The following is a 72,089-nucleotide window of genomic DNA, read 5'->3' on the forward strand; positions in this document are numbered from 1 at the left end:
ATTATGTCCCAATTCCATTAAGGGTCATGGTTGAGTCAAACCCCTTTGTATGGAATCTTATGCACTCATTTGCAATCTGATTTTTGACATATAAGACTTTACTATAAGGAAATAACTTTCCTAACAAAGTCATACGTCCTAGCCAGGAACTTAATCTTGTCAAGAACAGCTCAAATCTGCATAGGACTTTTAACCCTGTTTACTCAAGGCTACAGATCCTCTATTGACTGAACACCTGTCCCAACATATGACTAATCTGAGGTAACACACACAGAAGTATCCATACACAGTACAGATATGTAAGTGGTATCAAACTCAAACCACCCATATAAGAGACAACCGTGTCATCTCAAGTCTAAGAATTATATACACTAGTATAACACAGATAACATTTTATTGACTCGAGTAAACGCCATGTTCATGTTATCTGAATGTCACAAGTTTGACCTACTTATCTCATAAGTGCCCACTGTATTTATCCCAATATCTCATATCAGATGGCATGAGGCTCACCATTCCATATTCATCAGTATCGCATACTGATGAATGGAGATAAAAAGAGTTGACAGGTCTTTGGATATAATGTGCCCACCAAAATATCCTTTAGCTGCGAACTCTGATTTATAACAAATGTCCCATATATTCTACCACTCATATTCTTATCTCATAAGAATAGAACACATAACATATTGCTAATGGACAATTTCAAATAAATATGATATCAACCATACATTACATTTAAATGAAATGTTCATTGCCCTTATAATATTTACAATGTTATTTACAAGTTACAAGATCAGTGCATGCTCTAGGGCACACATAACTAACAATCTCCCACTTGGCTTAGAACCATTCATTACAATATCTAAGACCCATCTTCTCAAGATGTTTGTCTAACTATTGTTGTGTCATGGCCTTGGTCAGTGGATCAGCCGGGTTATCAGCCAAAGCTATTTTCTGCATGGCGATGTCACCTCTTCCTACTATCTCTCTGATAATATGAAATCGCCACTTTATGTGTTTGGATCGCTGGTGAGACCTAGGCTCCTTTGCTTGAGCAATGGCTCTATTATTGTCACAGTAGAGAGCAACTGCTGACTCAATGGAAGGAACCACTTGTAGTTCTGAAATGAACTTCTCGATCCAAACAGCCTTTTTTTTACAGCATCACATGTAGCAACATACTCGGCTTAAGTTGTGGAGTCTGCTGTAGTTGTCTGTTTGGAACTTTTCTAACAGACAGTCCCTCCATTACACAAAAATACAAACCCTGAGATAAACTTTCTATCATCAATATCTGATTGAAAATCAGAGTCTGTAAATCCTTCTAGTTAAAGTTCACCTCCTCCATATATCAAGAATAAATCTTTAATTCTTCTTAAGTATTTAAGGATATTCTTGATAGCTATCCAGTGTTCCAAACCTGGATTGGATTGAAACCTGCTAGTCACTCCAACAGCGTAGGCAATATCAGGCCTAGTACACAGCATGGCATTTATTAGACTTCCTACAGCCGAAGCATAAGGAACCTTGGCCATCTTTTCCCTTTCTTCAAGAGACTTGGGAGACTGTTCCTTAGAAAGGTGAATTCCATGCCTAACTAGTAACAATCCCCTCATGGAATAAAGTATGTTGAGCCTCTTTAACACCTTTTCCAAGTAAAGCCTTTGGGATAAACCTATTATTCTTTTTGGTCTATCTCTATATATCTGAATTCCCAGAATATAGGTAGCTTCTCCAAGGTCTTTCATAGAGAAAGTACTTAACAACTAAGTTTTACAGATGTTAACATACCAATATCATTGCCTATCAATAATATGTCATCCACATATAACACCAGAAAGGTAGTCATACTCCCACTAGTCTTCTTATACACACACGGCTCATCAATGTTTTGAATAAAACCAAAAGTTTTAACGGCTTCATCAAAACATTTATTCCAACTTCTAGAAGCTTACTTAAGATCATAAATGGATCTCTTAAGCTTGCACACTTTGGAACCTTCTTTGGATTCAAAACCCTTGGGTTGTTCCATATATATGTTTTCCTCAATAACACCATTGAGAAAAGTGGTTTTGACATCCATTTGCCAAACCTCATAATCATAGTGTGCTGCAATGGCCAGAAGAATCCTTATGGATTTAAGCATGGCTATGGGGGAGAATGTTTCTTCATAATCAATTCCTTCCCTTTGGCGAAACCCTTTCGCTACAAGCCTAGGTTTGAAGGTCTTTACCTTTCCATCAGGACCAATCTTTCTCTTGAAAACCCATTTACATCCTATGGGTACAATACCCTCAGGTGGGTCTACAAGTTCCCAAACTTGGTTCTTATACATGAAATCCATTTTAGACTTCTAGCCATTTTGAAGAATCTATATCTGATATAGTTTTTTCATAACTAATAGGATCAGCTCCATGATTAACTTCTTCATGAATAAACAACTCTTGTTCATTCTCAAGAAGAAATCCATATCTCTCTGGTGGATGAGATATTCTACTAGATTTACAAAGAACCGATGTTATGGATGTATTATTTATAAGCTAGGCTCTCCCACTAGATCAATATCCATGGGTGTAGGTTGTTGGTTATTTGTGGAATTCTCTAATTCCAATTCTATCTTCCTTCCTTTGCCACCTTCTTGAGGAAACTATTTCTCCAAGAAAATTAAATCTCTACTTATCACAACTCTTTATGATTGTGGAAGATAGAAATATTACCAAAACTGTCTTTTGGATATCCAACCAATTTACCTTTTTCGGACCTTATTTCTAAGTTTTCAGTTTTTAGCTTCTTGATAAAAACTGGACAACCCCATATCCTAACATGTTTAAGAGATGGTTGTCTTCCATGCCATATCTCATAAGGTGTGGAAGAAATTGATTTAGTTGGAATCCTGTTAAGAATATACAGTGCAGTTTCTAATGCATATCCCCAAAAGGAAATAGGCAAATCAGTGAAGCTCATCATACTGCTGAAGGAACTCATCAAACTCTATACTTAAATATTCACCACCTCAATCAGATCGAAGGACTTTAATACTTTTTGCTGTTTGATTTTCTACTGCAGCCTTGAATTCTTTAAACTTTTCAAAGGATTCAGACTTGTATTTCACTAAATACAAATACCCAAACCAAGATTTATCATCAGTGAAGGTAATGAAGTAGTAATATCCACCTTTACCCATTTCTCTAAATGGCCCACACACATCACTATGTATGAGTTCCAAAATAACTTTAGCTTTTTGGCCTTATCCCACAAAGGGAGATCTGGTCATTTTGCCCAGAAGGCAGGACTCACAAGTTGGTGATGGTTCATTTCCTAAAGTGGAAAAAATCCCTATCCTTTCCAACTTTGTGATCCTATCTTCTGCTACATGACCTAATCTTAAGTGCCAAAGTTGTTTTAGATTAAGGTTGACATTTTCTATTGCATAAATTTCATATTTAGTGCTTGAAGCTATTTTGCATTCATTATCAACATAATAAAGACCATTTTGCAAGTAACCCAAACATACAATTTTATTACCATAACAAACTATATATACATCATCTATGAATCTAAATTCATAACCGTCTCTAGTCAAACTAGATACAGAAATGATATTTTTATACATATTAGGTACATATAAAACATCCTTTAGATACAAAACATCATCATCGAAATGATTATGTACAATAAGAGAAGTAGATTCGATGGCTTTGGCATCAACAATTGATCCATCACCAATCTTCAGCCTCACTTCTCCATGATCCAAGCTCCTAAGATTTACTAGTTCCTGCACATCAAAAATTATATGTGAATTAGAACCAGTATCAATGACCCAAGCAGAATTAGTATGATAAGAAATACCAGAATCTAAGAAACAAGAAACAGCTATACCTTCAGAAGGTTTTGCCTTCTTGCTCTTTACCAACTCCAGGTATTCTGGACTATTTCTCTTCCAATGCCCATCCTTTTGATAGTGGAAACACTTTTCCTTGTCAGCAGGAGCTGCTTTTGCCTTCTTCTTCATAGTTTGGCTCCTTTTGCCCACTCTACTAGAAGGACCAGGGATAGAAGATGGCTTCTTCTTGTTACTTTTCTTTTTCTTCTTGGTCTTACTAGAATAAGAAGAAGTAATAAGTGCCACTTCCTTTCCCTTCCTACCAGGCATATTGCCTTGAGCAATTACAAGAATGTTCAGAAGACCAGCCAAAGTGCACTGCTGTTTAGTCATTTGAAAGTTTGTGATAAAACTTCCAAAAGATTTTGGCAAGTATTGAAGGATTAAATCCATTTGAAGAGAAAAGTCCATAGGAAAATCTAATGCCTTCAGCTGCTCTATAAGCTGGATCATGGTATGGATATGTTCTCCCACATCCTGGCCTTCATGCGTTTTCATTCTAAATAGTTGTATAGATATCTCATATCTAGCCAACCTACTATTTTCACCAAATAACTCTTGAAGGTGATGAATGAGTGGAAGCATGAAAAACACAAGTTTATATCATTAAATTCAAAATTTTTTCACCTAGGGTCACATGCATCATGCAAGATTTATTTTTATCTATTTGATTTCAATGATAAACAATATATTAAAACTCTTTTAATATGTCTTTGGATCTGTATATTAAAACTCTATTAATTAATTTCTCATTAATTAAATTCATATTTAAACACTTTAAATATAAATTTAACTTATACTATACATCCAATAACCTAGATTTGGTTTCAAGTCATGCTAGAGACTTTGCAATCTAATTGCAAACCAAACCCATTTAACTAATCAATTAAACTCTTTAATTAATTAATTAAATCATATTTAATTTGGTGACTACTTGTGTATGTGTGTAACTTACTAGGCTCATCACTAATTGGCAATGAGATATGATATCAACTCTTAATATCATTAGAATTCTTTCTTACCATAAATGATTTCTCTAAATCATTTTATGCACCTCATAGACCATGGTTAACACCTAGCATAGCATGCCATGACCACCTAATCAGTAATAAGGTTTACCTTAAATGAACCTATAATCATATGTTACCATGCACTACAATCTCTTTGTTACAAAATCCCAATTCAAGCTGGAGTCATGGTTTATGTCAAACCCCATTTGCTATGAATATTATGTTCTCTTTTAATTCCAATTCTTGATTAAAATGATTTTCTCATCAGAAACTCTTTTCTGATTAAATCTATCTGTCCTGGCCAGAAACTTGAAACATCAAAAACAATTAAATGAACATAGGATTTTATCCCTATTTACTTAAAGGAATAGATTCCATCTTGATCAACACCTACCTCCATATATAACTAGTAGGAGCCGACACATGCCCATATACCCATACACAGTACAAGTATGAAAGCAGTATCAAACTCAAACCACCTATATACAAGATAACTATGCTATCTCATGTCTAAAGATTATATGCACTAATATGATTTATGATAATATATTGACAAGAGTAAACTCCATGTGCTTGTTATAAGTGTCACTGGTTCGACCTGCTTATCATGTATAAGTGCCTATCATGTGTTTGTTATATGGCATGAGACTCAGCATTCCATCTTATTTATATCTCATATAAATAACTTGGGAACAAACATGAATACAATCTTTCTGGTTAAGTCATGTCTTTATTGTGAAATATCCTCGATTGTGAACCTATTTATGATACTTTGTACTAGAAGTACTGTCACTCATATTCTTAACAACTTAAGAATAGAATTTCTAACAAAATATCAATGGACCTTTTCTATTACACATAAATATATTATGTAAATAGAAAAGTGGAAATGCCTTTTATTAATAAAAACATGTACAATATACATACTAAATTATATGCTCTAGGGCATACCACTAACAATCTCCCACTAGCACTAGAGCCACTCATTGCAATATCTTAGACCTATCTACTCAAGATGTGGGTCTAGCTGAGTCTGTGACATAGGCTTAGTGAATGGATTAGCTGGATTTTCAGCTGATGCTATTTTCTGCATGGCTACATCGCCTCGTCCAACAATTTCTCTAATAATGTGGTAGCGCCTTTCCATGTGTTTAGATTTCTGATGAGACCAGGGTTCCTTAGGCTGTATGATTGCTCCATTGTTGTCATAGTGTAGTGGAACTGCTGACTCAATGGAAGGAACTACTGTAAATTCTGCCACAAACTTCTTTATCCAAAGAGTTTCCTTTGCAGCATCTAATGCAGCAATATACTCAGCCTCGGTAGTGGAATCTGCAGTCGTGCTCTGTTTGGAACTCTTCCAACTGACTGCACCTCCATTACAAATGAACACATACCCAGAGGTAGACTTTCTATCATCGATATTTGATTGAAAATCAGAATCAGTATAACCATCCAATTGTAAGTCTCCACCTCCATAGATGAAGAATAAATCCTTAGTTCTTCTCAAGTACTTAAGGATATTCTTAATAGCTATCCAGTATTCCAAACCTGGATTAGATTGATACCTGCTAGTCAAACTAACAGCATATGCGATATCTGGCCTAGTACACAACATTGCATACATTCAACTTCCAATAGCTGAAGCATATGGAATCCTGGCCATTTTATCTCTTTCTTCAAGTGTCTTTGGAGACATCTCTTTAAAAAGGTGGATACCATGTCTCACTGGTAACAATCCTCTCTTAGAATCAAGCATGTTAAACCTCTTTAACACCTTTTCTAAGTATAGACTTTAGGATAAACTAATTATTCTTTTCGCTCTATCTCTATATATGCGAATCCCAAGAATATGGTTGTCTCACCTAAGTCTTTCATGGAGAATGTATTTGACAACCATACCTTTACAGTTGTTAACATACCTGTGTCACTAACCTTCTTATATACACACGGCTCATCCTCTTTTTTGATAAAACCAAATGATTTAATGGCTTCATCAAAACGGATATTCCAACTCCTCGAAGCTTGTTTCAACCCATAAATGGATCGCTTTAGCTTGCATACCTTGGAACCATTTTGGGATTCAAAACCCCTAGGTTGTTCCATGAAAATATTTTCTTCAATGTATCCATTGAGAAAAGCTGTTTTGACATCCATCTGCCAAATCTCATAATCATAGTATGCAGCTATTGCTAATAGAATCCTAATTGATTTAAGCATGGCAACAGGCGAGAAAGTCTCCTCATACTCGATTCCTTGCCTTTGGCGAAACCCTTTCGCTACTAGCCTTGCCTTATAGGTCTCTACCTTTCCATCAGAATCAATTTTCTTGTTGAAAACCCATTTGCTCCCTATAGGTACAATACCATCAGGTGGGTCAACAAGATCCCAAACTTGATTCTTATACATGGAATCAATCTCGGATTTCAGAGCATCAATCTATTTTAAAGAGTCTATATCTGATATAGCTTCTTCATAGGTAAGTGGATCATCTCCATGATCTATTTCTTCATGAGTAGAGAATTCTTGTTCTTCTTCATAAAGGAAACCATATCTCACTGGTGGGTGAGATACCCTAGTTGTTCTACGAGGAATAGCTGTAGATGTTTCAGTAATGGGTGTAGGTTGACTAGATGGATCTATATCCATCTGATCTGTTGGTTGGTCATAATTCTTTAATTCTAACTCTATTTGCCTTCCTTTGCCTCCTTCTTGAACAAACTGATGTTTAAGAAATGTGGCATCTCTACTTACCACAACCTTTTGTGAAGTAGGCAAATAAAAATAATATCCAAAACTATCTTTTGGACATCCAACAAATCAACCCTTTTCTAATCTGGTTACCAATTTATCAGTGTTCAGCTTTTTGATATAAGCTGGACAACCCCAAATTATAACATGCTTAAGACTTGGTTTTCTTCTATGCCATATCTCATAAGGTGTGGAAGAAACTGATTTTGATGGAATCCTATTCAGAATATACAAAGCTGATTCTAATGCAAATCCCCGAGATTGGCATATCAGTATAGCTCATCATACTACGTACCATATCCAATAGGGTACGATTTCTCCTTTCAGATACACCATTCAGCTGTGGCATTCTTGGAGGAGTCAGCTGGGAAATAATGCCGTGCTCTCTCAAGTATTCATCAAATTTAGTACTCAAATATTCACCTCCACGATCTGATCGAAGAGCTTTAATACTCTTTCCTGTTTGATTTTCTACTTCAGATTTAAATTCTTTGAACTTTTTAAAGGATTCATATTTGTATTTCATCAAATACAAATACCCAAACCTTGATTTATCATCAGTAAAGGTAATAAAGTAATGAAAACCGCCTCTAGCCATTTCCCTAAATGGACCACATACATCACTATGTATTAGCTCCAAAATATTTTCAACCCTTAGCCCTTGTCCAATAAAGGGTGATCTAGTCATTTTGCCTTGAAGGCAAGATTCACAAGTTGAAGGAGGCTCAGAGCCCAATGAGGAAAGAATTCCCATTTTCTCCAGTTTTGCAATCCTATCTTCTGCAACATGACATAACCTTAAGTGCCAAATATATTTTGAACTTGAGTTGATTTTCACCATGGCATTGCATTCATTTAGATCACTTGCATTCATTTTGTGCTTGTCATTATTATCCAAATAATAAAAACCATCATTCATATAACCCGAACCAACATATTTATTTCCAAAATAAATATTGCAAACATCATCTGTGAACTGAAATTCATAACCATTTCTAGTCAAACTAGATATAAAAATGATGTTCTTAAAAGCATCAAGTACATATAAAATATTATCCAAACACAAAACATGTCCAAACATGTAAAAAGATTTAGATCCTATAGCTAAAGCTTTAATAGTTGAGCCATTGCCAATCTGGACTCTAACATCTTGAGAACGTAAGCTGCTACTATTTGCTAGTTCCTGCATATCATAAGAAATGTGAGAACTGGCACCAGTATCTAAAACCCAAGCTTTAGATGAACTATGAATATCATCAGAATATAAATAACAAGATATGGACATACCTTCCAAAGGTCTATCCTTCTTTTCCTTCAGAGAAGCAAGATACTCTGGGCAGTTCCTTTTCCAGTGCCCATCCTTCTGGCAGTGGAAACACTTTCCTTTACCTCCATCAGCTTTAGTCTTCCCTTTGTGTTTAGCTATTTTCTTAGAAGGATCAGGAATCTGAGATTTCTTTTTCTTATTGCCCTTCTTCTTGTTGGACATTACAGTAGAAGAAGATGCAATCAAAGCTACCTCTTTTCTTTTACTGCCTGACATATTCTTTTGAGCAATAACAAGCATGTTGAGTAAACCAGCCAAGGTGCATTCCTATTTAGTTATATGGAAATTTGTCACAAAATTCCCAAAAGACTCAGGAAGGGACTGAAGGATCAAATCCGTCTGCAGTTGGAAATCCATGTTAAAGTCAAGATGTTCTAGCTGCTCAATTAGCCGAATCATCTTGTGGACATGATCCCCAACATTCTGTCCCTCAGACATCCTCATGTAGATAGCTGTCTAGATATCTCATAGCTAGCATTCCTGCTGTGCTCCATACAACTCTTGTAGTTGAAGAAGGATCTCACTCGCACTCTACATGTTCTCATGCTGCTTCTGTAACTCATTACTCATGGAAGCAAGCATGTAACACTTAGCTCTCATATCATGCTCCTTCCACTTGTTCAAAGTTTCATGTTCCTCTTGAGTGGCCTCTGGAGGTAAGGGACCAGGAACATTTGAGTCTAGAACATATCCTATATGTTCAAGGTTCAAGACAAGTTTCAAATTTCTTAGCCAATCAGACAGATTAGGTTCTGTTAACCTATTGCGATCAAGTATGCTTGCAAGGATATTGGATGGTGGTGGTTGTTCTGTGCTCATTATTATCAAAAAATTAACTGCAGAAAATAACCAGATTAATTAGTAAATATATCATGTAATTAACTAAAATGATTATAGTCTTTTAATCAAATTGGTCCTCCCACTAACTTAGCGAATCCTACACTTCCAAAGTAGAAAACAGAAATCTCACTTGGATGGATTTCTAGTGGGTGATTGAATTCTTATAATTCTATTGATCATCCTCGGGCACATCCATTATTGGAATTACAATGAACTATAAGTGAGCAACTCCTTGCCCATCACATCTCATGTGAGGTTCAATCCTTTACCTTGCCCCTAATGCTCAAAATCTCAGGTACATCCATTATTGACTTATCTTGCATTAGTTAAGTTGATCCCATTGAGCCAGTAATTATGCAAATAATTTTAATGTCCTCAGGTACATCCAATATTGGCCACCAAACCATTTACATATTTACAACATCTCAGGCTTAACAATTATTCTTAAGAAAATCTCTTAAATTAATTGCATCATATGCAACTATTTAAAATTTCTTAAAATAATTGCCCCAATGAAGGGCCCATGTTATAATTACTTTAATTATAGCATTTCCAACTTAATCATTTGTTTGGAAGATTTTATGGTCATCCTAATTACTATTAAGGTCTCACTTTGCACATTATCCATTTAGCATGCATATATCATATACTTGCATACATTCCCATACATCTCATGCATTCATGGATAAAAGGTAAATATGGTATGATCATGGACTTTCTAAGGGATTCAATTCTGAGCCACCAAGAATTGAATCAGGGCATTCCTAGTTGCATTTCATTCATTCATTTTACAAGAGTTGCTGAAGGAGTACATAATCAATACTTGATCTTGAATTCCTCCCACTGGTCCCACCAATGCTCTTAACCTCCTTGATCTTCTTGCAATCCAATTACATAGTTATCCTTGGCATACCAAGGCGAATTTACAAGAACTTAAATAAATGAAATTACAATCCAAAATTATTACAACCTTAATAATACATGCCCAAAATAAATTAAAATAAATTGATTAATTTACAATCCCAAAGAAACATAAAAGAAATAACTCCAATCACATTGGTCTTTTATAGTCCATGATCATCTATCATGCATATCACTATTTAACAATTACATGAAACATACATACTTTAATTAAATTGAATATCTCATATTCAACTTAAAAATCCAGATTTGAATATGATTCAAATAAATTTAAAAATTCAGATTTGAATCACATTCAAACAAATTTAAAAATTCAGATTTGAATCACATTCAAACAAACTTAAAAATTCAAATTTGAATCACATTCAAACAATGTTTAAAAATTCATATTTGAATATTATTCAAACAACTTAAAAAATTCAGATTTGAATATGATTCAAACAACTTAAAAAATTCATATTTGAATCACATTCAAACAACTTTTAAAATTCAAATTTGAATCACATTCAAACAATTTTTAAAATTCTGATTTGAATCAAAATTTAATTGTGTGATTAAAACTCTAATTAAACAATTTAATTAGACATAGGATGAGCTTTTAGATTATCCAACAATTGCAAATTAAAAAGCCAAACCTTGCGCATACCATGGGAGGAGCCAAAACATGCGCACCCATGGTGCACTCCACCATGCCGCCACCTTTCATTGCAACCAACAATGGATCTATCATCTCATGATCATACCACATAATTAAATCAAATAATCAACAATCTAAATGGCAAATATAGTGGCTTTGATACCAATTAAAGGAGCGAAAGCATGAAAAACACAAGTTTATATCATTGAATTCAAAAATTTTTCACCTAGGGTCACATGCATCATGCAAGATTCATTTTTATCTATTTGATTTCAATGATAAACAACATATTAAACTCTTTTAATATGTATTTGGATCTGTATTTGCCATTTAAGATTTTAGAATTAATCAGATTAATTTTAGAATCCTAGATTAGATCAAGAACAAGTGTACTAACCTCTTGATGCACTGCAGTGTGTTGGCACCTTTGGGATGCATCTTTAGGATACCAGATGTTGTCCCTCTAGCTTGTCCACACCAATATCACCTATGGTAGCCCTTGAACAGCTTCAAAAGCTTTTTCTATTAATTAGAAAATCAAGTTTTGCCTTTTAAGAGATTAAAGATATAAACAGGATACTAGAAACAATTTCTAGGATTTTTAATTCAATAGATTGTTTTACTAATCTCTTGGAATTGATGAGAGATGAAGAAGAAGAGAGAATGGGAGCCTCAAGGGTGGCAGCACAAAGGGAGGCAGCAGCTGGTTATGATTTTTCTTTTCATAACAACACTTATATAGCTAGGTCACCACTTAAAACCTGTGCCACATGTTACTTTCTGATTGTCTCTAGGTTTAATTGACCCAATCACATTGTGCCAAGTGTCAAACCTATATTTGATCTTAATTTTAATCATCTTACATTATTATAAGACATTTGGAAAGCTTATGTATAATGCTATATGTCACCATCTCATGGTGCCACATGTCACCCTGTGAAATGACCAAAATGCCCCTATGTCTTAATTTTGAGTTCTCAACCCAAAATAATTATTTCTCTTCTTCTAATCAATTTATATCAAATATAAATTAATTAATTAATCTCTATTAATTAATTTCTCATTAATTAAATTCATATTTAAACAATTTAAATATAAATTTAACTTATACTATAAATCCAATAACCTATATTTGGTTTCAAGTCATGCTAGGGACTTTGCAATCTAATTGCAAATCAAACCTATTTAATTAATCAATTAAACTCTTTAATTAATTAATTAAATCATATTTAATTTGGTGATTACTTGTGTATGTGTGTGACTTACTAGGCTTATCACTAATTGGCAATGAGACATGATATCAACTCTTAATATCATCAGAACTCTTTCTTACCATAAATGATTTCTCTAAATCATTTTATGCACCTCATACACCATGGTTAACACCTAGCATAGCATGCCATGACCACCCAATCAGTAATAAGGTTTACCTTAAATGAACCTATAATCATATGTTACCATGCACTACAATCTCTCTGTTACAAAATCCCAATTCAAGCTGGAGTCATGGTTTACGTCAAACCCCATTTGCTATGAATATTATGTTCTCTTTTAATTCTAGTTCTTGATTAAAAAGATTTTCTCATCAGAAACTCTTTTTTGATTAAATCTATCTGTCCTGGCCAGGAACTTGAAACATCAAAAACAATTAAATGAACATAGGATTTTATCCCTATTTACTTAAAGGAACAGATTCCATCTTGATCAACACTTACCTCCATATATAACTAGTAGGAGCCAACACATACCCATATGCTCGTACACAGTACAAGTATGAAAGCAGTATCAAACTCAAACCACCTATATACAAGATAACTGTGCTATCTCAGGTCTAAAGATTATATGCACTGATATGATTTATGACAATGCATTGACAAGAGTAAACTCCATGTGCTTGTCATAAGTGTCACTGGTTCGACCTACTTATCATGTATAAGTGCCTATCATGTTTGTCATATGGCATGAGACTCACCATTCCATCTTATTTATATCTCATAAAAATAACTTGGGAACAAATATGAATACAATCTTTCTGGATAAGTCATGTCCTTATTGTGAAGTATCCTCGATTATGAACCTATTTATGATACTTAGTACTAGAAATACTGTCACTCATATTCTTAACAACTTAAGAATAGAATTTCTAACAAAATATCAATAGACCTTTTCTATTACACATAAATATATTATGTAAACGGAAAAGTGGAAATGCCTTTTATTAATAAAAACAAGTACAAGATACATACTAAATGATATTCTAGGGTATACAAGACACAGGGGCATTAAGACATGTGGCAAGGGTTTAATGTGTTAACCTAGCTATATAAGTGTTGTTATGAGAAAATAAAATACAACCAGCAGCCACACTCCTTTGTCACGCCATTTTGAGGCTCTCCATCTCTTCTTCTTCATCTCTCATCAATTCAAAGAGATTAGCCATCAATCTCTTGAATTAAAAATACTAGAAATCGTTTCTAGTGTCCTGTTTACATCTCTAATATCTTAAAAGGTAGAACTTGAATTTCTAATTAATAAAAAAAAACTTTAGAAGCTATTCAAGGGCTGCCATAGGTGTTCTTGGTGTGGAGAAGCTAGATGGACAACATTTGGTGTCTTGAAGATGAATCTCAAAGGCGCAAATACGTTGCAGCGCATCAAAAGGTTAGTGTAATCCTTCTTGATTTAATCTAGGGTTCTAAAATTAATCTGATTAATTTTAAAATCTTAAATGGAAAATACAGATCCAAAAACATATGAAAAGAGTTTAAATATGTTGTTTATCATTGAAATCAAATAGATAAAAATAAATCTTGCATGATGCATGTGACCCTAGATGAAATTTTTTGAATTCAATGGTATAAACTTGTATTTTTCATGGTTTCGTTCCTTCAATTGGTATTAGAGCCACTATATTTTCCATTTAGATTGTTGATTATATGATTTAATTGTGTGTTTGATCATGAAATCATTTATCTATTGCTGGTTGCAATGGATATGTGGCGGCATGCTTGAAGAACACCATCAATGGTGCGCATTGTTTGGCTTCATGGGTGGTGCAAAGGTTTGGCCTTTTAATTCTGCAATTGTTGTATGATCTAAGGCCTATTCTTTGACTAATTAAAGTGTCTAATTAGTAATTTTAATCACACAATTAAATTATGATTGAAATCAGAATTTTAAAAATTATTTGAATGTGATTCAAATCAGAATTTTAAAAGTTGTTTGAATGTGATTCAAATCTGAATTTTTAAAGTTATTTGAATCATATTCAAATCTGAATTTTTAAAGTTGATTGAATAATATTTAGATCTGATTTTTTAAAAAATGTTTGAATGTGATTCAAATATGATTTTTTAAGAAATGTTTGAATGTGATTCAAATCTGAATTTTTAAGGTTATTTGAATGTGATTCAAATATGAATTTTTAAATTTGTTTGAATGAGATTCAAATCTGAATTTTTAAATTTATTTTAATCATATTCAAATATGGATTTTTAAGATGAATATGAGATATTCAATTTAATTTAAGTATGTATGTTTTATTTAATTGTTAAATAGTGATATGCATGATGGATGATCATGGACTATAAAAGACCAATGTGATTAGATTTATTTCTTTTATGTTTCTTTGGGATTGTAAATTAATTAATTTATTTTAATTTATTTTGGGCATGTATTATTAATTTTGTAATAATTTGTTATTGTAATTTCATTTATTAAAGTTCTTGTAAATTCGCCATGGTATGCCAAGGATTACTATGTAATATTGGATTGCAAGAAGTTCAAGGAGGTCAAGAGCATTGGTGGGACCAGTGGGAGGAATTCAAGATTAAGTGTTGATTATGTACTCCTTCAGCAACTCTTAAAAAATGAATGAATGAAATGCACCTAGGAATGCCCTGATTCAATTCTTGGTGGATTAGAATTGAATCCCTTAGAAAGTCCATGATCATACCATATTTAATACTTATCCATGAATGCATGAGATGTATGGGAATGTATGCAATTATATGATATATGCATGCTAAATGGATAATGTGCAAAGTGAGACCTAAATAGTAATTAGGATGACCATAAAATCTTCCAAACAAATGATTAAGTTGGAAATGCTATAATTAAAGTAATTATAACATAGGCCCTCCATTGGGACAATTATTTTAAGAAATTTTAAATAGTTTCATACGATGCAATTAATTTAAGAGATTTTCTTAAGAATAATTATTAAGCATGAGATGTTGTAAATATGTAAATGGTTTGGTGGCCAATATTGGATGTACCTAAGCACATTAAAATTATTTGCATAATTACTCGCTCAATGGGATCAACTTAACTAATGCAAGATAAGTCAATAATGGATGTTCCTGAGATTTTGAGCATTAGAGGTTAGGTAAAGGATTGAACCTCACATGAGATGTGATGGGCAAGGAGTTGCTCACTTGTAGTTTATTGTAATTCCAATAATGAATGTACCTGAGGATGATCAATAGAATTATAAGAATTCAATCACCCACTAGAAATCCATCCAACTAGGATTTCCATTTTCTACTTTAGAAGTGTAGGATTCGCTAAGTTAGTGGGAGGACTAATTTGATTAAAAGACCATAATCATTTTAGTTAATTACTTGATATATTTACTAATTAATCTGGTTATTTTCTGCAATTAATTTTCTGATAATAATGAGCACAGAACAACCACCACCATCCAATATCCTTGCAAGCATACTTGATCGCAATAGGTTGACAGGACCTGATCTGTCTGATTGGCTAAGAAATTTGAAACTTGTCCTGAACCTTGAACACATAGGATATGTTCTAGACTCAAATGTTCCTGGTCCCTTACCTCCAGAGGCCACACAAGAGGAACATGAAACTTTGGACAAGTGGAATGTGCATGATATAAGAGCTAAGTGTTATATGCTTGCTTCCATGAGTAATAAGTTACAGAAGCAGCATGAGAACATGCAGAGTGCGAGTGAGATCCTCCTTCACCTACAAGAGTTATATGGTGAGCACAGTAGGAATGCTAGGTATGAGATATCTAGGTAGCTGTTCCACATGAAGACGTCTGAGGGACAGAATATTGGGGATCATGTCCATAAGATGATTCGACTGATTGAGCAGTTGGAACATCTTGACTTCAACATGGATTTCCAACTACAGATGGATTTGATCCTTCAGTCCCTTCCTGAGTCTTTTGGGAATTTTGTGACAAATTTCCATATGACTAAACAGGAATGCACCTTAGCTGGTTAACTCAACTTGTTGGTTATTGCCCAAAAGAATATGCCGGGCAATAAAGGAAAAGAGGTAGCTTTGATTGCATCTTCTTCTACTGGAAAGTCCAACAAGAAGAAGGGCATTAAGAAAAAGAAACCTCAGATTCCTGGCCCTTCCAAGAAGATAGCCAAATAGAAAAACAAAGATCAAAGTTGACAAAGGTAAAGGAAAGTGTTTCCACTGCCAGCAGGAAATTGTTTCCACTGTCCAGAGTATAGCAATCTAAAAGAATGCAATGCCATGATGAAAATCAACTCAAAATTCAAAATATATTTGGCACTTAAGATTAGGTCATGTTGCAGAAGATAGGATTGCAAAATTGGAGAAAATGGAGATTTTATCCTCATTGGGTTTTGAGCCTACTCCAACTTGTGAATCTTACCTTCAGGGCAAAATGACTAGGTCACCCTTTGTTGGACAAGGGCTACGGGCTGAAAATATTTTGGAGCTAATACATAGTGATGTATGTGATCCATTTAAGGAAATGGTTAAAGGCGATTTTCATTACTTTATTACCTTTACTGATGATAAATCAAGGTTTGGGTATTTGTATTTAATGAAATACAAACATGAATCCTTTGAAAAGTTCAAAGAATTTAAATCTGAAGTAGAAAATCAAACAGGAAAGAGTATTAAAGCTCTTCGATCAGATCGTGGAGGAAAATATTTGAGTACCGAATTTGATGAATACTTGAGAGAGCATGGCATTGTTTCCAACTGACTCCTCCAGGAACACTACAGTGGTGTATTTGAAAGAAGAAATCGTACCCTATTGGATATGGTATGTAGTATGATGAGCTATACTGATATGCCAATCTCCTTTTTGGGGATTTGCATTAGAATCAGCTTTGTATATTCTGAATAGGATTCCATCAAAATCAGTTTCTTCCACACCTTATGAGATATGGAATGGAAGAAAACCAAGTCTTAAGCATGTTAAGATTTGGGGTTGTCCAGCTCATATCAAAAAGCTAAACACTGATAAATTGGAAACCAGATCAGAAAAGGGTCAGTTTGTTGGATATCCAAAAGATAGTTTTGGATATTATTTTTATTTGCCTACATCACAAAAGGTTGTGGTGAGTAGAGATGCCACATGCCTACATCACAAAAGGTTGTGGTGAGTAGAGATGCCACATTTCTTAAACAATAGTTTGTCCAAGAGGGAGGCAAAGGAAGGCAAATAGAGTTAGAATTAGAGAATTTTGACCAATCAACAGATCAGATGGATATAGATCCATCTAGTCAACCTATACCCATTGATGAAACATCTACAGCTATTCCTCATAGAACAACTAGGGTATCTCACCCACTAGTGAGATATGGTTTCCTTCATGAAGAAGAGCAAGAATTGTCTACTCATGAAGATGTAGATCATGGAGATGATCCACTTAGCTATGAAGAAGCTATATCAGATAAAGATTCTTCAAAATGGATTGATGCTATGAAATCTGAAATTGATTCCATGTATAAGAATCAAGTTTGGGATCTTGTTGACCCACCTGAAGGTATTGTACCTATAGGGAACAAATGGGTTTTCAAGAAGAAAATTGGTTCTGATGGAAAGGTAGAGACCTATAAGGCAAGACTAGTAGCGAAAGGGTTTCGCCAAAGGCAAGGAATCGACTATGAGGAGACTTTCTCACCTGTTGCCATGCTTAAATCAATTAGGATTCTATTAGCAATAGCTAAATACTATGTTTATGAGATTTGGCAAATGGATGTCAAAACAGCTTTTCTCAATGGATACATTGAAGAAAACATTTTCATGGAATAACCTAGGGGTTTTGAATCCCAAAATGGTTCTAAGGTATGCAAGCTAAAGCGATCCATTTATAGGTTGAAACAAGCTTCGAGGAGTTGGGACTTCCGTTTTGATGAAGCCATTAAATCATTTGGTTTTATAAAAAATGAGGATGAGCCATGTGTATATAAGAAGGTTAGTGATAGTGCTATCCCTTTCCTTGTCTTATATGTAGATGATATATTGTTAATGGATAATGACACAGGTATGTTGACAACTGTAAAGATATGGTTGTTAAATACATTTTCCATGAAAGACTTAGGGGAGGCAACCTATATTCTTGGGATTCGCATCTATAGAGAGAGAGCGAAAAGAATAATTGGTTTATCCCAAAGTCTATACTTGGAAAAGGTGTTAAAGAGGTTTAACATGCTTGATTCCAAGAGAGGATTGTTACTAGTGAGACATGGTATCCATCTTTCTAAAGAGATGTCTCCAAAGACACCTAAAGAAAGAGATAAGATGGCCAGGATTCCATATGCTTCGGCTATTGGAAGTTTAATGTATGCAATGTTATGTACTAGGCCGGATATCGCATATGTTGTTTGTTTGACTAGCAGGTATCAATGCAATCCAGGTGTGAAACACTGGATAGTTGTCAAGAATATCCTTAAGTACTTGAGAAGAACTAAGGATTTATTCTTGATCTATGGAGGTGGAGACTTGCAATTGGATAGTTATACTGATTCTGATTTCCAATCAGATATCGATGATAGAAAGTCTACCTCTGGATATGTGTTCATTTGTAATGGAGGTGCAATTAGTTGGAAGAGTTTCAAATAGAGCACGACTGCAGATTCCACTACAGAGGCTGAGTATATTGCTGCATCAGATGCTGCAAAGGAAGCTGTTTGGATAAAGAAGTTCATGACAGAACTTGCAGTAGTTTCTTCCATTGAGTCAGCAGTCCAACTACACTGTGATAATAATGGTGCATTCATACAGGCTAAGAAACCAAGGTCTCACCAAAAGTCCAAACACATAGAAAGGCGCTACCACATTATCAAAGAAATAGTTGGGCGAGGCGATGTAGCCATGTAGAAAATAGCATAAGCTGAAAATCCAGCTGATCCATTCACTAAGCCTATGTTACAGACTCAGCTAGACTGACATCTTGAGAAGATAGGTCTAAGATATTGTAATGAATGGCTCTAGTGCTAGTGGGAGATTGTCAGTAGTATGCCCTAGAGCATATCATTTAGTATGTATATTGTATATATTTTTATTAATAAAAAGCATTTCCACTTTTCCGTTTACATAATATATTAATGTGTAATAGAAAAGGTCCATTGATATTTTGTTAGAAATTCTATTCTTAAGTTGTTAAGAATATGAGTGACAGTATTTCTAGTACAAAGTATCATAAATAGGTTCACAATCGAGGATACTTCACAATAATGACATGACTTATCCAGAAAGATTGTATTCATGTTTGTTTCCAAGTTATTTATATGAGATATAAATAAGATGGAATGGTGAGTCTCATGCCATATAGCAAACATGATAGGCACTTATAAATGATAAGTAGACTGAACCAGTGACACTTATGACAAACACATGGAGTTTACTCTTGTCAATGTTTTTTCATAAATCATAACAGTGCATATAATATTTAGACCTGAGACAGCACATTTATCTTGTATATAGGTAGTTTGAGTTTGATACTGCTTTTATACTTGTACTATGTATGGGTATATGGGCATGTGTTGGCTCCTACTAGTTATATATGGAGGTAGGTGTTGATCAAGATGGAATCTGTTCCTCTAAGTAAATAGAGATAAAATCCTATGTTCATTTAATTGTTCTTGATGTTTCAAGTTCCTGGCTAGGACAGATAGATTTAATCAAAAAAGAATTTCTGATGAGAAAATCTTTTTAAAGAAGAATTGGAACTAAAAGAGAACATAAGATTCATAGCATATGGAGTTTGACATAAACCATGACTCCAGCTTGAGTTGGGATTTTGTAACAGAGAGATTCTAGTGCATGGTAACATATGATTATAGGTTCATTTAAGGTAAACCTTATTACTAATTAGGTGGCCATGGCATGCTATGCTAGGTGTTAACCATGGTCTATGACGTGCATAAAATGATTTAGAGAAATCATTTATGGTAAGAAAGAGTTATGATGATATTAAGAGTTGATATCATGTCTCATTGCCAATTAGTGATGAGCCTAGTAAGTCATACACATACACAAGTTATCATCTATTTAAATATGATTTAATTAAATAATTAAAGAGTTTAATTGATTAATTAAATAGGTTTAGTTTGCAATTAGATTGCAACGTCCCTAGCATGACTTGAAACCAAATCTAGATTATTGGATGTATAGTATAATTTAAATTTATATTTAAAGTGTTTAAATATGAATTTAATTAATGAGAAATTAATTAATAGAGATTAATTACTTAATTTATATTTTATATAAATTAATTAGAAGAAGAGAAATAATTATTTTGGGTTGAAAACTCAAAATTAAAACACAGGGGCATTTTGGTGATTTCACAGCGTGACACGTGGCACCATGTGATGGTGACACGTGGCATTACACATAAGCTTGCCAAATGTCTTTTATTCATGTAAGATGATTAGAATTAAGATTAAATATAGGTTTGACACTTGGCACAAAGTGATTGGGTCACTTAAACCTAGAGCTAATCAAAGGGTGACATGTGGCAAGGGTTTAATGTGTTAACCTAGCTATATAAGTGTTGTTATGAGAAAATAAAATACAAACAGCAGCCACATTCCTTTGTCACGCCATTTTGAGGCTCTCTATCTCTTCTTCTTCATCTCTCATCAATTCAAAGAGATTAGCCATCAATCTCTTGAATTAAAAATACTAGAAATCGTTTCTAGTGTCCTGTTTACATCTCTAATCTCTTAAAAGGCAGAATTTTGAATTTCTAATTAATAGAAAAAGATTTAGAAGCTGTTCAAGGGCTGCCATAGGTGTTCTTGGTGTGGACAAGCTAGAGGGACAACATTTAGTGTCCTGAAGATGAATCTCAAAGGTGCAAATGCGCTGCAGTGCATCAAGAGGTTAGTGTAATCCTTCTTGATTTAATCTAGGGTTCTAAAATTAATCTGATTAATTTTAAAATCTTAAATGGCAAATACAGATCCAAAAACATATTAAAAGAGTTTTAATATGTTGTTTATCATTGAAATCAAATAGATAAAAATAAATCTTGCATGATGTATGTGACCCTAGATGAAATTTTTTGAATTCAATGGTATAAACTTGTGTTTTTCATGCTTCCATTCCTTCAATATGACCAATTGTGGTGTGTAGGAAGTGTTGGAATTAAGTTTAAATTCGGATTGGTTATGGTCATTCTATAGGCAGCATGACCTAGGCCCTTTTCAGGGACCAAAACTGAAAATTTACCGACCCAATTGGTGTGAGGCCAATTGGGAATAAAACTAGACACAAAATGACACATTTTTCATTTAGGAAACATGCCCAGAAAGTGACCATAATGTTATTATAGCTTATTAGCTGTTCTGTTGTACACCAGGAGATACATATGTGACCAATGGTGTGACGGCCCGAGGTACTTGATACCCAGTGCCAGTTTACCCGTTTATCCAGTCCAGTCATCTAGTATAGGTTACTTGGGCAACCAAAAATGAAAGTGGTTAAATTTAATGAAATTATGAATATAACAAGTACAAATAAATAAGATTACCAACAATGATCGAAAAATTGTCTGCATAAGACATTAGAAGATGAACTGCATATTTATTTTCTATTATTTCTTTTTATTTTATTGTTGGCACTACTAAGCATTATTACTTAACGCGTTACTTTTGCCACGCATAAGTTCTAGAGAAACCGACTGAGAGCCTAGTAGACCACAGACTGGTAAGATCTTCTGCAGCTCTACATAGTGTTCGTGTCACATCACCATCATCAGTGCATTGGTAGGACACTAGGTTTTATTTTGGTATTTTATAATTAACTTTTATTTTCACATATGAAATTGAGACTCGTGTAATGTATTTTGTTTATCAATGTAAATAGTGGAAATTATGTTTATGAATGAAAAAGTTGTCACACCCTACCCCTTTGTAAGGCATAACATGATCCCGTAGTATACCTAATGAATTACCAACTTCGTCTACTGATAACCCATTAAATACACTACAAGGGATTTTAAACCTTTTCTTACTTCTTTTTAAAGTGGTGAGCACTATTTACAGGTGTTTAAAATTTTTTTAACTGAAGTGAAACCAGATAACACATTTGAAGAATTAATAATTTCTGTAAAAATTTTAGCAGAGTATCATCTGTATTTTGAATAAAACAGTTCTTCAAAAACCTATAAAAAGCACTTCCTATATTTTGTTTGTAACACCCCTATTGGTATAGCTTGGTATATTTCACTATTCCGGTGACCAGAGTCGGTCCGGACAATTAAGGGGATTAGAACCACACTTAAGTCAATTAGAGAAGCCATAAACACAAATAATTAGTAATGTTCAATTAGTTAAGTATAAATAAGAAAAACAGAACATAAGAGGTTAAATTAGCCGATGGGTGACCTTCTCGGGAAGGACTGTGAAGTCATTTTAAACTCAAATTTCGAACCGTAAAATGTGACGCTACAGTCCTTAGGACCCTCATGAACACAGTGGAAAAGAGAAAATCATGAAAAAGAACTGTTAAGTCAGTCAAATAATTAGGTCAGGGAGCCGGAAGAAATATTGAATTATTTACAAACCGGGATGAACTAGCGAGGGGCAATTTGGTCAATTGACCCCGAGAGCTGACTCCTGACCTAACTGTCAAATAAAATCGGAGAAAAGAAAATTTCGAATCGAGAATTAAATTAAAGAGCGAATAAAAAAAAAAAGAGAAAAAGAAAAAGTGTAGGGAGATGACATCGTGCATGACATCATGCATGATGTCATAAAAGTAATAATTAATATAGTTAATTAATAAGATTTTTTTTTGGTCTTCCATAAGTAAATAAAAGAAAAGAAAAGAAAAAAAAAATAAAACAAAATTTATCTTCTTCTCCATATTGCCGTCCAAGTCTCTCTCCTTTCTTTCTCATTTACTCCACCATTTTTAAGCAAGAAAAGCTTGGGATTCTTTGGTTCCTTTCTATAAATCCTCTAAATCCCAACATTAAATCTTATCCCTAGACCTAGATAAACACTTTGGGAGCAAGAAGGAAAAGAAAACTTGGAGAATTGAAGAATTAGGAAATCTACAAATTGAGGTAAGTGCAATTTCAAGTTTGGATTCTTATGGAATTCATGAATTTAAGTTTATGTGTGATGAGATTGCATTAGAAATAAAGGAAATTATGCTTAAATAAGGGAAGAAAGAATGTGGCAGCCATAGAACCCTAAGGTTTTAATGGTATTTAGTTAGGTTAAACATGAAATATTGGTGAATAGATGTTATATATGTGAATTGTATAATTAAATTACATGAATTGTGAAGATTGGACAAACTTAGGGTTTAAATATTAGGGTTTATGAACCAAAAATATAAGATATGAGTAAATGGTGTCTTTGACCTATTGTGAAGTGCAAAATGGTCATTTATGACCAAATGAGTTGTGTTGGAATGATTGGAATTAAAACTAAATTCGGAGGGAGTGTGGTCATGCTGCTGGCAGCATGACCAAGTCAACTTTGAAGGACCAAAAATGAAATTTTACAAGTCCAATTGATATGGTACCAATTGGGGATGAAAATAGACATAAAATGACACAATTTTCATTCAGGAACTATGCCCAAAAAGTGACCAAAACCGAGTGAACAAATTGACCAAAGTTGGATAAGTGCAGGCTGCCCTGTACAAACTGACCAAATGAACAGTATTTTTTCATTTGGTCATAACTCGAGCTAGACAGGTCCAAATGACCTGAAATTTTACCAGTGGTTAGATGAGATATAGACCTAAAACTTTCATGAAGAACACAAACCCAAATTCTGCCAGAAACCAAGTCATTTGGCCACCCCAAGTTGGTGACCCAAAACTGCCAACACCAAAATTGCCCAGAAAATCTGGGTTGTTTCCAATCCGGTAGCCATGGTTCAAATGGCCATAACTTGAGCTACAAAACTCCAATTGGGGTGATCCAAAAATGAGAATAAACTTAAGACAATGAGGAACATTTTCTATGAAGGAAGTTTTTCCAAATTCCAATAGTAGAATGACCAATGGAATAGTGCAACTAGGAGCACCAAAACTGAAAATTTGATAATTTTGACTAAAGGACTTAAGCTTTGAGAAAATAACCAAAACCAACAAATTTAATGACCAAAATTGGTATGTGGGTGAAGTTGGAGTTCCCATACCTATTAAGCCTTAGAAAGTCAACAATTTGACTAGAATAATGTAGTGAATAGTAACTCGAAACACAAAAACTTCGAGAACGTCGAATTTAGCACGTTAGAGCTAGGTAAAAGTGAAGTTAAATTTATTTTTTTGATTTACGCTAAGTTATGGTACTGAAACACTATGAAACTGTGTGTTTCAGCTAAAAAAGACTTGGAAACTCGGAGAGACTGAGTCAAGGCCTAGAGGCGACTCACGTCAGGTTTGTGCACAGTAATTTTTTTTTAAAATATATGATTCTTGAAAATTTGATTTTTTTGAGTTAAATATGAATTGTGTTGCCATTTATGATTGTGGATATGACTTTGAGAAATTTACCAGATTTCTAATAAATTATTTGTAACACCCTCACTGTAACAATTCCGTACATTCAACTGTTCCGGTGATCAGTGTTGGTCCGAACAGCTAGAACTTATGGAAAAATAATTAGACTAGAGTGAGGAGTCATAAATAACTCAAATATTAATAAGAAAAATTTAGGAAAAATTTTAGAAATAAAATACAACCAAGTTAAATGAGTCGGTGCCCAAACGATGGGTAACCTAGTAGGAAGTTACGGTTCTCGCAACTAGGAGCCCTAGACCTGGAGGAAAATTCATAAATAATATTTGGGACTGCAGAGAAGGGTCATTGAGATTTCTATGGCATTAGAATGCCAAGAAAATACTTAGGAAAATTTTTCAATCGGTACAGACAATTTTAGCTCAATAAGCCAAATGAAGGGCATTTTGGTCATTTCGTCTTCAGAGATGATTTTTGGCTGACTTGTCCAGTTAAGTAAATAATTATTATGATCTAAAACATGAATAAATATTGCTAAAAATTAAATTGAAAATGAGTAGAGAAGAGAAGAAAAGAAAATGAAAGAAAATGCTAATTATGACATCATATGATGTCATTTAAATTTCCTCCACCAATCACAATTTGTTAAACTCATTAAAAGAGATAAAAGAGACCAAAAAATTGAAAAACCAATCTACATCTTCAACCTTTGGTCAGCCAAAAAAGTTGAGAGAGAGAGAGAGAAGAGGTTCCACTATTAAAGCTCCCTTAAGCTTCATTTCCCACTTCAATTCACCTTAAAACCTTATCCTCCCTTCACTAAAAATTATACCCACACCAAGGAGAATTATTTGGCAGCCAAGAAAGAGTAAGAAAGTAAAGAAAAATTAAAGTCTTGGTTGGCTTGGATTTGAGCTACAAGAGGTTAGTGCCCTAAACAATTTCTTTTCTTTCTTTAATCTTGTAAGCATGCTAAATCAAGTAGAAATTGTGTGAAATTAAAAGAAATACTTGAGTAAATGAAATCTCTAAATTTGGAAGCCATGAGAAAGTTTAAGGATTGTTGGTTTTTAATGAAATTAAGTGGCTTAATTATGTTATTGATGAGTATAGATGATGGATAAAGTGATTTGGTATGGGTTTGGTGTGTGTATGCCATGAATTGGAAATTGGAGTTAGGGTTTGAGCATGAAATTGAGACTTTGATCATGTAATGATGAAAGTGAGTTTTAATGGTCAATTAGAGACCATTTGGTTATTGGTAAACAAGAAATGAAGTGTTTTTAGTGATGGGATTTAGGTTTAGTGTGGCTGTCCTAGGTGACCTGCAGAATTGGACATGAGTCCAGTAGGTTTGGGCAGCCATAACTTGAATTGTAGAGGTTCAATTAGTGTTTGGCCAATTGGATATGAAACTAGACACATAATGGCACAACTTTGGTGAGGAAACCATGCCCATAAGACCAAACCAAGTGGACAAAAAGCTTGCCCCAATCCGGGTGACCTGCAGTCTATTTCTGCAGAATGACCAAATGAACAGTATTTGGTCATTTAGCCATAACTCAGTGTAGAATGGTCCAATTGACCTGAAATTTTACGCACAACAAATTGAGATATAGACCAACAACTTTGATGAAGAAACCTAACCCAAATTATGACCAGAACCTACCCAACAAGTGAGTTGAAGTTACTGTTCACTACACTGTAGATATGGTCAGTCCAGAAAAATTTCAATCCGGCCAGTTGTGGTTTTTAGACCATAACTTGAGCTACAAAACTCTAAATGGAGTGATACAAAAAAGGAAATTCAACTAGACAAAATAAAGAACAACTTTTATGTTGATCATTTTGCCAAATTCCCACTGAAAAATTGACCAATGGAACAGTAAACACAAGGCATGAAAACTGAAAATTCTGCCCAATTAATATTAAGCTTGGAAATGGTATTGGCAACCAATACCAACAAATTTTGAATGCAAAATGTGGTATCTTGGAGAACTTAGGTTCAATAAATTTATTATGTATTAAAAAGTCAACAATTTGAGTGAATAGTAATATGAATAGTAATACAAAGACACAAAGTATAATAACTAAATTGGTAGAGGAAATTAAGGTATGAAATTTGGAATCCATGAAACATTCATGGATTATTTGGAATAGAAATAGTAAATCACCTAAATGGCTTAATGAACATTTAAGTTATGTGAGTATATAGTTAAGATTTATTTACATTACTAGTAGGTCTAATAAAACATAAGTAATACCACTTGAATATGAAATAACATTAACCTAGATGGATTGTTGAGTATAAATGGGATGAGGTTTACATTAGGATATATGTTTCTATTACAAATAAGATAATAACACCTTGTATGAGTTATGAATTCATATAAATATTGTAATGAATAAATGAATCACATGAAAATATGAATGGAATATTAGTTTTCTTTATAAGAGAAAGGAAAAATGTTTTGAGTACAATAGTATATGAACACCATTGTTGTGAATTGTGATCAATAGGAATGATGTAAGGAATGTATGAATATTATGATGAATGTATAAATTATGAAATTTATCATGAAATAATAAAGTCATAAAACATAATATATTAATATTTAATGATATTATGTGCCCTTGTATTGCCTAGACATGTGTGTCAGATTGGATAGTTTGGCATGCCAATAAGGTATTGTTTTAGCAGTACTGCGAAAGGCTTTATGCCTGTATTCATGACTTTGTGCCCATATTCATGGCTTTATGCCCACATTCATGGCATTATGCCAACATTCATGGCTTTTATGCCCGATTTTGTGTTATCATGGCTTTTTAGCCATACTGACTGCATACGTGGTTGACGTTCTGCGTCCCATGGTATGACGGCCCGAGGCACCGCGGTGTCCAGTGCCAACGACCCATTATCCAGTTTAGTCAGCCTGTCATAGGTTACTTGGGCAGTAGAATTTATTGAGATAAGTTAAGAATATTAGCAATTAAAAATATTAGAAATTAAATAAAATAAATGAGTAAGATGACCTAAAATAAATTAGGATAGTTATTTATTAGAAAGAATCGAAATGAGCTGGACAGATATTCAAATTTACTTATTATGAGATAATCTGAGACAACCTAGCAAGTATAGAGAAAATGCTAAAAGATTAGCAAAGAAAATTATAACATACATAAATATTACAAATGTGACTTACATGATAATATAAGCATAAATTTATTATTTTCATATCATCTTTCTATGTATATTATTACTGTACATTGGCGAAATAAACACTTCCAAAGAAGACTAAATTAGGATAAAATATATTAAATTTTAGAAACCGCATGTGAAGTATAAATAAATCTTAATTATTTGAATTATGTTTTATTTCTATCTTTATTTGTATATTATTTCCTTGTTATATTATTGCACTACTAAGCAGCAATGCTTAGCGCGATGGAATTGTTTCCTCCGCGCAGGTACTTAAGCTAGAACCCAATGGATGTTTGACTTGGAATTTTGGGAGTTTTGATCTGCAGAAGTATCTGAAGTATTCAAGGTTGTCACCTCCTCAGCAATGCATGTAGATAGGGCTCACATTAAGCATATCATATATTTTGTGTATGTTATCTATTTCTTATATTGCAATGTAAATTAGCAAATTGTAATTAATTTGCATATCATGTAAATTAAAGATTTATTTAATTATTGCAAATGATGTAAATTAATGCAAATTTGAGAATTTTGCTATAAGAATGGAGCATGAATGAATTTGTACAAATGAGTATAGATTTGAATTACATAATGATTTTTCAAATGATGATATGAGTATGGATGAGATTATACTTAGAAAATATTGGTGAATTTTCAAACAGATGAATAGTAAAACACGTCAAACGAAAATGAAATAGTAAAAACTCCACTGATTTCTCTGTCAAAAAATAATTAATATTAAATTAAACGAATTCAAAATTATTAAAAAACAAAGTAAGATAAGTTAGGGTGCTCCGGCACCGATTGTAGCACGCCTTGCTCAGCTACACTGTAGTCGGGTGAGGGGTGTTACATTATTTGAATAAATTGTTTTGAATAGATTTTTGTGTTCACACTTAGCATGACAGTATCACATTATTCCTCCTCCATTTATAGGGTTGAGATCGTTTATTTTCCTCCCTCTCTGGCTTGCCAGTTGAGGTTGAGATCGGATGAGTACTCATTAGCTACCTAGCCACCTCCCTCATTGATTTCGATTAATGGGGTTGTAGATTGCTTTGTCATGGTGTACAACACGGCATTGATCGAAAATTTTGTGTCATGGCTTAAGTTGTGTATGATTTTGGCAACACTGTGTTTATGAAATTATTTGACTAAATTGTGTTATTATGAACTTACATAATTTGAGAAATATTTAAATTGTGTTTCATCAATGAATGATTTATGTATTGCATTTCAAATTTTTATTGTGCACCACTGAGTATTTTTATACTCAGCGATAGCTTATTTTGCTGTCGCAGATAAGAGCAAGGAGAAAGCAGCAGAGTGAGCTGCTATCGAATTGAGGACTACACTGGTCTTTTTGTACAGGTATTATTTTATACCCTTGTAGTTAATTTTGATGTAAATATAATAATGTTGTATGTATCAATGTAAAGTTGAGCAATTGTAATAAATTGTAATAATATTATTTTTGGATTTCCTTCTGTAAATTAATATTTGTACTTGTGAATTTCATACCTTATGTCTTATGAATGAAGTTAATAAATATTTTGTGATGATAAATTTTGATTGGATTATGGAATTATTTTGAAGTAAATTGAATTGAGTTGATTTGAGGTTTATTGGAGGTTGGGAGTTGCGAAAAAATTTTGGAAGTGTTTTTCTCAGGTATTTAAAGAACTGTTTACTCTAATTACAAACGGAACTCTGTCAAAATTTTTATAAAATTTGCGGCAAAATTTAAAATGGACAAAAATTTTTGTTAGTATTTAAACTTTGAATAAATAGTTTTTAGTTCCTACCAAAATACTCACCCCTTCCAAAATGTAAGAAAATTGTGTTAAAATCCCTTATAGGGTACTTAATGAGTTATCGGTAGGTGAAGTTCGGTAGTTCATTAAGTATTCTACGGGATCATGTTATGCCTTACAGAGGGGTAAGGTGTGACATTGTTCAATCCCCAAACTCCAATATCCAATCAACACAATAAGTTTCTCAACATTTGTCCACTCAAATTCACAATAATTTTCTACTGTTTTCAAAAGCTGAGATGAAAGAAATATATCACAATATTTACAAGCCAAAATAATTTACAAATTTAGTTTACAACTTCAATATACAATTTTAATTTATAACTGCTCAAAACCAAGAATAATATATGCATACAATGAACATACATTACAATACAAAATGCAAAGTATGGTATACTCAATATACCCGATGAACTCTCAATGTAGCACTAGCAGCCTAGTCTGCTGCCCTGTCAGTCTGTCTACCTGCGGCAACAATGAAAAGCTATCGCTGAGCCAATGTCTCAATGGTGCACAACATTAACAAAATGCAACTTTAAATCATAAATCATGAGTCGTATAAATAGTGGATACTTAAAACCATAGTTAAATACAAAGACAGTGAATGTCATAAAGAATTTAAACTCCATTTCACAATATTACAATAAATATCAATAAATCATACACACAGCTTAATCATGTTGCCAAAGTTCAATTCATCCCAAAAGCCGATGGCCAGTGAGGAATAACATAGCTAGCTAGCAATAATATGAGTACTCATTCTATTCGTCCTCAACAGGCACACACCTCAACACTTTAGCCAGAGAGGGAATTCAAAGTCAATTCATCCCACTAGACAAGCTAGCAAGGAATTCAATCAATATACATGATAGCAATGGTTTCAAACCATTTACAATGTTCTTCAAGCAATAAGTATCCATCAAATATCATTCAAACCAATTTTCACAATTTAAACAATAATAGACAAATAGTCATAATTTATTTCAATTGAAAAATTCAAAAGAAATAACTGTTGTGCACAAACCTCTGATAAATGTCTCTAAGCCTTGATTCAGTGTTTCCTTCCCCTTCCTTGAGTCTTTGCTAGCTGAAACACGCAATTTGAAGTGTTTCAGTACTCATTTAAACTGTCTCTAACAATAAGGCTTAATAATTAATTTATTGAATTCTATTATTTTCCTTAGTCAACCTAAAATGTTGACTCTCGATGCATTCTAGGTGAATTAGGTTTAATGTTATCAATATGTCACATTTTAAAGCCTTTTAGTATTGGTACATGTTACCAAATTCACTTTCAAGTATATTGTATTTTATTGCAATTTATTGGATTTCGGTATACTAATTTGACTTTGCCGGATGACCTAGTTCCGTCGGTTTCGGGTTTCGGTCCAAACTACAAACTTGTAGGTCTATGTCTTATTGCACGCGGGGTAAAATTTCAGGTCATTATGAGTTGTGTAGACCAAGTTATGGTCAATTTACTAATGCTGTACAGAATGCATCGAAGTGGTAACTTTAGGTCATTTTTAGGTCACTTTTGGTTCGGCCAATTTTGGTACCTGAAATTATACAAGCTATTTGGCTTGGTTCTGGCCATTTCTAGGCTTTGGTGTCTTCATAAGAATTATAGATATATGTATAAACTATTCATGGTAAAAATTTCAGGTTAATTGGACCTATTTTGAGTAAGTTATAGTAACACTAACTACTGCTCAAATGGTCAATTTTCAGGCTTTCAAGTCACTAATCAGGATTTGGTCATTTTTCAAGTCACCTTCTAGGCAGAATTTTGGTAAGCTTCCTTCATGAAAGTCGGCACATTTTGTGCTTAGTTTCACTTCTAATTGGTCTCATACCAATTGGAGTCACACACTTAAGGTTCTAAGCTAAAACACACACTACCCTACTACACACTTCTCATCACTTACCAATTACACATTCAACACTTACCAAACTACTTCCTTCAAGCCAATTCTGATTTGTACCTTACCATTAACATATTTAACAACACATTTTGGTCATTTTGGATAGCTTGTAACCATTCTCAATATGCACACTATAACACAGAATTTTTTAAAGTCCATTTACACTATTTAACCACATGAACATACCCCATTTACATACCCAATTCCAAACCATTATACATATATCCATGCTGCCATCAATAACAACATCTTAAACAACCATAAACAAGTAAAAACAAGCTACATATACTGAATTTCCATGGCTGTCAAAATGTACATCTCCATTAAAACATCAAACTTCAAAAATTCTTCCATAAATCAACTACCCACAACCTTGGTTACACTTTTAATGAAACAAGAAATGAAAACACTCACTTACCACTTTTGAAGTTCCTCAAAACCTCACCAAAACTTAACTTTCTTGCTCCTAGTATGCTGCCCAAGGTATGGAGGTCAAGTTTAATGAAGGAACCTAATGGAAAAAGTGGCTAAAGCATGCTTGCATGGAGCTCTCACCTTGGACGGCTATGGAGGTTTTCTCCCAAAGTGTTTCGGCTGGATTTTCCCAAGGTTGAAGAAGATAGAATCTTCTACCCATATGATGATTCAAGGTCCACTTTTTAGATGTTAGTGGAGCACTAAATCAATTAAAAGGTTTGTTTATTCCAACATTTCCAATTTCCCACATTTTCCTCCTATCTTTTGCTATTTAGATTATGTACCACTATTTTAATTTTTCATGACATTTTACAAGTGTAATATCATTTATTTTTAATGGACATTTAGATCAAAAGGCATCTCGGAGTGTCAAATGACCACAATGCCCCTATTCGGGTTGCATTCCTGATTTTTCGGTAACACCGAGTTTTGTCGTTTTCTCGATTTCTCGTCTTACTTTGTACTAATTAATTAATTTTTCTTTGACATTTATAATGAAATTTATACTTCAATAGATGTTCATTTAAGTCTTAAAAATATTTTCCAGGGTTCCCTGCGATCCAGGGCTAGTCAACGGTCTACGCCGCAACTTCCCGGTGCGGTCACCCATTGCTATGGTTCTTGGCTCGTTTAACTTGGTTATATTTCATTGCTATTATTTTTCCTTTGTTTTTCTTGTATTTCTTTTCTTGTATTTCATTATTTTATGTCTCCTCACCCATATCTAAGTGTAGATCTAGGCATCCTAGCTGTCCGGACAACTAGGATGGTCATCGGAACAGTAGAACGCACTACCGAACATATGGGTGTTACAATTCTCCCCCCTTTAAAATAAATTTTGTCTCGAAATTTTACCTGGCATTAGTTTTTGAACAGCCGTTGGTACTATCTCCTCATGTCCTTTTCATGTTCCCAAGTAGCTTCCTGGCCTGAATGATGGTTCCACAGCACTTTAACCAGGTGTATCTGTTTGTTCCTAAGCTACTTCACCTCATATGCCAGAATTTCTATGCGTTCTTCATTATATGAGAGGTCTGGATTTATCTCAATCTCTTCAACTGATAGTACATGAGATGGGTCAGATCTGTACCTCCTTAACATGGACACATGGAAGACACTGTGTATCTTTTCTAGCTTTAGAGGTAATGCTAACCGATATGCCAAAGAACCTACTCTCTCCAGAACCTCATATGGTCCGATAAAGCGAGGACTCAATTTTCCCTTTCTGCCGAATCTCATAATCCTCTTCCAAGGAGAATCTTTAAGGAATACCTTATCACCCACTGCATATTCAATGTCTCTTTTCTTCAGATCAACATAGGACTTCTGACGGTCTGATGCAGCCTTGAGTCGATCTTTGATCAATCTGATCTTTTCCTCTGTCTACTGAACAATTTCTGGCCCAATCATCTTTCTTTCACCTACTTCATCCCAACATAGGGGAGTTCTGCACTTCCTTCCATACAAAGCTTCATATGGAGGCATCCCAATGCTTGATTGGTAGCTGTTGTTATAAGCAAACTCAATCAAAGGCAAGTTTATATCCCAACTACCTTTAAACTCAATCACACAAGCTGGTAGCATATCCTCCAATATTTGAATTACCTCTTAGACTGGCCATCTGTCTGTGGGTGGAATGTTGTTCTAAAGTTCAATCTAGTTCCTAGGTTCCTAGGGCTCTTTGAAGACTACCCTAGAATCTAGAAGTTAACCTAGGATCTCTGTCAGATACAATTGATACTAGCACTCCATGCAGTCTTACAATCTCATTTATGTACAATCTGGCCAATCTCTCTAGGCTATAGTCCATCTGGACTAGCAAAAAGTGAGCAGACTTGGTTAGTCTGTCAACTATAACCCATACTGCATCATGACTATTCTGTATCCTCAGAAGTCCCATCACAAAATCCATAGTTATCCGTTCTCATTTTCACTATGGTACTGGCAATGGATGTAACAAACCTGCTGGTACTTGATGTTCTGCCTTTACTTGTTGATAAGTTAGGCATTTGGAAACAAAATCAGCTACATCCCTTTTCATACCCATCTACCAGTAATGCTCTTTTAGCCCTCTGCATATTTTAGTTCCACCAGGATGCATGGCAAAAGGAGACTCATGTGCTTCCTTCATAATGATTCGTCTCAATTCCACATCATTAGGAACGAACATTCTACCCTGATATAGCAATAAACCATCATCTGTCATAGAGAATTTAGGTTTCTTGCCCTGCTGGACTTCTTTCAGTAGCTTCTGATATTTTTCATCATTTTGAGCAGCTATTCTGATCTGATCAATCAACACTGGCTGTACATGCAATGCAACTACTGTCTGTCCCTCATCATCAATCTCCAAACTGGCATGCTATGCTTTCAACTCATGTACCATGGACAAAGGATAAACTCTGAGACTTGCCATAGTCTTGCGACTTAAGGCGTCAGCCACCACATTTGCTTTCCCTGGCTGATAGTCTATTAAACAATCATAGTCTTTAATCAGTTTTAACCATCTCCTCTGCCTCAAGTTCAATTCCTTCTGGGTGCCTAAATACTTTAAGCTCTTGTGATCTATGTAAATGTAGCATTTCTCCCCATACAAATAGTGTCTCCAGATATTCAGAGCAAAAATAATAGCTGCTAGCTCCAAATCATGTGTTGGGTACTTTCTCTCATGCTGTTTTAGCTGGCGTGATGCATAAGCAATGACATTCCAATCTTGCATCAGTACACAGCCTAACCCATTGTGAGAAGCATCACTATAAACTGTGTATTCTTTACCCGGTGTAGGTAAAGTAAGGACTGGAGCTTCAGTCAAACACCTCTTAAACTCATCAAAACTCTGCTGGCATTTATCAGTCCACTGAAATTTTACATCTCTCTAAAGCAGCTTGGTCAGTGGAGAGGCTAACATAGAAAAATATTTCACAAACCGGCGGTAATATCCAGCTAAACTTAGAAAACTGCAAATTTATGTGATATTCTTTGGTGGCTTCCAATTAAGGATAGCGTCTACCTTGCTAGAATCTACCTTGATCCCTGCAGCTAACACAACATGTCCCAAGAAGGAGATTTCTTTCAGGGAAGATTCACATTTCGATAATTTGGCGTATAGCTGTTTCTCCCTTAAAGTCTACAGTACAATCCACAGATGTCTGTCATGCTCCTCTGCATTCCTCGAATATATCAAAATATCATCAATAAACACCACCACAAATTGGTCGAGATATGATCTGAAGATAGTGTTCATCAGGTCCATAAAAGTAGCTGGAGCGTTAGTTAACCCGAATGGCATTACCAGAAACTCATAGTGGCCATATCAAGTTCTGAAAGTAGTTTTTGGAATACTGTGCTCTTGCACTTTCAACTGATAATAACCAGATCGAAAATCAATTTTGGAGAATATAGCTGCACCCTTAACTGATCAAACAGATCATCAATGCGTGGCAATGGATATCTATTCTTTATTGTCACCTTATTCAACTGCCGATAGTCAATACATAAGCGAAGAGTCCCATCTTTATTTTTAACAAATAATACTGGCACTCCCCAAGGTGACACATTAGGGCGGATGAAGCCCTTTTCAAGTAGTTCTTGTAACTATACCTTCATCTACTTCAACTCTGCTGGTGTCATTCTGTATGGTGTTATGGAGATTGTATCCACACCAGGCATAACATTAATTTCAAACTGCACTTCTCTTTCCAGAGGTAATCCTGGCAATTCATCAGGAAACACATCTGGAAAGTCATATACTGTAAGGATGTCCCTTAATGCTGGACTCCCCACTTGGGTGTCTACCACATGTGCCAAGTAGGCTTCACACCCCTTTCTGATCATTTTTCTTGCTAGTGCAGTCGAAATGATGTTTGATGGCAATAGTTGCCTCTCCCCATGTATTACCACATCACTATATTGAGGGAGACCAAAAATGACTGTCTTCAGTCTACAGTCGATCACAACGTGATGCCTGGCTAACCAATCCATGCCCAAGATGATATCATAATCTCTGAAGGGCATTCTAATGAGATCAGACAGAAAAGTAAGTCCTTGGATCACCAAAGGACAATTTCTGTACATTCTATTTACCCTGACCTCTTGTCCTAGCGGACTTGTTACTAGCACCTCAAAGTCCATTTTCACACACAGAACAGCAATGCAATCAATGATGCTTGTACTCACATAAGAATGGGTAGAACCCAGATCAAATAACACAAACACATCTTGATTAAAAGTTGAGAAGGTACCGGCCACAATATTAGATGTCTTCGCCTCTTCTCTCTGTCTCATTGCGTAGACTCTGACTGGAGCACAACCTTGCTTTGATTGATTCACTGTGCCTTGGCTGCTTGCTGGACTACCTCTACCCCTGCCTCTACCTCTGCTTGTTGGTTGTGAACCCTTGGTGACAGGATTTTGAACTGACCCTTCAGCAGTAGTAGGAGGTGGTCCAACTCTACAGGCACTGGTGCAGTCCTTAGCAAAGTGTCCTGTGCCTCCACAGTTATAACAGGCTCCTATGGCCTTGTAGCACACCCCACCATGACTTCTACCACAAGTTTCACATTGGCGGGGAGGGTAGGAACTTCTGGTACTCTGCTGACCAGATGGAGGAGGTTTCTGTCCCGAATATCTTCCCCAACCAGACTTTTTACCACCCCTGCTGTGTCCCCCAAAGTTTTTCCTCTTCCCAGAAGAACCATTGGAACTCTGTTCTACTGACTTTCCCTCTTTTTCTGTCTTCTCTGATTTCTTTTTCTCAGGGGCCGCTTCAGATTCAATTCTTTCTAATTCTAGTGCTTGAGAAATAAGCTCAGAGAAGTTGTTATATTTGAATCCGACCACTTGTAATCTGATACTGGGCTTCAAGCCGGTTTTAAACCTCTTACATCTCTTCCTGCTGGTGGAAAGTAGACTTACTGCATAATGGCTCAGGCGGGAAAATTCCCTTTCATATTCAGCCACCGATCAACTCCCCTGTTTAAGACTTAGGAACTCTTGCAGCTTCTGGTCCACATAAGCATCAGAGACATATTTTTGTCTGAACTCCCATAGAAAATCATTCCATGTTAGCACTGAAGGTTCTATCAGACTATAGAGAATGGTTTTCCACCAGTCATATGCATCCCCCTGTAGTAGAGACACTGAATATTCAAATATGAGCTCCTCTATACAATTTAGCTTCTTGAACACCTTATCCATTCTCTTTAATCACTGTTCTGCCTCTAGAGAATCTACTGTCTCTTTGAACTCAGTAGCCCCATATTTCATCAATTTATCATACTGCCTAGCAGAAGACTGTGGTTGTACCACTAGTGTCTGTAGTGGGACTTGAGTAGGCATATTACCAACCATTTTTTGGAACATTGCAGCCATCTGCTGAGTGAACTGAGCAGGAAACTGTGGTAATGAGGGGGCTGGTGCTACTGATCCACTGACATTGTGTAGGGATGGGGAATCCCCTTATACCTCAGCCTCTATAGATTGATCGACTGAATGATCCCCTTCTTCCATATTCGATTTGAGGATCTTAGACTTCCTGAACAAATAACACAAGGAGATTTTCTCCTGTTAGTGCATATTTATAATGTAATATACTGTATGTAGAAAGAATATTCAAATTAGAGGCGAAAACAGAATTTAAAAACTAGCTCTGATACCACTAAAACATGTTACTCCCTAATCCTCTGTAAGGCATAACATGATCCCGTAGTATACCTAATAAATTACCAACTTCGTCTACTGATAACCCATTAAATATACTATAAGGGATTTTAAACCTTTTCTTACTTCTTTTTACAGTTGTGAGCACTATTTACAGGTGTTAAAAAAAATTTTAACTGAAGTGAAACCAGATAACACATTTGAAGAATTAATAATTTTTATAAAAATTTTGGCATAGTGTCATCTGTATTTTGAATAAAATAGTTCTTCAAAAACCTATAAAAAGCACTTCTTATATTTTGTTCAATCCCTAAACTCTAATATCCAATAAACACAATAAATTTCTCAACATTTGTCAACTCAAATCCACAATAATTTTCCAGTGTTTTCAAAAGCTGAGATAAAAGAAATATATCACAATATTTACAAGCCAAAATAATTTACAAATTTAGTTTACAACTTCAATGTACAATTTTAATTTACAACTGCTCAAAACCAAGAACAATATATACATACAGTGAACATACATTATAATACAAAATGCAAAGTATGGTATACTCAATATACCCAATGAACTCTCAATGTAGCACTAGCAGCCTAGTCTGTGAAGGAACGGAAGCGTGAAAAACACAAGATTATACCATTGAATTCAAAAATTTTCACCTAGGGTCACATGCACCATGCAAGATTTATTTTTATCTATTTAATTTCAATGATAAACAACATATTAAAACTCTTTTAATATGTTTTTGGATCTATATTTGCCATTTAAGATTTTAAAATTAATCAGATTAATTTTAGAACCCTAGATTAAATCAAGAACGATTACACTAACCTCTTGATGTGCTTTGCGCGCTTTGAGATTCGTCTTGAGACACCAGATGTTGTCCCTCTAGCTTGTCCACACCAAGAACACCTATGGCAGCCCTTGAATAGCTTCTAAAGCTTTTTCTATTAATTAGAAAATCAAGTTCTGCCTTTTAAGAGATTAAAGATGTAAACAGGACACTAGAAACAATTTCTAGTGTTCTTAATTCAAGAGATTGATGGCTAATCTCTTTGAATTGATGAGAGATGAAGAGAAATAGCTGGAGAGGCTCAAAGTGGCGTGACATATGAGAGGAGAGGCTGCTGGTTGTGTTTTCTTTTCATAACCCCACTTAAATAGCTAGGTTAACACATTAAACCCTAGCCACATGTCACCTTTTGATTAGCTCTAGGTTTAAGTGACCCAATCACATTGTGCCAAGTGTCAAACCTATATTTAATCTTGATTTTAATCATCTTACATGATTAAAAAACATTTGGCAAGCTTATGTGTTATGCCATGTGTCACCATCTCATGGTGCCATGTGTCACACTGCAAAATGACCAAAATGCCCCTGTGTCTTAATTTTGAGTTCTTAACCCAAAATAATTATTTTCTTCTTCTAATTAATTTATATCAAATATAAATTAATTAATTAATCTCTATTAATTAATTTCTCATTAATTAAATTCATATTTAAACACTTTAAATATAAATTTAACTTATATTATACATCCAATAATCTAGATTTGGTTTCAAGTCATGCTAGGGACTTTGCAATCTAATTGCAAACCAAACCTATTTAATTAATCAATTAAACTCTTTAATTAATTAATTAAATCATATTTAAATAGGTGATAACTTGTGTATGTGTGTGACTTACTAGGCTCATCACTAATTGGCAATGAGACATGATATCAACTCTTAATATCATCAGAACTCTTTCTTACCATAAATGAGTTCTCTAAATCATTTTATGAACCTCATAAACCATGGTTAACACCTAGCATAGTATGCCATGGCCACCCAATTAGTAATAAGGTTTACCTTAAATGAACCTATAATCATATGTTACCATGCACTAGAATCTCTCTGTTACAAAATCCCAACTCAAGCCGAGTCATGGTTTATGTCAAACTCCATTTGCTATGAATATTATGTTCTCTTTTAATTCCAGTTCTTGATTAAAAGATTTTTCTCATCGTAAACTCTTTCTCGAATAAATCTATCTGTCCTGGCCAGGAACTTGAAACATCAAGAACAATTAAATGAACATAGGATTTTATCTCTATTTACTTAGAGGAACAGATTCCATCTTGATCAACACCTACCTCCATATATAACTAGTAGGAGCCAACACATGCCCATATACCCATACACAGTACAAGTATGAAAGCAGTATCAAACTCAAACTACCTATATACAAGATAACTGTGCTATCTCAGTCTAAAGATTATATGCATCGATATGATTTATGACAAAACATTGACAAGAGTAAACTCCATGTGCTTGTCATAAGTGTCACCGTTAAACCTACTTATCATTTATAAGTGCCTATCATGTTTGTTATATGGCATGAGACTCACCATTCCATCTTATTTATATCTCATATAAATAACTTGGGAACAAACATGAATACAATCTTTCTGGATAAGTCATGTCCTTATTATGAAGTATCCTCGATTGTGAACCTATTTATGATACTTTGTGCTAGAAATATTGTCACTCATATTCTTAACAACTTAAGAATAATATTTCTAACAAAATATCAATGGACCTTTTCTATTACACATAAATATATTATGTAAACGGAAAAGTGGAAATGCCTTTTATTAATAAAATATATACAAGATACATACTAAATGATATGCTCTAGGGCATACTACTAACAGTCTGCTGCCCTATCAGTCTGTCTACCTGCGACAGTAAGAAAAGCTATCACTGAGCCAATGTCTCAGTGGTGCATAACATTAACAAAATGCAACTTTAAATTATAAATCATGAGTCATATAAATAGTGGATACTTAAAGCCATAGTTAAATTCAAAGACAGTGAATGTCATAAAGAATTTAAACTCCATTTCACAATATCACAATAAATATCAATAAATCATACACACAGCTTAATCATGTTGCCAAAGTTCAATTTGTCCAAAAATCCGATGGCTAGTGAGGAATAACATAGCTAGCTAGCAATAATATGAGTACTCATTCTATTCCTCCTCAACAGGCACACACCTCAACACTTCAGCCAGAGAGGGAATTCAAAGTCAATTCGTTCCACTAGACAAGCTAGCTAGGAATTCAATCAATATACATGATAGCTGTGGTTTTAAACCATTTACAATGTTTTTCAAGCAATAAGTATCCATCAAATATCATTCAAACCAATTTTCACAATTTAAACAATAACAGACAAAAAGTCATAATTTATTTCAATTGAAAAATTTAAAAGAAATAACTGTTGTGCACAAACCTCTGATAAATGTCTCTTGGCCCTGACTCAGTGTTTTCTTCCCCTTCCCTGAGTCTTTGCTAACTAAAACACACAATTTGAAGTGTTTCAGTACTCATTTAATCTGTCTCTAACAATAAGGCTTAATAATTAATTTATTGAATTCTATTATTTTCCTTAGTCAACCTAAAATGTTGACCCTCGATGCATTCTAGGTGAATTAGGTTTAATGTTACCAATATGTCACATTTTATATCCTTTTAGTGTTGGTACATGTTACCAAATTCACTTTCAAGTATATTGCATTTTATTGCAATTTTCTGAATTTTGGTATACTAATTTGACCTTGCTTGATGACCTAGTTCCGTCGGTTTTTGGGTTATGGTCCAAATTACAAAATTGTAGGTCTATCTCTTATTGCATGTGGGACAAAATTTCAAGTCATTCTGAGTTGTGTAGACCAAGTTATGGTCAATTTACCAATGCTGGACAGAATGCATCAAAATGGTAACTTTAGGTCATTTTTAGGTCACTTTTGGTTCGGCCAGTTTTGGTACCTGAACTTGTGCAAGCTATTTGGCTTGGTTCTGGCCATTTCTGGGCTTTGTGTCTTTAGAAAAATTCTAGATATATGTCTATACTATTCATGGTAAAAATTTCAGGTCAATTGGACCTGTTTTGAGTAAGTTATGGTCAAAACACTAACTACTGCGCAAATGGTCAATTTTCAGGCTTTCAAGTCACTAATCCGGATTTGGTCATTTTTCAAGTCACCTTCTAAGCGGAATTTTGGTAAGCTTCCTTCATAAAAGTTGGCACATTTTGTGCCTAGTTTCATCTCCAATTGGTGTCATACTAATTGGAGTCGCACACTTAAGGTTCTAAGCCAAAACACATACTGTCCTACTACACACTTCTCATCACATACCAATTACATATTCAACACTTACCAAACTACTTCCTTGATGCCAATTCTGATTTGTACCTTACCATTAACACATTTAACAACACATTTTGCCCATTTTGGACAGCTTGTAACCATTCTCAATATGCACACTATAACACAGAATTTTCTAAAGTCCATTTACACCATTTAACCACATGAACATACCCTAGTTACATACCCAATTCCAAACCATTATACACATATCCATGCTGCCATCAATAACAATATCTTAAACAACCATAAAAAAGTAAAAAAAAAGCTACATATATTGAATTTCCATGGCTGCCAAAATGTACATCTCCATTAAAACATCAAACTTCAAAAATTCTTTCATAAATCAACTACCCACAACCTTGGTTACACTTTTAATGAAACAAGAATTAAAAACACACACTTACCACTTTTGAAGTTCTTCAAAACCTCACCAAAACTTAACTTTCTTTCTCCTAGTATGCTGCCCAAGGTATGGAGGTCAAGTTTAATGAAGGAACCTAATGGAAAAAGTGGCTAAAATATGCTTACATGGAGCTCTCATCATGAACGGCTATGGAGGTTTTCTCCCAAAGTGTTACGGCTGGATTTTTACAAAGTTGAAGAAGATAGAATCTTCTGCCCATATGCTGATTCAAGGTCCACTTTGAAGATGTTAGTGGAGCACTAAATCAATTAAAAGGTTTGTTTATTCTAACATTTCTAATTTCCCACATTTTCCTCCTATCTTTTGCTATTTAGATTATGTACCACTATTTTAATTTTTCATGACATTTTCAAAGTGTAATATCATTTATTTTTAATGGAAATTTAGGTCAAAAGGCATCTCGAAGTGTCAAATGACCACAATGTCCCTATTCGGATTGCATTCCCGATTTTTCGGTAACACCGAGTTTTGTCGTTTTCTCGATTTCTCGTTTTTCTTTGTACTAATTAAATAATTTTTTTTATATTTCTAGTGACATTTATACTTCAATAGATTTTCATTTAAGTCTTAAAAATATTTTTTAGGGTTCCCCGCGGTCCAGGGCTAGTCAACGGTCCACGCCGCAATTTCCCGGTGCGGTCACCCATCACTATGATTCTCAGGTCGTTTAACTTGGTTAGATTTCATTGCTATTATTTTTTCTTTATTTTTCTTGTATTTTATTTTCTTGTATTTTATTATTTTATATCTCCTCACCCATATCTAAGTGTCGTTCTAGGCATCATAGCTGTCCGAACAGACACTGGTCACTAGAACAGTAGAATGCACTACCGAACATAGAGGTATTACAAAAGTGAATATTTATTTATGATTTGTACATGAATATCCTATGAAATGAATGAATGAGAATTGGGAGTATATTTGAGAAATATTGAGATTTTATTGATGAAATGGAGTTTGGGATTGATTGAGAATTTTGGAAGTGTTTTTCTCAGGTTTCGAAGAACTGTTTTCTCCATTTTTAACCGGTACTCTACCAGATTTTCTTTAAAATTTGCTAAACCTTAAATAAATTTATGATTTTAATAAATGACTTCAATGAATGATATTTCACGAATTATACTTCATAACTATGAAAGAAATAAATTAGGAAGGATAAAAATGATTGAAATAAAATAGGGTATTCTGGTACACTGTGTGACATATCTTACTTGGCTACACTGTAGACGGGTAAGGGGTGTCACATTTAGAAAGGTCCCTTAGGCAAATCCCACAACAGCAAAGCACGGAGATGGTCTTGGGTTCAAAAAGTAATGATATATAAAATGGTGGAACTAATCACTGGAGGTGCCTTTTGGTGGACTGGCCTGGAGAGTTGGAAGAACTCTAGAGTTAAGTGTGCTTACTTGAGAGAAATCCTAGGATGGGTGACCTCCTGGGAAGTTCTCCATTCCACCTACGGGACAAAATTACTGATTTAATTCTAAAATCATCAAAATTAATAGAAAAACTTTAGAAGCTATTCAAGGCTGCATAGGGTGATCTTGGGGTGGGACAGCTAGAGAGGACACAATGAAAAAAAAAAAAAAAAGCACACACATACACACTACAGACAGTAGAGGTTATTTGTTCTTGATTTAATCTAGGGTTCTAAAATTACTGATTAATTCTAAAATCTTAAATGGAGAATAAAGATCCAAAGACATATTAAAAAAGTTTTAATATGTTGTTTATCATTGGAATCAAATAGATAATATAAATCTTGCATGATGCATGTGATCCTAGGTGAAAATTTTTGAATTCAATGGTATAAACTTGTGTTTTTCATGCTTCCGCTCCTTCAATTGGTATCAGAGCCACTATATTTGCCATTTAGATTGTTGATTATATGATTTAATTGTGTGTTTTGATCATGAGATGATTTATCCATTGTTGGTTGCAATGGATGTGTGACGGCATGCTTGATGAACTCCAACATGGTGCGCATGTTTTGGCTTCATGGGTGGCGCAATATTTGGCTTTTAATTCTGCAATTGTTGTATGATCTAAGGCCTATCCTATGACTAATTAAAGTGTTTAATTAGTAGTTTTAATCACACAATTAAATTTTGATTCAAATCAGAATTTTAAAAATTATTTGAATGTGATTCAAATCTGAATTTTAAAAGTTGTTTGAATATGATTCAAATCTGAATTTTTAAAGTTGTTTAAATCATATTTAAATCTGAATTTTTAAAGTTGTTTGAATAATATTCAAATATGAATTTTTAAAAATTGTTTGAATGTGATTCAAATCTGATTTTTAAAATTGTTTAAATATGATTCAAATATGAATTTTTAAGATTGTTTGAATGTGATTCAAATCTGAATTTTTAAATTTGTTTGAATCATATTCAAATATGGATTTTCAAGTTGAATATGAGATATTCAATTTAATTTAAGTATATATGTTTTATTTAATTGTTAAATAGTGATATGCATGATGGATGATCATGGACTATAAAAGACCAATGTGATTGGATTTATTCTTTTATGTTTCTTTGGGATTGTAATTTAAATTAATTTATTTTAATTTATTTTTTTGGCATGTATTAGTAAGGTTGTATTAATTTTTGGGCTATAATTTCATTTATTTAGTTCTTGTAAATTTACCTTGGTATGCCAAAGATTACTATGTAATATTGGATTGCAAGAAGTTCAAGGAGGTCAAGAGCATTGGTGGGATCAATGGGAGGAATTCAATATCAAGTGTTGATTATGTACTCCTTCAGCAACTCATGTAATATAAATGAATGAAATGCACCTAGGAATGCCTTTAATTCAATTCTTGGTGGCTCAGAATTAATTCTCTTAAAAAGTCAATGATCATACCATATTTATTGTTTATCCATGAATGCATGAGATGTATGGGAATGTATGCAATTAAATGATATATGCATGCTAAATGGATAATGTGCAAAGTGAGACCTTAATAGTAATTAGGATGAGCATAAAATCTTCCAAACAAATGATTAAGTTGGAAATGCTATAATTAAAGTAATTATAACATAGGCCCTCCATTGGGGCAATTATTTTAAGAAAATTTAAATAGTTGCATAAGATGCAATTAATTTAAGAGATTTTCTTAAGAATAATTATTAAGCATAAGATGTTGTAAATATGTAAATGGTTTGGTGGCCAATATTAGATGTACCTGAGGACATTAAAATTATTTGTATAATTATTGGCTCAATGGGATCAACTTAACTAATGCAAGATAAGTCAACAATGGATGTACCTGAGATTTTGAGCATTAGGGGCTAGGTAAAGGATTGAACCTTACATGAGATGTGATGGGCAAGGAGTTGCTCACTTATAGTTTATTGTAATTCCAATATTGGATGTACTTGAGGATGATCAATAAAATTATAAGAATTCAATCACCCACTAGAAATCCATCCAACTAGGATTTCCGTTTTCTACTTTGGAAGTGTAGGATTTGCTAAGTTAGTGGGAGGACCAATTTGATTAAAAGACCATAATCATTTTGGTTAATTACATGATACATTTACTAATTAATCTAATTATTTTCTGCAGTTAATTTTCTTATAATAATAAGCACAGAACAACCATCACCATCTAATATCCTTACAAGCATACTTGATCGCAATAGGTTGACAGGACCTAATCTGTCTGATTGGCTAAGAAATTTAAAACTTGTCCTGAACCTTGAACATATAGGATATGTTCTAGACTCAAATGTTCCTGGTCCCTTACCTCCAGAGGCCACCCAAGAGGAACATGAAACTTTGGACAAGTGGAAGGAGCATGATATGAGAGCTAAGTGCTACATGCTTGCTTCCATGAGTAATGAGTTACAGAAGCAGCATGAGAACATGCAGAGTGCGAGTGAGATCCTCCTTCACCTATAAGAGTTGTATGGTGAGCACAGCAGGAATGCTAGGTATGAGATATCTAGGCAACTGTTTCGCATCAGGATGTCTGAGGGACAGAATGTTGGGGATCATATCCACAAGATGATTCGACTGATTGAATAGTTAGAACATCTTGACTTCAACATGGATTTCCAACTACAGATGGATTTAATCCTTCAGTCCCTTCCTGAGTCTTTTGGGAATTTTGTGACAAATTTCCATATGACTAAACAGGAATGCACCTTGGCTAGTTTACTCAACATGCTGGTTATTGCTTAAAAGAATATGCCGGGTAATAAAGGAAAAAAGGTAGCTTTGATTGCATCTTCTTCTATTGGAAAGTCCAATAAGAAGAAAGGCAATAAGAAAAAGAAACATCAGATTCCTGGTCCTTCCAAGAAAATAGCTAAATAGAAAGGGAAGACTAAAGTTGATGGAGGCAAAGGAAAGTGTTTCCACTACCAGAAGGATGGGCACTGAAAAAGGAACTGCCCAGAGTACCTTGCTTCTCTGAAGGACAAGAAGGATAGATCTTCGGAAGGGATGTCTATATTTTGTTATTAGATTCTGATGATACTCATAGTTCATCTTCAGCTTGGGTTTTAGATACCAGTGCCAGTTCTCACATTTCTTATGATATGCAGGAACTAGCAAATAGTAGCAGCTTGCGTTCTCAAGATGTTAGACTTCGGATTGGCAATGGCTCAACTATTGAAGCTTTAGCCATAGGATCTAAATCTTTTTACATGTTTGGACATGTTTTGTGTTTGGATAATATTTTATATGTACTGATGCTTTTAAGAATATCATTTCTATATCTAGTTTGACTAGAAATGGCTATGAATTTCAGTTCATAGATGATGTTTGCAATATTTATTTTGGAAATAAATATGTTGGTTCGATTATATGAATGATGGTCTTTGTTATTTGGATAATAACGACAAACACAAAATGAATGCAAGTGATCTAAATGAATGCAATGCCATGGTGAAAACCAACTAAAGTTCAAAATATATTTAGCACTTAAGGTTATGTCATGTTGCAGAAGATAGGATTACAAAACTGGAGAAAATGGGGATTCTATCCTCATTGGGCTCTGAGCCTACTCCAACTTGTGAATCTTGCCTTCAGGACAAAATGACTAGATCACCCTTTATTGGACAAGGGCTAAGGGCTGAAAATATTTTGGAGCTAATACATAGTGATGTATGTGGTCAATTTAAGGAAATGGCTAGAGGCGGTTTTCATTACTTTTACTGATGATAAATCAAGATTTGGGTATTTGTATTTGATGAAATACAAACATAAATCCTTTGAAAAGTTCAAAGAATTTAAATCTAAAGTAGAAAATCAAACAGGAAAGAGTATTAAAGCTCTTCAATCAGATCATGAAGGTGAATATTTGAGTGCTGAATTTGATGAATACTTGAGAGAGCACGACATTGTTTCCCAGCTGACTCCTCTAGGAACACCACAACTGAATTGTGTATCTGAAAGGAGAAATCGTACCCTATTGGATATGGCACGTAGTATGAAGAGCTATACTGATATGCCAATCTCCTTTTGGGGATTTGCATTAGAATCAGCTTTGTATATTCTGAATAGGATTCCATCAAAATCAGTTTCTTCCACACCTTATGAGATATGGCATGGAAGAAAACCAAGTCTTAAGCATGTTAAGATTTGGGGTTGTCCAGCTTATATCAAAAAGCTGAACACTGATAAATTGGAAACTAGATCAGAAAAGGGTTGATTTATTGGATATCCAAAAGATAGTTTTGGATATTATTTTTATTTGCCTACTTCACAAAAGGTTGTGATAAGTAGAGATGCCACTTTTCTTGAATAACAGTTTGTTCAAGAAGGAGGCAAAGGAAGGCAAATAGAGTTAGAATTGGAGAATTCTGACTAACCAATAGATCAGATGGATATAGATCCATCTAGTCAACCTACACCTATTGATGAAACATCTACAGCTATTCCTCGTAGAACAACCAGGGTATCTCACCCACCAGTGAGATATGGTTTCCTTCATGAAGAAGAACAAGAGTTGTCTACTCATAAAGAAGTAGATCATGGAGATGAACCACTTACCTATGAAGAAGCTATATCAGATATAGACTCTTCAAAATGGATTGATGCTATGAAATCCGAAATTGATTCCATGTATAAGAATCAAGTTTGGGATCTTGTTGACCCACTTGAAGGTATTGTACCTATAAGGAACAAATGGATTTTCAAGAAGAAAATTGGTTCTGATGGAAAGGTAGAGACCTATAAGGCAAGGGTAGTAGCGAAAGGGTTTCACCAAAGGCAAGGAATCGACTATGAGGAGACTTTCCCACCAGTTGCCTTGCTTAAATCAATTAGGATTCTATTAGCAGTAGCTGCATACTATGATTATGAGATTTGGCAGATGGATGTCAAAACAGCTTTTGTCAATGGATACATTGGAGAAAACATTTTCATGGAACAACCTAGGGATTTTGAATCCCAAGATGATTCCAAGGTATGCAAGCTAAAGCGATCCATTTATGGGTTGAAACTAGCTTCGAGGAGTTGGAATATCCGTTTTGATGAAGCCATTAAATCATTTGGTATTATAAAAAATGAGGATGAGCCATGTGTATATAAGAAGGTTAGTGACAGTGCTACACTTTTCTTGTTTTATATGTGGAAGACATACTGTTGATGGGTAATGACACAGGTATGTTGACAACTGTAAAGGTGTGGTTGTCAAATAAATTCTCAATGAAAGACTTAGGGGAGGCAACCTATATTCTTGGAATTCGCATCTATAGAGATAGAACGAAAAGAATAATTGGTTTATCCCAAAGTCTATACTTGGAAAAGGTGTTAAAGAGGTTTAACATGCTTGATTCCAAGAGAGGATTGTTACTAGTGAGACATGGTATCCACCTTTCTGAAGAGATGTCTCCAAAGACACCTGAAGAAAGAGATAAAATGGTCAGGATTCCATATACTTCGACTATTGAAAGTTTAATGTATGCAATGTTGTGTACTAGGCTGGATATCGCGTATGCTGTTAGTTTGACTAGCAGGTATCAATCCAATCCAGGTTTGGAACACTGGATAGTTATTAAGAATATCCTTAAGTACTTGAGAAGAACTAAGGATTTATTCTTGATCTATAGAGGTGGAGACTTACAATTGGATGGTTATACTGATTCTGATTTCCAATCAGATATCGATGGTAGAAAGTCTACCTTTGGGTATGTGTTCAATTGTAATGGAGGTGCAGTCAATTGGAAGAGTTCCAAATAGAGTACGACTGCAGATTCCACTACCGACGCTAAGTATATTGCTACATCAGATGCTATAAAGGAAGCTGTTTGGATAAAAAAGTTCATGGCATAACTTGCAGTAGTTCCTTCCATTGAGTCAGCAGTTCCATTACACTGTGACAACAATGGATCAGTCATACAGGCTAAGGAACCCTGGTCTCACCAGAAATCCAAACACATAGAAAGGCGCTACCACATTATCAGAGAAATAGTTGGACGAGGTGATGTAACCATACAGAAAATAGCATTAGCTGAAAATTCAGCTGATCCATTCACTAAGCCTATGTCACAGACTCAGCTAGACCGACATCTTGAGAAGATGGGTCTAAGATATTGTAATGAATGGCTCTAGTGCTAGTGGGAGATTGTTAGTAGTATGCCCTAGAGCATATCATTTAGTATGTATCTTGTACATCTTTTATTAATAAATGGAATTTCCACTTTTTCATTTACATAATATATTTATGTGTAATAGAAAAGGTCCATTGATATTTTGTTAGAAATTCTATTCTTAAGTTGTTAAGAATATGAGTGACAGTATTTCTAGTACAAAGTATCATAAATAGTTTCACAATCTAGGATACTTCATAATAAGGACATGACTTATCTAGAAAGATTGTATTCATGTTTGGTCCCAAGTTATTTATATGAGATATAAATAAGATGTAATGGTGAGTCTCATGCCATATAACAAACATGATAGGCACTTATACATGATAAGTAGGCCGAACCAGTGACACTTATGACAAGCACCTGGAGTTTACTCTTTGCAATGTATTGTCAAAAATCATATCAGTGCTATAATCTCTAGACCTGAGATAGCACAGTTATCTTGTATATAGGTGGTTTGAGTTTGATACCGCTTTCATACTTGTACTGTGTATGGTTATATGGGCATGTGTTAGCTCCTACTAAATATATATGGAGGTAGGTGTTGATCAAGATGGAATATGTTCCTCTAAGTAAATAGGGATAAAATCCTATGTTCATTTAATTGTTCTTGATGTTTCAAGTTCCTGGCTAGGATAGATAGATTTAATCAGAAAAGAGTTTCTGATGAGAAAATCTTTTAATCAAGAACTGGAATTAAAAGAGAACATAATATTCATAGCAAATGGGGTTTGACATAAACCATAACTCCAGCTTGAATTGGGATTTTGTAACAGAGAGATTCTAGTGTATGGTAACATATGATTATAGGTTCATTTAAGGTAAACCTTATTACTGATTGGGTGGCCATAGCATACTGTGCTAGGTGTTAACCATGGTCTATGAGGTGCATAAAAATGATTTAGAGAAATCATTTATGGTTAAAAAGAGTTCTGATGATATTAAGAGTTGATATCATGTCTCATTGCCAATTAGTGATGAGCCTAGTAAGTCACGCACATACACAAGCAATCACCAAATTAAATATGATTTAATTAATTAATTAAATAGTTTAATTGATTAATTAATTAGGTTTGGTTTGCAATTAGATTGCAAAGTCCCTAGCATGGCTTGAAACCAAATCTAGGTTATTGGATGTATAGTATAAGTTAAATTTATATTTAAAGCGTTTAAATATGAATTTAATTAATGATAAATTAATTAATAGAGATTAATTAATTAATTTATGTTTGATATAAATTGATTAGAAGAAGAGAAATAATTATTTTGAGTTGATAACTCAAAATTAAGACACAGGGGCATTTTGGTCATTTCACAGGGTGACAAGTGGCACCATGTGATGGTGATGCATGGCACTACACATAAGCTTGCCAAATGTCTTTTAATCATGTAAGATGATTAAAATTAAAATTAAATATAGGTTTGACACTTTGCACAATGTGATTGGGTCAATTAAACCTAGAACCAATCAGAAGGTGACATGTGGCAAGGGTTTTGTAACACCCCTCACCCGACTACAGTGTAGCCGAGCAAGGCATGCTACAATCGGTGCCGGAGCACCCTAACGTATCTTACTTTATTTTTTTTTAAATAATTTTGAATATAGTTTATGAAATATAATTTATTTAAGCCATTTATCAAAATTATTATTTATTTGAGGTTCCGAAAATTTTAAAGAAAATCCGGCAGAGTACCGGCTAAAAATGGAGAAAACAGTTCTTCGGAACCTGTGAAAAACACTTCCAATAGTTATATCTCATCACTCTCAAACTCCAATATCAAATCTCAGCATTTTTCAATTTCATTTCTCAATCATTCATCTCATAATTCACATCTCATTCATATAACTCAATTTCATATTCAGTTCCATACATTTCCATTCATACTCAATTCATATGTAAACATTCTCAAATTACATGAGCAAAATTTTCAAATTTCCTTAATTCACATAATTTACAAAATAATTACAAAATTTCATAATTTACATGATATATAAATTAATTACAATTTGCTAATTTATATTACAATATAAGAAATAAATAACATACACAAAATACATGATATGCTTAATGTGAGCCCTATCTACATGCATTACTGAGGAGGTGACATCCTTGAATACTTCAGATACTTCTGCAGATCAAAACTCCCAAAATTCCTAGTCAAACGTCCCTTGGGTTCTAACTTCAGTACCTGCGCGAGGAAACAATTCCATCGCGCTGAGCATTGCTGCTTAGTGGTGCAATAATATAACAAGAAAATAATATACAATAAAGATAGAAATAAAACATAATTCAAATAATTATGATTTATGTATACTTCACATGCGGTTTCTAAAATTTAATATGTTTTATCCTAATTTAGTCTTCTTTGAAAGTGTTTATTTCGCTAATGTACAGTAATAATGTATAAATTAAAATGAATTATATTTCACAAGTTATATTCAAAATTATGATAAAAATTAATTAAGATAAAATAGAGTGCTCCGGCACACTGAGTGACATTGCTTGCTCGGCTACACTGTAGTCGGGTAAGGGGTGTCACAGGTTTTAAGTGGTGACCTAGCTATATAAGTGTTGTTATGAAAAGAAAAAGAATAACAATCAGCTGCTGCCTCATTTGTGCTGCCACTCTTGAGGCTCCCATTCTCTTCTTCTTCATCTCTCATTAATTCCAAGGGATTAGCAAACAATCTCTTGAATTAAAAATACTAAAAATTGTTTCTACTGTCCTGTTTACATCTTTAATCTCTTAAAAGGCAAAACATGATTTTCTAATTAATAGAAAAAACTTTAGAAGCTATTCAAGGGCTGCCATAGGTGATCTTGGTGTGGACAAGCTAGAGGGACAACATCTGGTGTCCTAAAAATGTATCCCAAAGGCACAAATACAGATCCAAAGACATATTAAAAGAGTTTTAATATGATGTTTATCATTGAAATCAAATAAATAAAAATAAATCTTGCATGATGCATGTGAGCCTATATAAAAATTTTTGAATTTAATGGTATAAACTTGTGTTTTTCATGCTTCCACTCCTCCTCACATATAAGGAAGAACCCATAGAGATTCTAGCTTATGAGGTGAAGCAACTTCAGAATAAGTAGATACCATTAGTGAAAGTGCTGTGGAACCATTATTTGGGCCAAGAAGCTACTTGGGAATGAGAGGAGGACATGAGGACACAGCACCCACAACTGTTTAGAGATTGATACCAAGTAAAATTTCAAGATGAAATTTATTTTAAGGGGGGGAGAATTGTAACTCCCCTATTTGTATAGCCTGGTATATTTCACTATTTCGGTGACGGTCCGGATAATTAAGGGGATTAGAACCACATCTAAGACACCTAGATAAGCCCTGAGTGCAAAAAATTAGTAATTTCCAGATAGCTAAATATAAATAAGAAAAACATAACATAAGAGGTTAAATGAGCCGAGAGTCACAGCGATGGGTGACCTTCTCGGGAAGGATTGCGAGGTCGATTTAAACTCGAATTTCGAATCGTAAAATGTGACACCATGGTCCTTAGGACTATTACGAGCACAGAAAAGAGAAAATCACAAAAAAAATTGTTAAACCGGTCAAATAATTAGGTCAGGGATACAGAAGAAATATTGAATTATTTGCAAACCGGATTGAACCGGCGAGGGACAATTTGGTCAATTAACCCCGAGAGATGACTCCTGACCTAATTGTCCAATAAAATCAGAGAAAAGAAAATTTCGGGATCAAGAATTAAATTAAAGAAGAATGGAAAAAGAAAAAGAAAAAAAGAAAAGAAATTACATTAGTGACATCATCAAAATGACATAAGCTATGACATCACAAATAAATTACATTTAATAAAAATTTGACATGTCAAAGAAAAGGGATAAAATCAAATATTGAAAAACAACTTTCACTCTTCTTCTTCCTTTAGCCATAGCACCTTCTCACTTCTCTCTCTCTTCCTTCATTTCTTCACCATTGATGAAGCCAATCCAAGCTCCATAAACCCTAAATTAGCCATAAGTTTCCTAAGATTTCTTAAGAAAACCTTATCCTTGACCCTTGATTTAGCTATTGACAACAAAAGAAGGAGAAAGAAGGAGAGCTTAAGAAGGGAGAATAGACATATAAAAAGGTTAGTGTTGTTTTTAAAATCTCTCTTTTAATTCATGTGTATATAGTTAAGTAAATTTTGAAATTTAAGAAAAAAAAATGAAAATGAACAAAAGCATGCACACCCCTACCTACATGAATTTCGTTCTAGAGATAGTGAACTAGGGTTGAGTGATTTTGATGAAAATAAAGAAGTAGTTAAGTGCAATTGAGTGTGTAAGTACTAATTATGCATTTAGATTTTACTAATTGAGCTAAACATGAAAATTAGGGTTTTGGCACCTAGGGTTTGGGAGAGAAAAATGTGAGAATTAGTTTAATGATGTGGCTGACCTTACTTAAGTTAAAAAATGGTTATGTAAGATCAATTGTGGTGTGTAGGAAGTGTTGGAATTAAGTTTAAATTCGGATTGGTTAAGGTCATTTTGCAGGTAGCATGACCTTGGTCCCTTTCAGGGACTAAAACTGAAAATTTACCAACCCAATTGGTGTGAGGCCAATTGAGAATGAAACTAGACACAAAATGACACATTTTTCATTTAGGAATTATGCCCAGAATGTGACCATAATTTAGTGAACAAATTGGCCAAATCCGGATTAGGCAAACTGACTTGTACAAAAATGACCAAATGAACAGTGTTTGTTCATTTGGTCATAACTTGGGCTAGGCAGGTCCAAATGACCTGAAATTTTACCAGTAGAAAGCTGAGACATAGCCCTACAACTTTCCTGAGGAATACAAGTCCAAATTATGCCTTTAACTAAGTCATTTAGCCACCCAAATTTAGTGACCCAAAACTGCCAGAACCAAATTAGGTGCCCAGAAAATCTGCGTTAGACCAATCCGGCCAGCCATGTTCAAATGGCTATAACTTGGGCTAAAAAACTCCAAATAGAGTGATTAAAAAACGGAAATAAAGTTAAGAAAATAAGGAACAATTTCTATGAAGAAAACTTAGCCAAATTCTAACAGCAACATGACCAATGGAACAGTGCAAAAAAGGAAACCAAAATTGAAAATTTGCAATTTTGCCTAAAAGACTTAAAACTTGAGAAAACAACTAAAACCAACAAATCAGGTAACTAAAATGTGGTATGTGGGTGAAATTAGAATTTCCATACCTATTAAGCATTAGAAAGTCAACAAATTGACTTGAATAATATCGTGAATAGTAACCCCAAAGTACAAATTTTAAAGAACGTCAAGTTTAGCATATTTAAGCTTGGTATAAGTAGATTTGAATTCATTTTTGGATTTATGATAAGTCATTATACTGAAACACTATGAAACTATGTGTTTTAGTGGAAAAGAATACCGGGAAAGAACCTGAGGCATCAAGTCAAGGCCAAGAGGCGACTCGTATAAGGTTTGTGCACAACATCAATATTCTTTAAAATTCATTTGCAAAGTGCATGAAATGTGTATTATGCTTTTGACTTAAATTGTTAAAAGTTTACTTGTATATATTTGAAATGGCATTAAATGTTTAGTAAATTGCTATGACAGTTTTGAAACCACAGTGTCATGACCATATATTTGAATGCCTCACTAGCATGACTAGTAGGGGAAATCAGTTTCGAATTTTGATTCCTTCTCTGGCTGAAGTGTTGAGGTGTGTGCCAGTAGAAGAAGAAATTGAATGGATATCTATATATATTTGAGCTAGCTAGCCTTGTGATGTGACTTCTCATAAGCCTCTAGCTATTGAGATGATTATTGTTTCGAATGACATGATATAATTGTGTGTTTTTATGAAATTTGTTTTGAGACATTTGAAATGAAATTGTTTGGATTAAAAGCTTATAAATCATGTTTGTATTTATTTCTCATATTCAGTTCAGTTTTTGAATAAGTATGATTAAATTCTGCATAAAGGTTATTTTAATATGTTGTGCACCACTGAGTCATAGTACTCAACGATGGCTGTTATTGCTGTAACAGATATAGAGACTAGAGGAGCAGCAGAGTGAGCTGCTGAGGATTGTGGAGCCACTTTCCCTGAATTTTTATCGGGTATATTTTATATCCTGATTGTAATATTTAGTTTGATGTATGTAAATGTATGTACATGTAATAACTGATCATGAGCAGTTGTATAGAGTTGTAATAATATTAATTTGGTTTTGCTAATGTAAAGTTTGGTTAATGAATGTAAATTGTTTTAACTTTAATGAAATTGGGAATGAAATTATTTTGTTTTAATTTGAATGAAATTACTTAGTATTATTTTGGATGATATTGAATTGGAAATTATTGATTTAAATTTTGGAATTTGAGAAATGATGTTGAAATTTGTTGTGGTGGATGTTGAAGTTGTTGAGTTGATGAGATAAATCATTGGAAGTGTTTTTTTTTAGGTATTTGAAGAATTGTTTTATCAAAATATAGACGGTACTCTGTCGAAATTTTTCTAAAATTTGCTGAAAAATAAAAAGGGACAAAAATTTTAACTAGTTTTCAAACTCTAATTAAATGTTTTGATACCTATTAGAAAATGCTCACCACTTATAAAAAGTAAGAAAATTGTTTTAAAATCCCTTGTAGGTGAAGTTCGGTAGTTCATTCGGTATTCTATGGGATCATGTTATGCTTTACTGAGGGATAAGGTGTGACATCATAGGTGCATTTCATCTATTCTATTACAAGAGATGCTGATGAAGTACATAAATCAACTCTTGACCCTGATGTGCTCCCACTGGTCCCACCAATGCTCTTGATCTCTTCATGCTTCTTGTAATTCAATTATAAAGTAACCCTTGGCATACCAAGGTGAGTTTATAAGAATATGAACCTTATAGTCCTTAAACAAATGAAATTACATCCTATGTAATACAACACTTATATTACATGCCACTATAAATAAAATTAATTATTGCATCCCAAAGAAAATAAAAGAATTAAATCCAATCACAATGGTCATTCATTGTCCATGATCATCCATCTTGCATATTAACATTTAACACTTAAACAAAAATATATATGCATAATTAAATTGAATATGATATATCCAATTTATAACTAAATTTGAATCTCATTCAAATTAATCTCAAATTTAGGAACCTTCCCAAACTCAATTTTCATGATAACAATTTTCAAAATATTATTTGTATGATTGGAAATCCTATTTAAACAATCTAATTTGGTCTAGGCTTAATTTAGAGTCTCAAATTACACAACAATTGCATAAAAAACTCTTTAATTTGCTAAAACATGCCCTCTATGTAAAACATGCTTCGTGTGAAAACAACACAGCCCGTGTAACAGTTACACGCCCTGAGGCGCCAAATTACATGGCCCGTATGGTGCAAAAGCACAGCCCGTGTTAATCAGTAACATGGCTTGTGTAACCTTCTACCCATTTTTTATGCCACAAACCCAGAAACACGGCCCATGGCCTGGGACATGCCTAGGCCGTGTTTCTTGCGGCAAAGGCAATTTTCCTAGGGTTTTTCAATCTGAATCTCATTCAAATCACCAAAAATCTCATCCAATCACATAATTAAGTCCCATAAACAATCCTAATGGCAAATATAGTTGCTCTGATACCAAATTGATGGCTTTGGGAAGCATGGTTAGGGCTTTAGAGGATGGATTTCAAAAATTTTAACTAGGGTTTCATGTATACATACAAGTGTATTATGATCCTAGCCTTTCTCTAATACCCTAAAGCATGTCAAAACACTATTTTAACATGCATTTGTGATTCATTTGCCATTAAGGATTGAGGTTGTCACACTTACCCCTCTGTAAGGTATAACATGATCCCATAGAATACCTAATGAACTATCGAACTTCACCTACTGATAACTCATTAAGTACCCTACAAGGGATTTTAAAACCATTTTCTGATAACTCATTAAGTACCCTACAAGGGATTTTAAAACCATTTTCTTACTTTTTAGAAGTGGTGAGCATTTTCTTACATTTAATAGAAGTTTAAAAACTAGTTCAAATTTTTGTCCATTTTATTTTTATGCAAATTTTTTAAAAAATTTCGGCAGAGTGCTATCTGTATTTTAAGAAAATAATTCTTCAAAAACCTGTAAAAAACACTTCTTATAATTCTTTTTCATCAAACTCACTACAACTTCAACACAACTCAACATCATTTCTCAAACTCCAAAATTCAAATCAATAATTCACAACTCAATTGTCATCAAAATAGTATTCAATATTTCCATTTATTTTTCATTAAAGTAAAAACAAATTACATTTATCAACCACTTTACATTAGTAAATCCAAAATAATATTATTACAAACATTATACAACTGCTCATGATCAGTTTTAACATATACATATAGTTACATACACAAATATAAACATTACATTCAGGGTATAAATTTATACCCGATAAAACTGTTAGTAGTATGCCCTAGAGCATATCATTTAGTATGTATCTTGTACATATTTTTATTAATAAAAGGCATTTCCACTTTTCCGTTTACATAATATATTTATGTGTAATAGAAAAGGTCCATTGATATTTTGTTAGAATTATTATTCTTAAGTTGTTAAGAATATGAGTGACAATATTTCTAGCATGAAGTATCATAAATAGGTTCACAATCGAGGATACTTCATAATAAGGACATGACTTATCCAGAAAGATTGTATTCATGTTTGTTCCCAAGTTATTTATATGAGATATAAATAAGATGGAATGGTGAGTCTCATACCATATAACAAACATGATAGGCACTTATAAATGATAAGTAGGCCGAACCAGTGACACTTATGACAAGCACATGGAGTTTACTCTTGTCAATGTTTTGTCATAAATCATATCAGTGCATATAATCTTTAGACCTGAGATAGCACAGTTATCTTGTATATAGGTAGTTTGAGTTTGATACTGCTTTCATACTTGTACTGTGTATGCGTATATGGGCATGTGTTGGCTCCTACTAGTTATATATGGAGGTAGGTGTTGATCAAGATGGAATCTGTTCCTCTAAGTAAATAGAGATAAAATCCTATGTTCATTTAATTGTTCTTGATGTTTCAAGTTCCTGGCCAGGACAGATAGATTTATTCAGAAAAGAGTTTCTGATGAGAAAAATCATTTTAATCAAGAACTGGAATTAAAAGAGAACATAATATTCATAGCAAATGGAGTTTGACATAAACCATGACTCCAGCTTGAGTTGGGATTTTGTAACAGAGAGATTCTAGTGCATGGTAACATATGATTATAAGTTCATTTAAGGTAAACCTTATTACTAATTGGGTGGCCATGGCATGCTATGCTAGGTGTTAACCATGGTCTTTGAGGTTCATAAAATGATTTAGAGAAATCATTTATGGTAAGAAAGAGTTCTGATGATATTAAGAGTTGATATCATGTCTCATTGCCAATTAGTGATGAGCCTAGTAAGTCACACACATACACAAATTATCACCTAATTAAATATGATTTAATTAATTAATTAAAGAGTTTAATTGATTAATTAAATAGGTTTGGTTTGCAATTAGTTTGCAAAGTCCCTAACATGACTTGAAACCAAATCTAGATTATTGGATGTGTAATATAAGTTAAATTTATATTTAAAGTGTTTAAATATGAATTTAATTAATGAGAAATTAATTAATAGAGATTAATTAATTAATTTATATTTGATATAAATTAATTATAAGAAGAAAAATAATTATTTTTGGTTGAGAAATCAAAATTAAGACATAGGGGCATTTTGGTCATTTTGCAGTGTGACACGTGGCACCATGAAATGGTGACACATGGCATAACACATAAGCTTGCCAAATGTTTTTTAATCATGTAAGATGATTAAAATCAAGATTACATATAGGTTTGACACTTGGCACAATGTGATTGGGTCACTTAAACCTAGAGCTAATCAAAGGGTGACATGTGGCAAGGGTTTAATGTGTTAACCTAGGTATTTAAGTGTTGTTATGAGAAAATAAAATACAACCAGCAGCCACATTCCTTGGTCACGCCATTTTGCAGCCCTCCCTCTATTCTTCTTCATCTCTCATCAATTCAAAGAGATTAGCCATCAATCTCTTGAATTAAGAACACTAGAAATTGTTTCTAGTATCCTGTTTACATCTCTAATCTCTTAAAAGGCAGAACTTGAATTTCTAATTAATAGAAAAGGCTTTAGAAGCTGTTCAAGGGCTGCCATAGGTGTTCTTGGTGTGGACAAGCTAGAGGGACAACATCTGGTGTCCTGAAGACGAATCTCAAAGGCGCAGACACGCTGCAGTGCATCAAGAGGTTAGTGTAATCGTTCTTGATTTAATCTAGGGTTCTAAAATTAATCTGATTAATTTTAAAATCTTAAATGGAAAATACAGATCCAAAAACATATTAAAAGAGTTTTAATATGTTGTTTATCATTGAAATCAAATAGATAAAAATAAATCTTGCATGATGCATGTGACCCTAGGTGAAAATTTTTGAATTCAATGGTATAAACTTGTGTTTTTCACGCTTCTGTTCCTTCAATTGGTATCAGAGCCACTATATTTGCCATTTAGATTGTTTATTATATGATTTAATTGTGTGATTTGATCATGAGATGATTGATCCATTGCTGGTTGGATCAAGAGGTGTGGCGGCATGCTTGATGAACTCCAACATGGTGCGCATGGCTTTGGAAGATCATGGTGCGTATGGTTGTTATTAAATTCTGCAATTGTTGCATGATGAAAGGTTCATCATATGACTAATTAAAATGTTTAATTAGGATTTTTAATCACACAATTAAATTATGATTCAAATCAAAAATTTTAAAAATTGTTTGAATGTGATTCAAATCTAAATTTTAAAAGTTGTTTGAATGTGATTCAAATCTGAATTTTTAAAGTTGTTTGAATCATATTTAAATCTGATTTTTTAAAATTGATTGAATAAAATTTAGATTTGATTTTTTAAAAAATGTTTGAATGTGATTCAAATCTGATTTTTTAAAAAATGTTTGAATGTGATTCAAATATGAATTTTTGAAGTTGTTTGAATGTGATTCAAATCTGAATTTTTAAATTTGTTTGAATGAGATTCAAATCTAAATTTTTAAATTTATTTGAATCATATTCAAATCTGAATTTTTAAGTTGAATATGAGATATTCAATTTAATTTAAGTATGTATGTTTTATTTAATTATTAAATAGTGATATGCATGATGGATGATCATGGACTATAAAAGACCAATGTGATTGGAATTATTTCTTTTATGTTTCTTTGGGATTGTAAATTAATTAATTTATTTTAATTTATTTTGGGCATGTATTATTAAGTTTGTAATAATTTTTGGGTTGTAATTTCATTTATTTAAGTTCTTATAAATTCGCCTTGGTATGCCAAGGATTACTATGTAATATTGGATTGCAAGAAGTTTAAGGAGGTCAAGAGCATTGGTGGGACCAGTGGGAGGAATTCAAGATCAAGTGTTGATTATGTACTCTTTCAGCAACTCTTGTAAAATGAATGAATGAAATGCACCTAGGAATGCCCTGATTCAATTCTTGGTGGCTCAGAATTGAATCCCTTAGAAAGTCCATGATCATACCATATTTATTGCTTATCCATGAATGCATGAGATGTATGGGAATGTATGCTATTATATGATATATGCATGCTAATTTGATAATGTGCAAAGTGAGACCTTAATAGTAATTAGAATGACCATAAAATCTTCCAAACGAATGATTAAGTTGGATATGTTATAAATAAAGTAATTATAACATAGGCCCTCCATTGGGGCAATTATTTTAAGAAATTTTAAATAGTTGCATGAGATGCAATTAATTTAAGAGATTTTCTTAAGAATAATTATTAAGCATGAGATGTTGTAAATATGTAAATGGTTTAGTGGCCAATATTGGATGTACCTGAGGACATTAAAATTATTTACATAATTACTGGCTCAATGGGATCAACTTAACTAATGCAAGATAAGTCAATAATGGATGTACCCGAGATTTTGAGCATTAGGGGCTAGATAAAGGATTGAACCTCACATGAGATGTGATGGGCAAAGAGTTGCTCACTTATAGTTTATTGTAATTCCAATAATGGATGTACCTGAGGATGATCAATAGAATTATAAGAATTCAATCACCCACTAGAAATCCATCCAACTAGGATTTCCGTTTTCTACTTTGGAAGTGTAGGATTCGCTAAGTTAGTGGGAGGACCAATTTGATTAAAAGACCATAATCATTTTGGTTAATTACATGATACATTTACTAATTATTCTGGTTATTTTTGCAATTAATTTTCTGATAATAATGAGCACAGAACAACCACCACCATCCAATATCCTTGCAAGCATACTTGATCACAATAGGTTGACAGGACCTAATCTGTCTGATTGGCTAAGAAATTTGAAACTTGTCCTGAACCTTGAACATATAGGATATGTGCTAGATTCAAATGTTCCTGGTCCCTTACCTCCAGAGGCCACACAAGAGGAACATGAAACTTTGGACAAGTGGAAGGAGCATGATATGAGAGCTAAGTGTTACATGCTTGCTTCCATGAGTAATGAGTTACAGAAGTAACATGAGAACATACAGAGTGCGAGTGAGATCCTCCTTCACCTACAAGAGTTGTATGGTGAGCACAGCAGGAATGCTAAGTATGAGATATCTAGACAGCTATTCCGTATGAGGATGTCTAAGGGACAGAATGTTGGGGATCATGTCCACAAGATGATTCGGCTGATTGAGCAGTTGGAACATCTTGACTTCAACATGGATTTCCAACTACAGACAGATTTGATCCTTCAGTCCCTTCCTGAGTCTTTTGGGAATTTTGTGACAAATTTCCATATGACTAAACAGGAATGCACCTTAGCTGGTTTACTCAACATGCTGGTTATTACCCAAAAGAATATGCCGGGAAATAAAGGAAAAGAGGTAGCTTTGATTGCATCTTCTTCTGCTGGAAAGTCCAACAAGAAAAAGGGCAATAAGAAAAAGAAATCTCAGATTCCTGGTCCTTCCAAGAAAATAGCTAAACAGAAAAGGAAGACCAAAGCTGACAAAGGCCAACAGGAAAGTGTTTCCATTGAAAACAGGAAAGTGTTTCCATTGAAAACAGGAAAGTGTTTCCATTGCCAGTAAGAAAATGTTTCCACTGGCCAGAGTATAGCAATCTAAATGAATGCAATGCCATGGTGAAAACCAACTCAAGTTCAAAATATATTTGGCACTTAAAGTTATGTCATGTTGCAGAAGATAGGATTACAAAATTGGAGAAAATGGGGATTCTATCCTCATTGGGCGCTGAGCCTACTCCAACTTGTGAATCTTGCCTTCAGGGCAAAATGACTAGATCACCCTTTGTTGGACAAGGGCTAAGAGCTAAAAATATTTTGGAGCTAATACATAGTGATGTATGTGGTCCATTTAAGGAAATGGCTAGAGGGGGTTTTCATTATTTTATTACCTTTACTGATGATAAATCAAGGTTTGGGTATTTGTATTTGATGAAATACAAAATGAATCTTTTAAAAAGTTTAAAGAATTTAAATCTGAAGTAGAAAATCAAACAGGAAAAAATATTAAAGCTCTTCGATCAGATCGTGGAGGTGAATATTTGAGTACTGAATTTGATGAATACTTGAGAGAGCATGGCATTGTTTCTCAGCTGACTCCTCCAGGAACACCACAACTGAATGGTGTATCTGAAAGGAGAAATCGCACCCTATTGGATATGGTATGTAGTATGATGAGCTATACTGATATGCCAATCTTCTTTTGGGGATTTGCATTAGAATCAGCTTTGTATATTCTGAATAGGATTCCATCAAAATCAGTTTCTTCCACACCTTATGAGATATGGCATGGAAGAAAACCAAGTCTTAAGCATGTTAAGATTTGGGGTTGTCCAGCTTATATCAAAAAGCTGAACACTGATAAATTGGAGACCAGATCAGAAAAAGGTCGATAGGTCGATTTGTTGGATATCCAAAAGATAGTTTTGGATATTATTTTTATTTGCCTACTTCACAAAAGGTTGTGATAAGTAGAGATGCCACATTTCTTGAACAACAGTTTGTTCAAGAAGGAGGCAAAGGAAGGCAAATAGAGTTAGAATTGGAGAATTCTGACCAACAAACAGATCAGATGGATATAGATCCATCTAGTCAACCAATACCCATTGATGAAACATCTACAGCTGTTCCTCGTAGAACAACCACGGTATCTCACCCACCAGTGAGATATGGTTTTCTTCATGAAGAAGAATAAGAGTTGTCTACTCATGAAGAAGTAGATCATGGAGATGATCCACTTACCTATGAAGAAGCTATATCAGATATAGACTCTTCAAAATGGATTGATGCTATGAAATCCGAGATTGATTCCATGTATAAGAATCAAGTTTGGGATCTTGTTGACCCACCTGAAGGTATTATACCTATAGGGAACAAATGGATTTTCAAGAAGATTGGTTCTGATGGAAAGGTAGAGACCTATAAGGCAAGGCTAGTAGCGAAAGGGTTTCGCCAAAGGCAAGGAATCGACTATGAGGAGACTTTCTTGCCTGTTGCCATGCTTAAATCAATTAGGATTTTATTAGCAATAGCTGCATACTATGATTATGAGATTTGGCAGATGGATGTCAAAACAGCATTTCTCAATGGATACATTGAAGAAAACATTTTCATGGAACAACCTAGGGGATTTGAATCCCAAGATGGTTCCAAGGTATGCAAGCTAAAGTGATCCATTTATGGGTTGAAACAAGCTTCGAGGAGTTGGAACATCCGTTTTGATGAAGCCATTAAATCCTTTGGTTTTATCAAAAATGAGGATGAGCCATGTGCATATAAGAAGGTTAGTGACAGTGCTATCACTTTCCTTGTCTTATATGTGGATGACATATTGTTGATGGGTAATGACACAGGTATGTTGACGACTATAAAGGTATGGTTGTCAAATACATTCTCCATGAAAGACTTAGGGGAGGCAACCTATATTCTTGGAATTCGCATCTATAAAGATAGAGCGAAAAGAATAATTGGTTTATCCCAAAGTCTATACTTGGAAAAGGTGTTAAAGAGGTTTAACATGCTTGATTCCAAGAGAGGATTGTTACCAGTGAGACATGGTATCCATCTTTCTAAAGAGATGTCTCCAAAGACACCTGAAGAAAGAGATAAGATGGCCAGGATTCCATATGCTTAGCTATTTGAAGTTTAATGTATGCTATGTTGTGTACTAGGCCGGATATCGCATATGCTGTTAGTTTGACTAGCAGGTATCAATCCAATCCAGGTTTGGAACACTGGATAGCTGTCAAGAATATTCTTAAGTACTTGAGAAGAACTAAGGATTTATTCTTGATTTATGGAGGTGGAGACTTGCAATTGGATGGTTATACTGATTCTAATTTCCAATCAGATATCGATGATAGAAAGTCTACCTCTGGATATGTGTTCATTTATAATGGAGGTGCAGTCAGTTGGAAGAGTTCCAAACAGAGCACGACTACAGATTCCACTACAGAGGCTGAGTATATTGCTGCATCAGATGCTGCAAAGGAAGCTGTTTGGATAAAGAAGTTCGTGACAGAACTTACAATAGTTCCTTCCATTGAGTCACAGCCCACTACATCGTGACAATAATGGAGCGATCATACAAAGCTAAGGAACCAAGGTCTCACCAGAAATCCAAACACATAGAAAGGTGCTACCACATTATCAGAGAAATAGTTGGGCGAGGCGATGTAGCCATGCAAAAAATAGCATCAGCTGAAAATCCAGCTGATCCATTCACTAAGCCTACGTCATGCACTCGCTAGACCGACATCTTGAGAAGATAGGTCTAAGATATTGTAATGAATGGCTCTAGTGCTAGTGGGAGATTGTTAGTAGTATGCCCTAGAGCATATCATTTAGTATGTATCTTGTACATATTTTTATTAATAAAAGGCATTTCCACTTTTCCATTTACATAATATATTTATGTGTAATAGAAAAGGTCCATTGATATTTTGTTAGAATTATTATTCTTAAGTTGTTAAGAATATGAGTGATAATATTTCTAGCACGAAGTATCATAAATAGGTTCACAATCGAGGATACTTCATAATAAGGACATGACTTATCCAGAAAGATTGTATTCATGTTTGTTCCCAAGTTATTTATATGAGATATAAATAAGATGGAATGGTGAGTCTCATGCCATATAACAAACATGATAGGCACTTATAAATGATAAGTAGGCCGAACCAGTGACACTTATGACAAGCACATGGAGTTTACTCTTGTAAATGTTTTGTCATAAATCATATCAGTGCATATAATCTTTAGACCTGAGATAGCACAGTTATCTTATATATAGGTAGTTTGAGTTTCATACTGCTTTCATACTTGTATTGTGTATGGGTATATGGGCATGTGTTGGCTCCTACTAGTTATATATGGAGGTAGGTGTTGATCAAGATGGAATCTGTTCCTCTAAGTAAATAGAGATAAAATCCTATGTTCATTTAATTGTTCTTGATGTTTCAAGTTACTGGCCAGATGTATAGATTTATTCAGAAAAGAGTTTATGATGAGAAAAATCTTTTTAATCAAGAACAGGAATTAAAAGAGAACATAATATTCATAGCAAATGGAGTTTGACATAAACCATGACTCCAGCTTGAGTTGAGATTTTGTAACAGAGAGATTCTAGTGCATGGTAACATATGATTATAGGTTCATTTAAGGTAAACCTTATTACTAATTGGGTGGCCATGGCATGCTATGCTAGGTGTTAACCATGGTCTATGAGGTTCATAAAATGATTTAGAGAAATAATTTATGGTAAGAAAGAGTTCTGATGATATTAAGAGTTGATATCATGTTTCATTGCCAATTAGTGATGAGCCTAGTAAGTCACACACATACACAAGTTATCACCTAATTAAATATGATTTAATTTATTGATTAAAGAGTTTAATTGATTAATTAAATAGGTTTGGTTTGCAATTAGTTTGCAAAGTCCCTAGCATGACTTGAAACCAAATCTAAATTATTGGATGTATAATATAAGTTAAATTTATATTTAAAATGTTTAAATATGAATTTAATTAATGATAAATTAATTAATAGAGATTAATTAATTAATTTATATTTGATATAAATTAATTATAAGAAGAAAAATAATTATTTTTGGTTGAGAACTCAAAATTAAGACACAGGGGCATTTTGGTCATTTTGCAGTGTGACACGTGGCACCATGAGATGGTGACACATGGCATAACACATAAGCTTGCCATATGTTTTTTAATCATGTAAGATGATTAAAATCAATATTACATATAGGTTTGACACTTGGCACAATGTGATTGGGTCACTTAAACCTAGAGCTAATCAAAAGGTGACATGTGGCAAGGGTTTAATGTGTTAACCTAACTATTTAAGTGTTGTTATGAGAAAATAAAATACAACCAGCAACCACACTCCTTGGTCACGCCATTTTGCAGCCCTCCCTCTATTCTTCTTCATCTCTCATCAATTCAAAGAGATTAGCCATCAATCTCTTGAATTAAGAACACTAGAAATTGTTTCTATTGTCCTGTTTACATCTCTAATCTCTTAAAAGGTAGAACTTGAATTTCTAATTAACAGAAAAGGCTTTAGAAGCTGTTCAAGGGCTGCCATAGGTGTTCTTGGTGTGGACAAGCTAGAGGGACAACATCTGGTGTCCTGAAGATGAATCTTAAAGGCGCAGATACGCTGCAGTGCATCAAGAGGTTAGTGTAATCGTTCTTGATTTAATCTAGGGTTCTAAAATTAATCTGATTAATTTTAAAATCTTCAAAGGCAAATACAGATCCAAAAACATATTAAAAGAGTTTTAATATGTTTTTTATCATTGAAATCAAATAGATAAAAATAAATCTTGCATGATGCATGTGACCCTAGGTGAAAATTTTTGAATTCAATGGTATAAACTTGTGTTTTTCACGCTTCCGTTCCTTCAAAAACTTCAAGAAAGGTGGCTCCAAGATCCTCAGCAGCTCACTCTGCCGCTCCTCTAGTCTCTATATCTGTGACAGCAATAACAGTCATCGTTGAGTACTATGACTCAGTGGTGCACAATATACTAAAATAACATTTATGCATAATTCAAATCACATTTATTCAAATATTGAACTGAATATGAAAAACAGATACGAAACATGATTTTTTAGCTTTTAATCCAAACAATTTAATTTAGGAAATCTCAAAACATTTTCATAAAAATACACAGTTATATCATGCCATTCGAAACATATTCATCTCAATAGAAGGAGGCTTATGAGAAATCACAAGGCTATCTAGCTCAAATATATGGGTACCCATTCAATTTTCTTCTTCTACTGGCACACACCTCAACACTTCAGCTAGAGAAGGAATCAAAATTCGAAACTAATTTCTCTCACAAGTCATGTTAGTGAGACATTCAAATATATGGTCATGACACTGTGGTTTCAAAACTATCTTATCAATTTATCAAACATTTATTGACAATTAAATCACATATCATCGAATTTACAATAATTTAGATCAAAAGTATAGTGTACATTTCAATCATTATTTTGCAATATAAATAAACCACAAATCATTTCAAGCACTTTGCAAAGAAATTTTAAAGAATGTTTATGTTGTGCACAAACATCTTTTGTCAACTCAATTTACTCAAACTTTCGTTTCTCTTTTGAAGATCCCTTTCCAACTGAAACACATAAATTTAAAGTGTTTCAGCAATCCATTCAATCCATTTCTAATAACTAATTCTAATAATTTTACTTTTGTAGTCTTATCCTATCCAATACAGTTCTTAAATTCGATCCTTTACATTTTTGTGTGTAATGGCACTATTCAAGTCAAAATATTGACTTTTCTATACTTAATAGGTTTATTAGTTCTAATTGCACCCATATACCACATTTTAGGTGTCAATTTTGTTGGCATTGATTGCTAATTCAATTTCTAAGTCTTCTAAGAGAAATTACATTTTTTCAATTTTAGTCCCCTATTTTCTACTATTCCATTGGTCTAGTTACGGTGAGAATTTGGCTAAGTATCCTTCATAAAAATTGTTCCTTATTTTCTTAACTTTATTTCTCGAATCACTCCATTTGGAGTTTTGTAGCCTAAGTTATAGCCATTTGAATATAGCTGGCTAAATTTGATGTTACCCAGAATTCTAGGCATTTTCTGGATATTAGCCATTTTTGTGGGTTGACTGCAAGTGGTTTTTTAGACAGATTGTGGTCAAAATTTGATGAAAGTTGTAGGGCTATGTCTCAGCTTTCTATCGGTATAAAAGTTAGGTCATTTGGACCTTCATAGACCAAGTTATGGTCATTTACGTAACTACTGTTTATTTGGTCTTTTTTGCACAGGTCAGTATGCCCAATTCCGGAATTGGCCTAATTGTTCACTAAGTTATGGTCACTTTCTAGGCATAATTCCTGAATGAAAAATGGTCCATTTTGTGTCTAGTTTCATTCCCAATTGACCTCACACCAATTAGGTCTGTAAATTTTCAGTTTTAGTCCCTGAAAAGGACCTAGGTCAAGCTATCTACATATTAACCCTAATCAATCCAAATTGAAACTTTTTTCTAACAATTCACACACACCACAAATGATCCCATTTGACCATTTCTAACTCTCATTAAGATCATTTACACCCATTGGCCATTTTCTACAATTTTTATTTTCCAAACCCTAAGTCAAGAACCCTAATTTTTCTAAGTGTTTCAATTAGTTAAATCAAAGTGCACAATCATCTTCTACACACTCATTCAAGCATACTTACACATTTAATTCTACGAAAACACCATAAACCCCACTATTCCCATGGCTTCCAAATTTCCCATAAGTCCATACATGTATAAATTTCCAAGTTTCTTTACATAACTTCATCAATTTCAATTTTATTTCATGTATAGACCATGCGTATGGTGAGAAAATTGGCTTACCTTATTCAAGCAATTTTTCTTCTTCTCCAATCTTCAATTTCCTTCTTCTTTTTTATTCCCAAGTGATGAATCTAGGTCTAAGAGTGTGATTTTTTGTTGGAGTTTAAGAAATTTATGGGAATAAACTAGAGAAAATTAAGCATTCTAAGTCCAAAAATGGTGAAAATGAAGAGAAAATGAGAGAGAGAAATGGGAGAGAGGGAGTGCCGGCCATAGGTAGAAGAAGAAGTTAAAAATTTGCTTCTTAATTTTTGTTTTTATCCCTTGTCTGACTTAGTCAATTAAATAAATTAAATGGTAATTTATTTATGAAGTCATGCTCATGTCATGGGGTGATGTCATTAATCTTATTTTCTTTTCTTTTCTTTTTCCTTACTTCTTTAATTTAATTCTATATTTTAAAATTTTCATTTCTCAAATTTTATTTCACAGTTAGGTCAGGAGTCAGCTCTAGGGGTGAATTGACCAAATCACCCCTCATTGGTTCAATCTGGTTTACAAGTTATTCGATATTTTTTCTGGATCCTTGACCTAATTATTTGACCTTCTTAACAACTCTTTTTTGTGATTTTCTCTTTTCCACTATGTTCGCAATAGTCCGATTCAGAATTTGGGTTACGATTAACCTCGCAATCATTTCTCGGGAAGGTCACCCATCGCTGTGACTCCCGGCTTATTTAACTTTTTATGCTTTATTTTTCTTCTTTATACTTAACTATTTGGCAATTACTAATTATTTGTATTTAGGGCTTATCTAGGTGTCTTGGATGTGGTTCTAATTCTCTTAATTGTTCGGACCGACACTGGTCACCGAAATAGTAAAATGTACCAGGTTATGCAAATAGGGGGTGTTACAGAGGTTTAACAATTAAACCTAGCAAACCTTAACTAAAAGAGGGTTTAAAGACAACTAACCTGAAGGGGCACATAATCAAACTTCTTGCTCCCTTTGGTAGTCTCCAGAGTACCACTTGTTGCTCCTCTAGCTTGTCCACCACAAGCTTCCACCAAGATCACCTTAGGCAGCCCAAGTTCTCTCTTTGATGCTTGCCAACCACTAACAATTAGGGTATTTGCTTTAGGTGATTTTTATGGATGTATTTTGGCTAGAAAACCTTTTGAGAGTTTTTGATTCAAAGGAAAACAAGCTTTTCCTTGTGAATGTTTTAAAGAAAAACAAGAGAGAGAGAGAGACACTCTTGTTTCCGTCCAACATAGAAGAAGAAGAAGAAGATTCATCTCCCTTGGTCCTTTTCTTATCTTGTTTTTATATACAAGAGACAAAAACCATTAAATGGTTGCCACATGTCACTTTAAGATTGAATCTTGCTTTTTCTTGTTTTAATCACATTATAACAAGTGTAAAGCCAAGATTAAATCATCACAAACTTGTCTTCCATCATATGAAAGACAAGTGGCACATTTCTATAGGTTCTACGTGTCACCATCTCATTGTGCCATGTGTCACCATGTGAAATTACCATTTTACCGTTGTATTGAATTTTGAGTTCTCAATCCAAAATTATAATTTCTCCCTTAAATTAATTTATATCACATATAAATAAATTAATTAATTAATCTCACAATTGAATTCATATTTAAACTCTTTAAATATAAATTTAATTTATACAATACATCTAAT

The sequence above is a fragment of the Hevea brasiliensis genome, chromosome 5, assembly GCF_030052815.1.
Source record: "Hevea brasiliensis isolate MT/VB/25A 57/8 chromosome 5, ASM3005281v1, whole genome shotgun sequence".
Classification (NCBI taxonomy): domain Eukaryota; kingdom Viridiplantae; phylum Streptophyta; class Magnoliopsida; order Malpighiales; family Euphorbiaceae; genus Hevea; species Hevea brasiliensis.